This window comes from Amblyomma mixtum, chromosome 4, assembly GCF_055824585.1.
Source record: "Amblyomma mixtum isolate Tamu chromosome 4, ASM5582458v1, whole genome shotgun sequence".
Lineage (NCBI taxonomy): Eukaryota > Metazoa > Arthropoda > Arachnida > Ixodida > Ixodidae > Amblyomma > Amblyomma mixtum.
Window position 1 is genome coordinate 1,541,596 of NC_143015.1, and position 71,246 is coordinate 1,612,841.

The following is a 71,246-nucleotide window of genomic DNA, read 5'->3' on the forward strand; positions in this document are numbered from 1 at the left end:
CTGCTTTAAGGTATTAGAACATGCTATTGCGAAACATATTATCATTTTTTTGGAAACAAACGGACTACTTTCTGAATGTCAGCATGGCTTCCGTCGAGGGTTTTCAACGGTGACACAGTTAATTGAGACAATACATGACCTTTCTAAAGCTATAGATGACCGGGGGCAGATTGATGTTATTTGTGTAGATTTTGAAAAAGCCTTTGATAAGGTTCCCCATGACAAATTACTTCTGAAAGTGCGAAGGGCTGGCATTAATGGAGACATCCTTAGATGGATAGAGGCGTACTTGGCGAAACGCAAACAGGCGGTACGTGTTGAAAATTGCGAGCCTGGCTTTTTGGATGTGTATTCTGGTGTACCACAGGGTTCTGTGCTGGGGCCATTGCTATTTCTAGTTTATATCAATGACGTAGTATGTGCTGCTGGAAATTCTGTTAAACTGAAACTATTTGCGGATGATTGCCTCATTTATGCACCTGTCACATGTGAAGGAGATCAGATTAACATTAACCAAAACCTGCAGGCTTTTGCACTTTGGTGTGAGAAATGGGAAATGAAAATCAACTTCAATAAGACCACATTTACCCATATAACTAACAAACGAAATATAATTTATTTTCAGTACAGTATTGCAGGTCACGATTTGGTTAATGTTAGTACATTCAAGCATCTGGGGGTGTCAATTTCTCACAGCCTAAGTTGGCACAATCATGTCGAAAATGTTTGTGCGGTGGCACATAGAAAACTGTGGTTTCTAAGAGGAAAGTTGGGGAGAGCAACGAAAGATGTCAAACTTTTAGCATACAAATCTCTCATACGACCTTCCCTAGAATATGCATCTGTAGTATGGTCTCCTCGGCAGAAGATTCTTTCAACGGAAATAGAAAAGATTCAAAGACGTGCAGCGAGATTTATTTGTTCAAAATACAGGAAAACAGATTCGGTAACGGAGATGCTAAACTCATGTAGTCTAGAAACATTAGAAAAAAGACGGAAAAAGCAGAGATTAAAAATACTTTCCCAAATCATTCACGGAGGAATTAACATCAATAAAGAAAAATATCTGCAGCCTCCAGGTAGACTAAGCTCCCGCCTTAACCACAAAATCAAAATCAAAACGAGTAAGCGTTCCTCTAAGTTTAAAGCACAGAGAAGAAGATTTGCGAATTACCGACACGATCAAAACCCTGAAAGTGACTTTAGCTTGAGACTTATGGGATTTTCACTTTTTTTTTACATCGTTGTCTCGTTTAGTACCAACCATATTATGGCTTACACCATGTTTATTTTTTCAAGCGAAAATTTTTCTTTATGAATTTTTTTACTCCTACCTCAACTACTGCTTTCTCTTTCGCGGGACAATTACGCATAGAAACTTGAAAAGCTATTTATTCTCCACAATAAGTTTCTCAGGATCATTTTTGACTTCCCATATAACAGCCACACACAAAACCATTTCGTCTCTGTTCCACACCAGCGACGTTTCAGCGAGTAGTGAATAGAGTGCTGGCAGGCCTAAAGTGTAGGATTTGTCTCCTATATTTGTACCATGTCATGGTCTTCGTTTCGAACTTTGAAGAGCAGCTAAAAAGGCTCCGAACAGTACTAGACGCAATCAAGTCTTCCGGAGTAACCCTGAAACCTGAGTAGTGCCAGTTTGCCTATGAAGAGGTGCTGTTTTTGGGATACATCTTCAGCAGGTATGGAGTCACCCAGAACCGCACAAAGAGCTGCTATCACAATATTTGCGCCGCCTCGTAATAGGAAAACTGCACGCAGAATGCTCGGACAGTCCGCGTATTACCGACCATTTGTCAAGAATTTTTCGCACGTCGCCGAGCCTGTGACGCATCTAAGAAAGGCAGACGTGGCATTTAAATGGGAAGCACCGAGCCTTTAAAGAACTTCAAGGAACTGATCTCCACTAACTTTGTTGGAAACGCCAAGAGTAAAATTCATACCGACGCAAGCAGCCTGGGCCTAGGCGCTGTCCTCGTTCAGATAGCTGACGGGCTGCAGGAAGTAATCACCTACGACAGCCCTTCCCTGTCGAAGGCCGAAGCTGACAATTCGACAACTCAGGAGTCTATTGCCATCATCTGGGCTACGTCGAAATTCCACCCCTACACCTACGAAATTCCACCCCAAGCGCTGTGCTGGCTTGCCAGCTTGAAGGACCCCTCCAGCCGCCTCGCTCGATGGAGCCTGCGGCTCCAGGAGCTTGGTGTAACCGTCGTTTACAAGTCCGGAGGCAAGCACTCTGACGCCGACTGCCTGTCACGAGCCCCTGTTGAAGCACTGCCGCCGGAAGACAATGAGGGCGCCTTCCTGTGGCTCATCAGATCCAACTCTTTTGCACAGCTGCAACGCTAGGACTCCGACCTAAATCGCCTCATCGAATACTTGGAAAACAAGTTCTCTTCACTTCCTCCCTCTTTCATGCGAGGATTGTATTCGTTTTGGGTACAAAATGATGTCCTCATGAAGGACATCCCATGTTGTACCTGCAGGTCTGCGCAAAGTTCCTCAGGCTTCGCACGACGAGCCGACAGGTTGCTTTCTCAGGTTTTCTCGCACCCTCGGCCGCATTCAACACAAGAATTGCTGATTCCGACTGTCGGCGGATGTGGCACATTGTGTGAAAACCTCCCGGAATTGTCAGCGAGGATAGACCCCTCCCACCCGCCAAGTTTGATTTCTGAGTTCCGTTCAACCCCCCTCAAGGCCGTTTAAGCAGATCGGCATACATTTACTTTTCGTGGAGTGCATTCTTCTGCGACACGGCGCCACCGACGAGCTGTTCATGGACCGAGGAACAGCATTCTCGGTGGAACTGACGTAAGCCATCCTACGTTAAAGTCAAACCTGCCACCGGAGCACAACTGCATACCATCCCCAGACCAACGGACTGATCCAGCGCCTGAACAAAAACCGCTGTCAATGTGCTCGCAATCTATATCGATGCCGATCATAGGACCTGGGACGTGATCCTGCCTTACATCGCCTTTACCTACAACACTGCAGTGCAGGAGACCACTCAGATGACGCCTTCTAGGCTAGTTAATGGCACGGAGGCCCCGACCACGCTTGACGCTGTGCTACCCAACGTTACCGAAGAAAACTTCGCCGCCTACCTTCAACGCGCAAAAGAAGCTCGAAGACTGCCCGATTGCAGATCGAAGACCAGCAACGGACCGCCGCCAAACGCTACAACCTACGAAGACGCAACGCGGAATGCAAGCCAGGATACAGAGTCTAGGTTTCGACGCCCATTGGCCGCTGCTCATTGAGTGAAAAGCTTTTGCGGCGCTATTTCGACCCGTACAAGGTTCTTCGTCGGCTGGGTAAACTAGACTATGAGGTCCTCCCTGACAAAATGACTGCATCCCAGCAACACCGCATATGACCAGAAGTGGTCCATGTCGCCCGACTGAAGCCATATTATGCGCGCTAAAGGACGCTGCGTTTCCACACTCGGTGTTTATTGTTGCACAATCCGTTATATTTGTCTGTAGTCCCCTTTTGTTTTAAAACATGGGGTGGATGCTTCTTTCAGAGTGAGGAATGCAGCGAATTGTTGTAGTGTTTGTTCGTTCTGCAATGCCGCCGGCACGCCGCATTAGCAGTTTGTTTGTTATGCAAGAACTGATGAAATTTATCTCGGTTGCTTGTGATGTAAGAAGAGACCAGATTTATCTCAATCCATCGAACCCAGGTGAAGCCAATTCCGCGTTGTTCCAGAATGTTCTACTAACTTTGCACATTTTATCTCGAAAGTTCGCAATCAGCCTCAAATTCAGCACGGCCGAGAGGGGGGACATTCGGTTCGACGCCCTCGAGCCCGCTAGTTGCTTCGCCGCCGCCGACTCATTGAGTTCTTTGCGGGCGCAAGTCAGCCGAAATGAAAAGTTTTGTTTAGAAGCCATTTTCGCCGTCTTCCCGCTCTCCGGACTCCAGTCACCACTTCGTGAGAATACACTACGCGTCACAAAAAAAAGTTGAATGTTTTAACACCTCGCAAAAAGTACCTGTTGCAAAAGTTGTCGTTCAGCCAGCTAACACTCCTTATTAGCCAATACAGGCCGCCGTGGTGGCTCAGTGTTTATCGAGCTCGGCTGCTGACCCGAAAGACGCGGGTTCAATCCCGGCCGCGGCGGCAGTATTTCCATGGAGGCGAAATTCTAGAGACCAGTGTGCTCTGCGATGTCAGTGTACGTTAAAAAACCCTAGGTGGTCGAAATTTCCCAACGCTTTCACTGCGGTGTCGCTCATAGCCTGAGACAGTTTGCGACCTTAAAGCCGCATAAACCTAACCTTAATTAAAACAATAAAACTCGTACTGACCTCTTAAGAAAAACTAAAGAGATGTGGCAGTACTATGCACTGGTGCCAAAACTATCCAATTGACTTTTGTTTTCATTGCATGTGTGCATTTGTATGAAGCTTTGCTTAATATTGCCACGGACTTGGCTCCAGCTACCTGCGCACTAAGCCGTGACGAGGACGAAGTGGTCGCGTTCGCGTGAGGCGTGCTCGAGCTGGCTCGGCTCTGGTCGATTAAAAAACCTCGGCCGTTCTGCGGTCCCCCTCTACGTCTACGACTGTGATCCGTCTTGCCTGTGACATCTGGTGGAGGTGCTCTGTATCCTCGGCTGATGCTCCATCCTTCATCGGAGAGCCGAAGCACAAGCCCGGTGCCCCTTGTGCGAACCCCCGTTCATCGTTTCAGCCTCGGGATCCGCGGCTTGTCTCCGGAATTCGGACTCCGGCCTCAAGAGAGCGCACCCATGGCTACGCCAACCGCAGCAAGGTCGGACTGCGCCCCGTTCATTCTTGCTTCTTTTGTGAGCCTGAAAAATCCCCGGATCCCGAAGCCCTTTCACGGCGGATACTCGGAGGACGCCCAAGACTGGCTTCAATTCAATTCAAATTTAAATTCTTTATTTACATTGAAAAGTACACAAAGATGTGTCCAACACTGTCTGGACCCGTGGCCGTAGGCTAGTCATGGGTCCAAAAAATGAAATACAATCATACAGACACTCCAATACAATGCAGGTAGAACTTGTAACAGCGGGGTAGATACATGTGTAATAATACAAGTGCAGAAATGAAAAAAAAACAAAAAAAACATTACATGGAGCAACTATATAATATGAAAAACATCGTCTACGTCCAAAAAAGAAATAATAATAAAAACGAATATGCGCAGCAGGTTGAGTAAGCGTTCGTTCTTAGTATGTATGTGCCGAAAGAATTTTTTTGCTGTAGGAGTGAAATTTTGAGCGTATTTTACTTCGTGGGGAAGGGTATTCCATACTTTTGCACCAATAAAAGCCAGCTGTCGTTCTCCATATACGTTGTGAGTGGGTGGCAGATTAAAGTTTCCACGCGTTACATTCCTGGTGGGACGTGATGACGTGTGAAATAGGGATATATGGAAAGGATGGTTGTATTTTACGATGCTGTTTACGGTAGTAGCTGTTTTCAGTAGGCGTAGTGAATCGAAAGGTAGTATCTGTAAGTCTTCGAATAATGATTTATTGGGATGATCCGGTTTAGAATGAGTTATGACTCTTAATGATCGTTTCTGTAATCTTCGGATTGGCTCGATATAACTGTTGTAGGTCCATCCCCAAGAATCTAGGCAGTAAGAAAGGTGACTGTGGATAAAGGAGAAATATAAAATGCGTAAAATATTTGTGTCAAAGAAGTCACGTGCCTGTAGCAGTTGATAGCACCCGGATGGCAGTTTCGCCCCCACTGCAGATATGTGATTTTGCCAGTGCAGGTGCCTATCAAATATTACGCCAAGATATTTAAAAGAAGGTGTATGTTGCAGTACAGAGTTGTTAATGGAAATGCTCATATAATTAATATCTACTTGTTTACTACGGCAGTGAAATACAGTATATTTTGTTTTGTCGGCATTAACAGACAGCTTGTTAGCTGAAAACCAGTAAGAGATGCTTGCTAAATCTAAGTTCGTTTTGGACTCAATTTCCTCGATGCTGTTTCCTGTAATAATTATAGCGGTGTCATCGGCGTACATCAGCATATCTCCGAAATGTAGTGCACATGGAAGATCGGAAATATATAAGGAAAAAAGCAGCGGTCCCAAAACAGACCCTTGGGGTACGCTCGTGTGTATACGTTGTGGTGACGATGATACATTATTCATTACGACTACCTGATGACGTTGATCGAAGTAACTAGAAAACAGCTCGAAAATCCGTTCTCTAAAGCCGTAGTGTTTTAGCTTGTGCAAAAGGATGGAATGGTCAACGGTATCGAAAGCCTTTCTTAAGTCAAGAAAGACCACAGCCACAAGTTCGTTGTTATTTAAAGCACAGTTTATTTTTTCGGCTAATAACTGGACTGCAGTTGATGTTGAATGTTGCTACCGAAAGCCGTGTTGCTGAGGGCAAATTATATGGTATTTTTCTAGGAATCTATTGATTCGATTTGCAAGAATTTTTTCGAAAAGGATACTAACAGCACTGAGCACTGATATAGGTCGACAACTAGAAGGGTTTGAGCTGTCTCCATCCTTGTGTATTGGAACTACTCTGGTGGTTTTTAGCGGCGTTGGGTACTTGGCGGTTTGCAGTGAGTGATTTAGAACGTGGCATAATATAGGACCGAGAATATCAATGTTGTATTTCAACATACGTACAGTTATTCCATCCAATCCAGCGGCTTTATTGCTAGCCATAGTTGCCAATGTAGAATCTATTTCGCTAAGTTCAATGTCGTCTAGAAAAAAGGTATTTGGTAGTGGACTGGGTAACGAAGAGTTTACATCTGTGTTATTCGCAGAGGTGGCTGAAGAAATCGCTAGTGTAGTAAAATATGAATTAAAGTGGTCGACAACGTTCTCATCAATAACTGCTGGAAGCGTCTGTTGGCGCGGTTTACCAACAACACTGTTCACAATTCCCCACAGTTTTTTGGAGTTACCAGCGCTATGTTCAATGAGGCGTGTGTAATATTCCTTTTTCCGTGTGCGTATAGCTGCAACAGATGTATTGAGCTTTTTTTTGTACTGGCCCAAGTAATAGTTGTTATCCTTATGCTGTTTCCATTTGTGATACCAGAAATCCTTCTGTTGTAGCACTGCTAAAATTTGTTTTGTCATCCAGGGCGAAATGGGCTGCTTATACGAGCGAGCAGATAGCTTCGTACTGCTGTTCGTTGTAGCGCACGTAAGAGTGTGAATAAGATTGGAGAATTCAGTTTCAACGTCTTCATGGTATATGGTACTAGTGTCAATAGACTGAATTTTGGATCCTAGCGCGTTGCGCGTTCGAGCGCGTTCAGTTCGAGTGCGTTGCGCGTTTCGACGGCTGGGACGACAGTTCTATGATCCGGAACGTATACTTCAGCTTAGAAGACGCCGCTCGGATCCGGTACGAAAACCGCGAGACGAGTCTTCCGACGTGGCAGGACTTTCGTCGCCAGCTGTTGGAGACTTACAGCAGCAGCGATCGCCGTGAACGGGCCGAGCGTGAATTGACCGCTCGCATTCAGCTACCAAACGAGAACGTAGCGATGTACGTGGAGGAAGTGACGCGCCTCTGCAACCGAGCGGACCCGACCATGACGGAGGGGAAAAAGCTGAGACACCTGATGAGAGGCGTGAAAGAGCAATTGTTCTGCGGTCTTGTGCGAAGCCCGCCCAGAACAGTCGCCGAGTTCCTCTCCGAGGCTGTGCTCATGGAGAGGGCGCTCCAGCAGCGGTACAATTTCTACGACCGGCAGGTAAAGCCTATCTCGGCTCTACACCCCCCGGATGCTGCTTCGGGGGCCAATACAAGCTCCCTTCGGGACATCGTGCGTTCTGTGGTCCGTGAGGAGCTGCAGAAACTTCAGGGGATTTTTCCTGTGGACTCTCTAACTAGCGTCATTCGGGAGGAAGTTCAGCAGGCACTCAGACCACCCGTCGCTACAGTAGAGCCACCGCCACAGCCAGCTGCTTGGCCGCCAGCGACGTATGCGGACGTGCTGCACCGTCCTGCGCCGAGTCCCTGCCCGCCACCGTATACCCCTTCGGTAGTTGCAGTACACGCCGAGCAGCCGGTTCCCTATTGGAACCGGCTGCTGGAACCGCCCACGTCGACCCTGTCCAAGAGGTGGCTGAGTGTTTCGCATGCCTAGAAAACACGCCTGGTGAAGTTGACGAAGAGGCACTACGCGCCGTTGACATGAACCTCAAAATGAACCAAATTTTGTTTCTCCGTAAGATTCTTTCACGTGAGGTAAACATTCCAATACCTAACTATGTTCAACCTTCTACCACCAGACGTACACGACACACTAAGCAACACACACGGCAGCCTATCTTTGAACGAACAAATTCAATTAAGTATAGCTTCTTCCCCCGAACCATCTCCGATTGGAACATGCCCCAGAATCCCTTTTTCAAAATAGCAATTTTAGCAACGCATTGGAAGAACATTTCCTTGGTTAAGTTGTCTCATTTTGTATTTTTAATGCTGTTGTTTTTATCTTCCCTTTGATATCGCCGAATGATGCTGTGTGTTGTTTTTTTCGTTTCTTTTGTGTGTTGTTAGGATGTTTGCCCCTCCTGCTTGGGCCACATAGGCCTGCAGTATTTTGAAATAAAATAAAGAAAAAAGAAATAAACGAGGGCCTCCCGCCTGCAGAAAGGTAGCAATTGCAAGAATTGTTGCTGCAGTTTAAGGGCTGCTTTACCTCGTCGTCTAAGGTACGTCAGACGCCCATCTCTAAGCATCGGATAGTCACGCACGATGGCGCGCGCCCAATACATCAACAGCCTTATCCCGTATCTCCCCGAGAGCGGGAGGCCATCCAAACGCAAGTGAAGGAGATGCTCAATGACGGCATAATCAAGCCATCGAATAGTCCCTGGTCGTCTCCTGTCGTTCTCGTAAAAAAGAAGGATGGCACGCTGCGCTTCTGTGTGGATTACAGAAAACTTAAGAGCGTAACAAAAAAAGATGTCTATCCGCTACCTAGATGATTCCCTCGACAGACTGCGCCAAGCAAAATACTTTTCTTCGGTAGATCTGCGCAGCGGATATTGGCAAATAGAAGTTGATGAGAGAGACCGGGAGAAAACCGCTTTTGTCAGCCCGGACGGCCTCTATGAATTTCGTGTGGTCCCCTTCGGACTCTGCTGTGCTCCAGCAACGTTCCAACGAATGATTGATACCGTGCTCGCCTGCCTCAAATGGCAAACATGTCTAGTATGCCTGCACGATGTAATCATTTTTTCAACAATGTTTTCGGAAGATTTGCAGCGGCTCAGAGTGGTGTTAGAAGCCGTCCGGTCAGCTCATCTTTCTCTAAAGCCGCAAAAATGCCTTTTGGCTTTACTGAATTGATGTTTCTCGGGCATGTCGTCAGCGCCGAGGGCATCCGGCCAGACCCTGACAAAATATCGCCGTCGCGGACTTTCCATTCCCACTGATAAAAAAGCCGTCCGACGACTTCTAGGCCTTTGTTCGTATTACCGACGCTTCATAAAAAACTTTGTTAAGCTGGCCAGTCCTCTGACGCGCTTAACACGAGATGAGGAGCCATTTTTGTGGGGTGATGAGCAGCAAACTGCATTTGACGATCTACGACGTCGGCTACAATCACCACCAGTACCAGCCCATTTTGACGATGATGGCGCCACTGAAATTCACACGGACGCCACCAACGTCGGTCGCCAACAAAGCAGGCAATCTCCCGCCTACGTACGCAATATGCCTGGGGCGATTACTGCAGCGCACTTAAGCGATGTGCTTTGGGCTTTCCGCCCAGTGATCAAGGCTTCCGTATGGAAGCCGAAAAGTCTTGGTTTGGTTTGGTTTAAGGGGTTTAACGTCCCAAAGCGACTGAGGCTATGAGAGACGCCGTAGTGAAGGGCTCCGGAAATTTCGACCACCTGAGGTTATTTAACGTGCACTGACATCGCACAGTACCCGGGCCTCTAGAATTTCTCCTCCAAAGAAATTCCAGCCGCCGCGGCCGGGATCGAACCCGCGTCTTTCGGGTCAGCAGCCGAGCACCATAAACGCTGAGCCACCGCGGCGGCTCCGAAAAGTGTTCGTCTTCATATTAAACAACAACCTTTTGGTCGGCGTTCCTTCTATTGACTTCATGAATGTTCTTCCCGACCAGACGAGTTTTCGTCGAACGTTAGATTTCTTAACCAAATCATGTGTGCACAAGCGCAAGAAACTCAACTCTGCAAAAATTTCCTTTCATATCACGCAATCACCGAATCCGCAGCAAGGGGATGCGATTGTGATTTTGCGTCACTCCTCCCCATTCTCCGATGCTGACTTCCTGGCGGCCCTCAGGAACCGCTACCTCTGCACCGACCCCCTACTCATCTTCCCACCTACTCAGGCTCCGCCAGCCCCAATCTCGAAGCGGACATCTCCCCGGGGGAGGTTCGTGCGCCGCTACTGAAGGTCCGCACCACATCGGTCCCGGAGGCTGACCGCATCACGAATAAAGCACTCCAGAACCTAGATACCCCCTTCCTCGAAGCACTTACAAACCTTTTTTATTTTATTTATTTATAGATACAGCGATCTTGTACAGATCATAGTAGGGTTCGACAAAACAAAATACAAGCACATAAACACACTCATATTCATAACATTAGCAGGCACTTTTCAAACAGCAGTAGAGAATTATGATTAACAGTCTCGCTATTAAGTTTGTTCAAATCAGTAATTGTCCTCGGAAAAAAAGAATATTTAAAGCAGTTATCTCGCGCGTTCAAAGGAGTTAATGTTAGTGCATGCCATTGTCTCGTGTTATAACCTGAGGAGTAAGAAAAATCATTAGAAGTATCAACTTTATAATGACCGTTCATAAGATGGAAGCAAACCTTTAATCGACAAACACGATTGCGCTCAACGACTGGGGCTAACCCACTTCGCTTCACGAGGTCACTTAAAGATGCACTAATATATGAGTTAAAAACAAACCTAGCGACTTTATGCTGTATTCGATCTAATTTGTTAATGTTTCTTAACGTGAGAGGGTTCCAAATGATTACGGCATATCCAAGTAACTGACGGATGACGGCATTGTACGCTAGTATACGAACAGGGATGACATTAGTGAGCGCCTCAAAAAAATAAAGGGTTTGCGCATTGAATTTGCTACTAGAGCGTCTATGTGTATTGACCATGAAAGGCTGTTATTAAGCCATAGGCCCTTACATCCCTGCCTTTCCCTCTCTCTCTCTCTCATAGGCCCAAATATTTATACTCTGTCACCTCTAATAATATGTTGTTAGTACTGTACACAAAATGAAGAGGCTTTTTCTTGTGTGTAATTTTCATAAAGACGGTTTTTTTTTTTTCAAAAGTAATGCACATCTGCCAGTTGTTGCACCACGCAACCACCTTCGCTAGGTCATTATTGAGACACACCTGATCGTGAATTGAAGACACTACTTGATACAGAATACAGTCATCCGCGTACAGCTTCACGCGGAGTGAAAGATCTGCCACAACGTCATTAATAAACAAAATAAATAAGAGTGGTCCCAATCCCAATCCCTGGGGGACGCCAGATATAACCCGGACACTGTTAAAAGAAATATCGTTCAGAGTGACGACTGACACCTTTTCGAGAGGTAAGCTGTAATCCATGTAACTATCCTGTCGTTTTTAATATAATAATTTATGAATTAGTTTCGTATGTGACACCTTATCAAATACTTTGCAGAAATCCATGAATATTGCGTCTGTTTGCTTTCCCTGGTTAATCGACTGAGCAAAGTCATGCACAGATTCAACTAAATGTGTACTTGTAGAAAACCCACGCCTGAAACAATGCTGAAAATCGGTAAGTACTTTGTGCTCTTCCAAGAAACCTAATATATGTTTATGATTTATATGTTCAAAAATTTCGCATGTTGTCTACGTTAGAGACATGAGTCGGTAATTCTCGATGTGTGCTTTTTTTCGGTTTTGTGCAGAGGTTTAATCGCGGCTGTCCTCCAGTCATCCAGTAGAGAACCGTCATATATAGGCACGTTATATAAGGTGAAGTTTCAATGGGAAAGAAGGGTAACATGGATGAGAAGATGAACAAAGGCAACTATCTGAACGAAGAAACAGGCAGGCAGCCGAAAATCAGAGAAATAAAAAGAACAGTTACCAGATAGCAGAATCTAGAAAATTGAACTCGGTGGCAAAAAGAGATAAAGCTGGAGTGCTGACATACCTACAGCCAAATTTTTTTATGTAAAATGCCTCTAGACTAACACGTGCAGTTTTGTCTGTGCTCTTGTCAAGAATCTTTGTCGCATTTAACCACGCCTCGCACCGGTCGGAGCTCATTACGTGCGGAACCAAATGTGCGTACTTATCTGTCATACCTGATAAATTTCGGGCATTGTCCCCCAAACGCTCATTGATGCAGCGGCCGGTCTGGCCGACATAAAGTTTACCACACGTTAAGGGGATAGCGTGAACCACTCCTACGGAACACTTGGTAAACGGAGTACCGTGCTTCATCTGGCAACCCCGCTTTCTTGAGTTGCAGATTCGGATCTAGTCTAGTCTAGAGGCATTTTACATAAATAAATTTGGCTGTAGGTGTGTTAGCACTCCATATTTATCTCTTTTTGCCACCGAGTTCGATTTTCTAGATTCTGCTACCAGGTAACTGTTCTTTTTAATTTTGTGATTTTTGGCTGCCCGCCTGTTTCTGCGTTTCCAGATTGTTGCCTTTGTTCATCTTCTCATTCATGTCACCCTTCTGTCCCTTGAAACTTCACCTTATATAAGGTGCTTCCTGGCTTCAATAAAATTTCAATTGTGAGTTAGCGCTTGTGTCTTGTCCTCGTTCCTTTCTTCTGGTATGCATGGTTTGGCGCTATTTTTGCTCTGATTCAAATATAGCAGGGAGCGCTGCAGAAAAGTTGGGCAGGCAACTATTGTTCTCTGTGAATACTCTCTGAAAGAATTGTTGAACGCAGAACAAGCTACAGCCTCATCACGCACACATTTGCCATCTACTATGAATTCGTTCGTGGAAGGAGATTTGGGCGTGATTTGGCGCCAGAATCCCTCAGGAGACGGTCTAATGAACGAAGGCCGGAGCGTTCCGTAATATTTTTCTTTCTCGGAAATTATTTTCTGTTTAAGTAACTCTGAAATCACTCAATACACATTGCCAGGCTAGCACTCTTGCTTCCTCGTTGACCTATCCACGTGTCTCTTTCATTCCTAAATCCAGAAAACCTATTGCCCTAGAACACCTCCACCCCATCTCTCTCACCTGCTGTCTCGGTGGGCTGTTCGAGCACGTCATTCTGGCCCGCCTGCAGACTTACCAAGATGACTAAGACATGTATCCGTACTCCATGTTCGGCTTTCGTCCCCAGTTGTCTACCCAGGGTGTCATGCTCCAGCTTTCCGAGGATGTCCTACACCATTTCCACCGCAAACGCACTCGAGCTATACTGGGGCTGGTCTTTACCAAAGAATTCGACAATGTACGTCACACTGCCATTTTGGACGCTCTCCCCCCGCCATGTCGGACCCCGTGTCCATGCTTACATCACCGATATTCTCGCCCACCGCACAGCCGAAATCTGATATGGCCCACTTTCTCCTCCTCCTTTCTCCCTTGGCAAGAAGGGCACCCCCCAATATTTCGGTCTTTTCGCCGCTTCATTTCAACATAACCCTCTTGCCACTGGCACGTGCTCTGCCCACTATCCCAGCTCTATCTCATGCTTTCTACGCAGATGACATCAACCTATGGGTGACCACCGGCAATCATGGCGATATGGAGGCAACTCTCCTGGCTGGCGTGCACGCAGTGGCGACTCACGCTCGGGCTAGCTAGCGGGTTTGGCTGCTCCTCGTCCAAATCGCAGTTTTTGCTCCTTCTGCCTCGGGGGGGGGGGGGGGGTGGCCGCCATGTCGACGCGGGTTCCATCCCGGCCGCGGCGGCTGAATTTCAATGAAGGAAAAATTCTAGAGACCCGTGTACTGTCTGATGTCAGTGCACGTTAAAGAACCCCAGGTGGTCGAAATTTCCGGAGTCCTTCACTACGGTGTCCCTCATATCCTGAGTTGCTTTGGGACGTTAAACTCAATAAAGCAAACCAATCCAGCCCTCTCCTCTCACCGTGTACATGGACGGCACATCCATTCCTCTTGTTTCCACCCTCCGCATCCTACGGCTGTTTGTTCTGGCTAATGGCAAGCACATCACCCTCAACACTCCACTCATAAACGCTATACACCAGACCATCCTCCTCATACGCCGCATTGCCAACCGCCACCACGGCACGGAACTAACGTATTCAATACGTTAGTAAACGTTGGAACTAACGTATTCAATAGTTTGGCACGTAATAGTGCACAAATCAGGGCACCATTACAACAATGCCGACTGCTTGTCCAGATCTCCAGTCTAGGTGGCGCGCTAAGACGATGAAGCCGAATTTGCTGTCATCGGACCCGTAGATGCAGTATCGCTCTCCAATAAACAGCGTGAGATTCTGCACCTGAAAGCTTTCCTGGACTTTCTGGAAGCGCGCACCATGGAGCTTCCCCAGCCCTTCTCAAGAACGCAGTCCTGCTTTTGTGAGCTCAATACCGTGCTATACACTGACAGTATTGCTCCAACAGGGAGAGATTACCTCCTCGTCGTCCCAAACCTTCTCCAAGAAGAAATCTTACAGGCGAATCAGCGCCGCCGGTAACCTACGATATGCGCACATTTGGCTCGGATTCAACAGAGCTATTACTGGCTTTAGCATGCTGTGACAATGGAACACTTAAGTGCGTATTTGCCACGATAGTGAGCTACGAACAGCACCACTGTCAATTCAACTCGACTTTTAGACATGACTTCACCAGCGAAAGAACGAGACATCAGGAGAAGAAGAACACAGGTCAACACTGGACTAACAACTGAAGTTTAATCAAGAAACGGCCAACCTAGGTCACCAGAAGACGCATGCGTATCAGACACACTGAACAGAACAAACAAATGCATAAGTGACAGATCACCGAGGAGTGGATACACGCTCCAACACTGGCAAACAACAAAAGACAGCTAATAGGCCTATCAATCTTGCACGCGCACACTTCTCCTTAGGAAATTAACTTGCTTCCTAGTGAGATGCAAGGACGGTGCACTGACGCCCGTGTCACTGCCTTGCAGCCTAATATGAAAGGCCTCAATGATTTTCCTCTCTTCCCTGTCTTTCCCTTTTCCGATAAGTGAAATGTTGCTAAAACCAGGAACACATTTTTTACAACTCCTGCAGGGACGTGGGAGAGCATTTTGATCTGACGAATTTTTCAGGGAATTATTATGTTCGCGTGCCCGGTCATTAACACATCTGCCAGTTTGGCCCGTGTACACCCTACCACATGACAGGGGTATCTTGTATCTTGTACTTGAGTCGAACAAGCAACGAACTTGTTAGCATGCTTACATACTGCACTGGACTTTTACATACTCTACCAGTGCCCAGAGTCCCGTTTGAGCAAGCAGGCACGGATCTTCTGTGTCCTTTCCCAACTTAACCTTCGGGAAACAGGCGGATCATCCTCTTCGCACGTTATCTTACGCACTACGCTGAAACAAGGACACTACAGAGCAGAACACCAACCGGGGCTGCTATATTTTTCGTCAAAAATATCGTCTTCGGGCACGATGCTCCGGCAGTTATTATCACGGCCAAACGCACCGCTCTTACTGATAAACTCTAGAAATTCATCGTGCGATGAAGGGCCACTACTCATAGGAAAACAAGTGTCTAACTTCCCCAGACGAACCGCTTTACCAAGCGTCTTAACAAAATTTTTCGAATTGGTTTATCGGGGTTCAACGTCCCAAAGAGACTCGGGCTATGAGAGAGGCCGAAGTGAAGGGATCTGGAAATTTTGACCACCTGGGGTTCTTTAACGTGCACTGGCATCGCAGAGTACACGGGCCTCTAGAATTTCTCCTTCATCGAAATTCGGCCGCCGCGGCCGGGATCGAACCCGCGTCTTTCGGGACAACTGCCGAGCCATAACCACTTGAGCCACCGCGGCGGGGTAACAGAACTTTCGTCGCCATGCTGTCCACGAACGCTGATATTGATCATCAATCTTGGGATGATATCGTGCTATATATTACTTTTGCGCAAACATGACACAACAAGCAATTACGCGGAGCACGCTATTCTTCGCCCTGTATGGCCATGATGCATCGACAGTGTTCGAAGCAATGCAGCCCCATGATGGCCACAACCACGATGCTGGAGCCGAAAATTTACTCTTAGTGCAGAAGCAGCCCTAAAGCTCCTCATCTGCGTGTTAACCACCGAGAAGGACGTGAAGCCCGGAGTTGCAGACACGGGAATGAGTGGTGACGTTCGCACGGGACGACAGAGTGTGGGTATGCAAATCCGTTCGATGCCGAGGTCTTTCACAAAACAACTAAAGCAGTACTTCAGCCCCTGAAGAATGCTACGCCAAATAAGCGACGTCAAGTACGAAGTTCTTTATCCGGACAAGACTACTGGCCGCCAGCGTAGCCTGAGATTGTCCAGGTCCTTCAGACGTATCCTTCCTTTTCGCAAGACATTCAGTGGCTAAGCGACGAACATTGTTTAGTTCTTATTTCACTCCCCTAATTCCTTCTTAAAACATCGGAACGAACCTTTTTACAATGGGGGGGGGGGATAACAATGTGCTTCGAACAATAGCTGCTCGACATGAAGCTCGCGGGTCACGATCGTGTCTCTGGTGAGGAAACAAGTTCTGCTCCGCTGGCTCTCGGTAGTGCTGTCGCTTCTCGGTGCTTCTCAGCGTTGGCTGTTCTCTACCGTCTAAACCTCGAGTTCCAACGCAAAGTGCTACAAGACACTATTATAAAACTGAAGTAGACTTCACTTAACTTCACTTTATTACCTTAAAGACCCCACTTTGGGGGTATTACATAAGGAGTGGGAGTACAAATATAGGTTGAATATGATTGCTTACATGATATTTATGAAATGCATATTTAAATTGTTCACAAAACTTGATTGGCAGGTGATGGCATCAACGTCGTGGGGAAGGCCATTCCAGTCTTTAGCAGTGCGAAGAAAAAAGGATGCGGAAAAAGTGACGGTGCGGGCGCGTTGGCATGACACTTGCAGTGGGTGGCCGGTGCGATGAGATATGCGAGCGGGCGGTGTGATGTAGGGTGGTTGTCCGAGGGAACTGTAAAAAAACTTATGAAACAGACTAAGAGAAGCAATGCGACGACGATGGGCAAGAGTTGATAAACCTGATTGTCGTTTAAGTGACGATACACTGATGTCGTATGAATAGGCAGAATGAATGAACCTCGTGGAGCGATTTTGGACAGATTCTAGTGAACTGATGAGATATGCTTGTTGCGGGCTCCAGATACTAGATGCGTATTCTATTTTTGGTCGAATGAGTGATTGGTAGGCGAGAAGTTTGATACTTTGAGGGGCGTGCCGTAGATGACGTTTCAAAAAACCCAATGACCGGTTAGCTGATGCGACGATGTTCGTTACATGAGAGCGCCAGGAGAGATCCTGGCACAAGGTGACACCTAGGTACTTGTATGAGTATACAGATTCTAGTGGAACGTTAGCAACGGAGTAAGGGAAAATATGGGAGTTACGCCGGCGGTGAAAAGATACAAGTTTACATTTATTAGGATTAAGCGACATTAGCCAGTCATCGCACCAGGCATGCACTGTGTCAATGTCGTTTTGCAGCTGTGATTGGTCAAAGGTGTTAGAAATCGTGTGGTAAATAACGCAGTCGTCTGCAAACAGACGAACATTGCAAACCAGGTTTGAGGGTAAGTAGTTTATATATATTAAGAATAGGAGGGGAGCAAGTAGAGAACCTTGGGGTACGCCTGATGTTACTGGAAGAGGGTTGGAACTCTGGCGGTTAACGAGAACAAACTGGGAGCGGTTAGAAAGGAATTCTTCGATCCACAATAAGACGTTAGGATGCAGTTTTAGCATGGTTAGTTTTAGCAGTAAACGCCTGTGGGGAACTTTATCAAATACTTTAGCAAAGTGTAGAAAAATAGCGTCAGTTTGTAAATTTAGGTCGAGGTTAGAGTGAACGTCATGAAGAAAGACGGCCAGTTCAGTTTAACATGACAAACCCTTGCGAAACCCGTGTTGTGAGGGATGAAAGAAGTTGTTAGCGTCAAGAAAGTCCATGATTTGAGAATAGATGACGTGTTCCATGATTTTGCAAGGTATGCTGGTTAATGATATCGGACGGTAATTTAAAGGATAATCTTTGTTACCGGACTTAAAGACGGGAATGACCTTTCCCACTTTCCAGTCATCCGGAATGGAACCTGTAGAAAGCGACTGTGAAAACAATAACAATAAGTACATTGCAGAAATATTCTTAGTGTTGCGCAGTATTTTGGAGTTAATTTCGTCGACGCCGGCCGATGATGAAGTTTTAAGGTGTTCAATGAGCGAGGAAATGCCGGCTTCAGAAAACGCGATAGCAGGCATGCTGGACTCTATATTGACGGTGAAAGTTGCAGTTGGTGAGTGAATTTCATTAGTGAACACAGATGAAAAGGCGTTATTAAAAATGTCAGCGCACTCAATGTTCAGCTTCTTCTCCAGACTCTTTAGTTAGAGTGATGGTATGTGCCGGGTGTTCACTTATGACCTGCCAAAACTTTCTGGGATTGGAAGTCAACACTTTGGGGAGGTCATTGTGAAGGAAAGAGTATTTTGCGCTGCGAATTGCTGATAGGTAAGTGCGTTCGGCTGTATAGTATTTTTCCCATGCGCACTCGTCGTATTGCTTTAGTTTTGCCGCACGGAAAAGGCGCTTCTTTTTATTGTCGAGTCTTTTTATCGTTTTGGTATACCATGGCTTCTGGCGGTCCGAGTGGAAGCTCATTTTGGGGATGTATCTATCGGTTAGTTCGCTAACCTTTTTCTTAAAACGGGACCAATTATCATTTACTGAATGATCGTGAAAAGATGCTTGAAATGTTGTGAGATAATGGTTTAATTCAAGACTAAAGGCTTCAGTTTCCTTTGTCGTAGAGGCGAATAGTTTTGTTTTGATTCTGGCGTCGTGATGGGTGGAACTCAAATGTGGCGTGGATTACTTTATGGTCGCTGATTTCGCGTAGATAAGTGATAGATGAGAGGGCTTCCGGGTGGGTAGTCAGGATTAGATCTAGGATGTTTGCAACGCGGGTCGGTTCAGATCCCACTTGAGTTAAGTTGAAGTTTAGGCAGACCTCGATAAAATCATTCGCTTCCCTGTTGCCGACTGCTGTCTGTGTCTGCCAGTTGATTTCTGGAAAATTGAAGTCTCCAAAAAGAATGATATGCGCTTTTGGGTATTTCCTCGTTAATTGGCTGATGACGTCGTTAAGAATTCGAGAGAAATCGGAGTTGGTATTTGGCGCTCTATAACAAACGCCCAGCAGTACGGTTTGGGGCGCAGCGCGACAAAGTAGCCATACTGTCTCAAGGTCTGATGGAATATTATTAACTGTACACGAGAACTGATTGTTAACTGCGATGAAAAAGCCTCCACCTCGAGCGGATGTGCGATCTTTGCGAAAAAGGTTAAAATTGGGTAAGTCAGCAAGAACTTCAGTATCGGTGATGCCATTAGTGAGCCATGTTTCGGTAAGTATCAGCAAGTTACTAGCAGATGAACACACAAGATTAGAGATGATTTCGCGTTTCGGAAGAAAACTACGTATGTTCGTGAAAATCGCCGAAAAGGAAAGATTAGGCTGGGGGGTGGCAGGTACATGAGCGGCTGGGGGCTGGCGGCGCAGCAACCGCTATGGTATCTCTTTAACAGATTGCGATGGTTCGTCGAAGATATATCGTCGGGAACCGATGAACAGGGTTTTGTATTGCAAAGAAAAACGGTTAGTCTTGCTTTTGGCAAACGTAACTAGGTGTTTGCGCACATTGCGAACGCGGCGTGAAAAATCTTCACCGACGGAGTAGTCAGTGTCCTTGAATTTGCGGCCATTAGGTAGAATTTCGTCCTTCGTTTTGAAAAGTGCGAATTTGGCAATTAACGGACGGCAGCGATCAGGTTCGTGGCGCCCAAGACGGTGAGTGCGGTCTATTGTTTTGGGGTCGAGGGTGATGTCCAAAAATTCGGAGCAATGGCGAATTAGTAGCTTTTCAGAGTCGGCCCACGTTTCAGATGGGTCAGGGTCCGGAATGTTGTAGAATATGAGGTTGTTTCTTCGTGATTGGTTTTCTGCTTCGTCTATGCGATCCTCGAGATCACAGAGCTGGCGAGTTGCCTGGGTGGTGTGAGTGCTTAGGCCTTCTATCTCTATGCGTAGTGATTGTATGGTTTGGTAATGACCTTCAAGAGCGCTGATGCGCCTGCTTAGATCAGAAATAAGGTTGTATGTTGTTAGTAATTGGGTTTTGAGGTCTGTAACTTCCGCAATTAATGTCGACTGACCGGCGGACAATTTTTTAAGTTCCGTAAGTACAGTTTCGAGTGAGGCAGGGCCGGGGTTAGTATCTATGTCGCCGGATAACAAAAGCAAGGAAATAATGACATCAGAACACTCAGTGACAATGGCAAGGCAGCACTGCGGGATCGGCAGCTGTATCAAAAAGTAATCACTAGATTTCTTAGCGTAAAGACAACATGGCTTACTAACCTGCATGGCGAGGCAGAACGGGTTAAGCGACTGCATCGTGGCACAGCCACCGAGCCCAGAAAGCGACGCCGGTGGCCGAAGCTGCTTAAAAGCTGGAGCGGAAGAGGATGTTGATGGCGATGGTGTTTCCAACTGTCTGTCGAGGGTGCAGTGCACTTGCGAGGTCAGCGCACGATCGGGCGAAGCGGTGATTGCGCAAGGCTGGCACATATCGGTTCGGTTGAGAGCGGGCGTCCATTCCGGCGAGATGTCCGGTGGACAGGCAGCCAGAGGGGCGGGGAAAAGCATGGTAATCCAGAGGGGAGCGATCACCTGCATGGCGAGGCAGAACGGGTTAAGCGACTGCATCGTGGCACAGCCACCGAGCCCACAAAGCGATGCCGGTGGCCGAAGCTGCTTAAAAGCTGGAGCGGAAGAGGATGTTGATGGCGATGGTGTTTCCAACTGTATGTCGAGGGTGCAGTGCACTGGTGAGGTCAGCGCACGATCGGGCGAAGCGGTGATGGCGCAAGGCTGGCACATATCGGTTCGGTTGAGAGCGGGCGTCCATTCCAGCGAGATGTCCGGTGGACAGGCAGCCAGAGGGGCGGGGAAAAGCATGGTAATCCAGAGGGGAGCGATCACCTGCATGGCGAGGCAGAACGGGTTAAGCGACTGCATCGTGGCACAGCCACCGAGCCCACGCCCACGAAGCAATCTAAATACAAATTATGCGATAGAAAAATGCATCTAAAGGAGTAAGAGGCTCAATATTTTCAGTCAGCGCAAATATTAACAGGTTGAGGAAAATCAAGCGAGGAATTTTGAGCGGCCCGCCAGATAAAGAAAAATCCCAGCGGGTAAGAACTTCTACTGAGTTTGAAAATATGAATGCATAATAATGTCACGTTGTAGTGACGGCAGTCCAGCGGTCAGGAAGACACCAACTAGTCTTGGAAACAAAGCTCTTTGTTTGGGCTGACTTGCGCCCGCAAAAGAACTGAATCACTCGGCGGTGGCGTAAGCAACAAACGTGCTCGTCGATCGTCGAACTACGAATGGCCGCTGCTCGCGGCATCGTTCAATTTAAAGCCGGCAAGGAAACTTCGAGATAACAGGTCGAGATCATCTAGAGTAATCTGGAAACACGTAGATGCAGCTCGGCATGGCTGTGATCAATCGAGATTTGTCCGGTCGCTTCTCGCGTCACGAACACAAATGATAACACCCCTTTCCTGCGGGCTTGCGCGAACGAACGGACACTACAGTGATACGTGGTATTACCCCCCTCCCAAAGAAGCATCATCTCGATGCTTAAAAATGAAAATAAACACGAAAAATGCAAACTTTGAGTCCTTTAGCGTTCATAATATGGCTTTAGGCGTACCACATGCACGACTTCCGGGCGTGTGCGGCGTCGCTGAGATGCTCTCGTGCCGTCGGGTTTGACTTCATAGTCGAGGTCGCCGATACGACGGAAAACCCTGTACGGGCCAAAGTATCGTCGCAGCAACTTTTCACTCAATCCACGGCGGCGAACTGGCGTCCATATCCAAACACGATCACCTGGCTTGTAATGCGTGTCTCGTCGGCGCAGATTGTAGCGTCGGGCGTCGGTGTGCTGTTGGTCTTGAATGCGAAGCCGCGCAAGTCTCCGGGCTTCCTCGGCGCGATGAAGGTAGGCGGCGACGTCGAAGTTGTCTCCGTCGGAAACGTGCGGGAGCATGGTGTCGAGTGTTGTCGTGGGCTTCCTGCCGTATACCAGCTGGAATGGGGTAAACCTGGTTGTCTCCTGGAAGGCAGTATTATAGGCGAAGATCACGTAGGGCAGAATGGAGTCCCACGTCTTGTGTTCGGCGTCGATGTACATGGAGAGCATTTGTGCGATAGTTTTGTTCAGCTTACAGCTGACATTCTCGCAGCCATTAGATGCAAAGAAGCGCTGTGGTCAAAATGCCGCGCTTCACCAAAAAATGCTAACTTATGAAATGAATTTCGGGCTGATAGGAACAAAGTAACCGCTCTTCTTCGGTCCTCTAAAAGGCGTTACTATGCTAGCCAGTTTCGCAATTGCCACCATGACGTGGCCAAAACTTAGGCTATCGTGAACGAACTACGTGGGCGTCAGCGTAGACCGGTCAAGGACGCAATAGAGCATAGTTTTGGTCACTTGACATCCGCTTTGGCAAATTATTTTAATAACTTTTTTTCTAAAGATCAGCGCATTGCCCGTGACACATCACGTTCGCCGGTACTTCCTTCTTCTGTGATTGACTCAGCATTTCTTCCACACATAACAGAGCCAGATCTTTTCAGCATAATCGCCAGTCTACGGCATAACAAATCAGCTGGAATTGATGGAATATTTATCAGCGACCTTTCCAGAAACTTCCAAAGCTTGAAGTGTGTCCTACTTTTGATGCTAAATGATATGATTGAAAGTGGCTTCTTACCATGCTCTCTTAAACAAGCGCGTGTTACACCACTTTACAAGGGTGGCAAAAGAAGTAATATCTCGAATTATCGCCCAATATCTATAGTGTCGTGTATATCACAAATTTTAGAAAAACACGTCTTATGTGCAATGTCAGCATCTTTGCTGAGGCATATTGTGCTTAGCACACATCAATACGAATTTGTTGCTGGTTCTGCTACCCAAACGTTATTAAAAAAGTTGTCGGATTCCATTCATTCTAGTTTTTATAAAAATGAAGTGGCATTTGGTCTCTTTCTTGATGTCAGGAAGGCATTTAATACTGTTCACCATGATATTCTCTGTGAAAAGTTGTTTTGCTATGGTTTTCGTGGTCCTTTTCAAATGTTACTAAGAAATTGTGTCTCAGCGATCTCAAATGGTGGAACTTGGATCTGTGCAAAGCAGAATTATAGACTTATATAGTGGTGTTCCCCAGGGATCCATCTTATCACCCCTGTTATTTAATCTCTATGTTAATGACCTCCCCAGCATTATAACTTCATCACAGATTTATCAATATGCAGATGACACCCTCCTCATCTCATCCAATACAGATTTTTCTTGCGCACTCCGTCAACTTCAACAGGACGCTACTAATCTATATGATTAGTTTCAATGTAACCTGATTGATATAAACCCCCAAAAAACTCATCTAGTGTGCTTTAGAAATGCACACAAGCCAATCCCGAAAAACGCTGTGGTTTTTGTGCACAGCTCCAGTTGCACTGCATGTTCCTGCTACCCCATTACATGTGTTCCGTCCGTGAAATACCTTGGCATTTACTTTGACAGTGATTTATCCTGGAACGCGCACATGGCACACCTCAGTAAGAAGCTTAGAGGCGTCGCATGCTTGCTCTATGCTCTAAGGGCCTACCTGCCATTTGCCATAAGACGTTTAATTGCACAGTCTGTGGGATATTCTCTGCTGAGATATGGCATGTGCTGTTTCTTCAACTGTTCCGCAAAATTGAAAAATAGGATAAACCGTTTTCTCAAGAATATGGCTAAGAGTGTCATCTATTCAATACCCCATAAACAGCAAAGTGTATTCCTTTCTTCAGGTCTGCCTTCCTTTGACATTGTGTTCAAACAAATCACTGTACTCAGATATTTCTGGAACTCTGAATTTCTGTTCCAAAACGTTAAACCAATCCTATTAAGAAAAGTTTCTCGATATATTGTCCCTGCAGTGCGAACTGATTTTGGCATGTCTATGAGGTCATATTATATCCCATGTATATTCATTGAGATGCCTGATAATGTTTTCAACTTGAACACTCGCAGACAGTTACGGGATGCTATTGCCGAGCTTGAACAGCTCTAGTGCATATGTTTTAATCTACACAAAGCAAAGAATTGATTTGCTAACAGAGGTTGTTGCTGCTGCGGGACGGCGCCCTACAAGCCGAATTGAGGCTTTGGCGCGTCCGCGTCTTGTATTGTTTCTTTGGAGTAAATAAAGTATTTATTATTTGTTATTTATTAGTCGCTCTGAGAATCCGTTGGTTTGCGCATGATAGACAGTTGTCCTTCGATGGCTTGTATGTCTGTAGTTGAAAGTAGCTTGCGTTAGCTCCGCTGCAAACGCCGTTCCTCTGTCTGTGATGAGCACTTCGGGTTCGCCGTGTCGCTGGACAATTTGTTCGACAAAAAATTTTGCGACTTCTGTTGCGGTACCACTAGGCAACGCTTTTGCTTCGGCGTAGCGGGTCATGTAGTCGGTGGCCACGATGATCCACTTGTTACCTGATGATGAAGATGGAAAGGGGCCGAGGAGGTCCATCTCCATTTGCTTAAAGGGCTTATTTGGCGGTGGTATGGGGTTGAGGAGTCCGGCTGGCCTAGTCGGAGGCGTTTTGCGTCGCTGACACTCACGGCACGTTTTCACGTAATGGGAAATCGGTAGCTAGCCGCGGCCAATAGTACTTCTCCTAGATGCGGTGCAACGTGCGAGCAATCCCGAAATGCCCTGCAGTCGGCTCATCATGACATGCCTGCATAATTTCTTGCCTGAGATTTTTGGCCACGACAAGAAGATGCACTGTGCAGTTGGGCGCGAAGTTATTCTTCAGGAGGACATTATTGTGAAATACGAAGGAGGACAGTTGGCGCTTGAACCCTCGTGGAGACGATGCGGTCTTCCCTTTCAGATAATCAACTAGGCTTTGCAACTCAGGATCCGAACGCTGCTGCTGCGCGGAACAGCTGGCGCTTACCGGCCCTAAGAAAGCGTCGTCGTCTTCCTCTTCGGGTGCTGCTTCGACGGGGGCTCGCGACAAGCAATCTGCGTCGGAATGCTTGCGGCCAGATTTGTAGACTACAGTTATGTCGAATTCTTGAAGGCGCAGGCTCCGACGAGCAAGGCGGCCGGAGGGATCTTTCAAATTGGCTAGCCAGCACAGAGCATGGTGATCGTTCACAACCTTGAACGGTCGTCCGTACAGGTAGGGGCGAAATTTCGACGTGGCCCAAATAATGGGGAGACAATCTTTCTCGGTGGTCGAATAGTTGGCCTCGGCTTTCGACAGTGAACGGCTAGCGTACGCGATAACTTTCTCCTGTCTTCCATTTTTCTGAACGAGGACCGCTCCGAAGCCCACACTGCTTGGATCGGTATGGATTTCGGTTTCGGCGTTTTCATGAAAGTGCCCGAGCACAGGAGGGGATTGTAAGCGGCGCTTCCGCTCTTTGAAAGCTCCCGCTTGCGGCATTTCCCATTTAAAAGGCACGTCAGCCTTGGTAAGTTGGGTCAATGGTTCAGCGATGCGCGAAAAGTTCTTCACGAATCGTCGGTAATAAGCGCACAATCCAAGGAATCTGCGTATAGCTTTCTTGTCACTAGGCTGTGGAAACTCTGTGATCGCTGCCGTCTTCTGTGGGTCTGGGCAAACTCCATCCTTGCTTACGACGTGACCAAGGAACAGCAGCTCCTCGTACGCGAAATGGCACTTCTCTGGCTTCAGTGTTACTCCTGAAGACTTGATTGTTTCCAGCACTATCTGAAGCCTTCTGAGATGGTCTTCAAAGCTTGAGGCGAAGACAACAACGTTATCTAAGTAGACTAGACAAATTTGCCACTTCAAGCCTGCGAGCACCGTATCCATTACTCGCTGGAACGTAGCTGGGGCAGAGCAGAGGCCGAATGGCATCACCTTGAACTCGAAGAGTCCGTCTGGTGTGATGAACGCAGTGTTCTCGCGATCTCTTTCGTCGACCACAATTTGCCTGTAGCCGCTCGTCAGGTCCATCGATGAGAAGTACTTAGCGTTGCATAGCCGATCCAATGTGTCGTCGATGCAGGGAGGGGGTAGACATCCCTCTTCGTAATGCTGTTCAGGCGGCGGTAATCGACGCAGAAGAGAACGGTGCCGTCTTTCTTTTTCACTAGGACAACAGGTGCTGCCCATGGGCTCCTTGATGGCTGTATGACGTCGTCACGTAGCATTTCCTCTACTTGCCTGCGGATAGCTTGGAGTTCTATCTGCGATACGCGGTAGGGGCTCTGCCGCAGTGGTCGAGCGTGTTCGTCTGTTACAATGCGGTGATTGGCAAGCCGGGTTCGTCGCACATTCGATGCTGATGAGAGGCAGTCGCTGTACTTTTGAAGAAGACTGCGTATTTGGTCTTCTCTGCTCCGGGGTAAAGCCGGGTTGATGTCGAACATGGTTTGATGGCCTTGGTCTGATGGTTATGCGGGTTGGTCGCAGAGGGAAAATATTGTGACGCCCATGAAAAGGCCAATTCTACCTATTATTATTCTACATGGTCGGCGCTGCTGACTAAGCCGAAGATGAGGAGAACGAGGTTGGTGGTGTCTCGTGCTCGGCAAGCGGACCCAGCTGCTTTCAGTCCTCCGTCCCGGTCTCAATAAACCCTGGGCGTAACATCTTGGTGGAAGGTGCCGGGTATACTGGTTCCCCGAAGACGGATCCTCTGCTGCAACCTCGCCGGAGTCGTCGCATTGTTGGTCTGCCACCTTCTGTGCTCATGATGTCCCTGGACGGCGACGCTCCGAGGTCTGTGCCCAGCAGTTCATGGCAGCATTTCCGGGAGCCACGGCCGTTCGCAGGCTCAACCAGCGAGGACGTGGATGAATGGCTTACCCACTACCAACGGGTGAGCCGCTACAATAAGTGGAACTCTTCTGCCCGACTTGCCAACGTCGTCTCTTCCCTGACCGACACGGCCCTAACGTGGTACGACAACCACGAGGATTCATTTACGACATGGGACCGCTTTGTAGAGGAGCTAAAGAAGTGTTTCGGCGACTCTGTCACGAAGAAGAAGCGGGCTGAACAAGCGCTTGCGCAAAGGACTCAGCTTCCCGGAGAGACCTATACAAAGTACATTGAAGAAATTATAAAGTTATGCAAGGTCGTCTCTCCTGGCATGACAGAAGAAGATAAAGTTGGTCACCTACTTAAAGGGTTTGCAGAAGACATTTACAATTTTCTTATCGGCAAAGCAAGTCTAGATTCTGTGTCTGACGTCATCCAGCACTGCCGCACATTTGAGACATTGAAGATGCGTCGCATCATACCGAAATTCGGACGTTTAGCCGGAGTGACAACGGTGGCAGCCGTAGACACAACATCATCGTGTGATCTGGCTTCCACGATCCGCCAGATCGTGCGCGAAGAGTTGGCCAGGTCGCTGGAACTCACTCGGAATTCTTCAGAGCTTCGCCCTGAGTATCCCACGCGCCCTCCTTCGCCAGCCGCAGTTAACGCAGCGGACTTTGAGGACCACCGGGTGCCCCGACAGCTGCGACCGCGATCGCCTCCAGAACACCGGCCCCGCTTTTACCAACATCCGCCGGCCACATACGACGAGAACATTTGGCCCAATACTAGGCACGAAGACTACTTGCCGCCTCAACGTGCTCCTGGTCCCTCTCTTGTGTGTTACCGCTGCGGTCAGCCCGGTCACATCTCACGATTTTGTCCCCGCCGCCAACCATCGCGTTACGGCTCCTCAGGCTATCCTCCGCGGCAAGATTACCAACCTGTACCTTCTCGGCGCCCGTCTTACCCGCCTGATGTCGAGAACCGATGGCCTGCACAAATGCGGAATAGTTCCCCGGCATCGGATAGAAGCGTGACTCCACCTCCAGCTTCCCGCATTCGTCGATCTCCATCACCCCGACGCCGCTCCTCTGCGCCTCCGCCGGAAAACTAGTCGGCGCGACCGATGGGGGTGAGGTCGCTGGAAGTCTGCCGCCGGAAGTGATACCCCTGCCTGTAGTTATGTTGCGGAACAAAGTGAATGTGCTAGTGGATGGTGTACCTGTAATGGCTTTAGTGGATACCGGTGCTACTGTTTCCGTTATGAGCGCTACATTTAAGTCTCTCCTTGGACGCAAAGTTTTGTTTCGGTGGGACAAAAATGTCCAGTTTTGTGGTGTGAGTGGCGAACCGTTGCCTGCAATCGGAGTGTGTACTGTTAAGGTTTCTTTGAGTGGTGAAGTGTTCAGCACGGAAGTGGCGGTGCTCGCCCGATCGACGCACGACGTCATTCTTGGGCTCGACTTTTTGCAGATGTGTGGCGCCAACGTCGATTGTCGCACCGGTGAGCTCAGCGTCGGCAAATGTTTTACCACTGGCCTTGTGGAAGGCTCTTGCAGTGGAGAGGGTGTGCTCGTTGTTACCCGAGATACTGTCGTGCCTCCTTCTTCGGCCGTATGCGTACCGGTTTCCTGCCCCGATACCACTGTCGACGTGTTTGATGCGACTGTGGAACCGAACCATGTTACCTGCATGAAGAAGAATATTTTGGTTCCTCATGCCATGGTTTCCGTCACCAACGGTCGCACTGAATTATGGGCAGTGAATTGTTCTACAGAAGCGGTAGTTTTGCCTGAAGGCCAGAAGCTTGCGTCGTGCAGCCACGCCTCACAAGTGTCTGTTGCCTTGGTTACCGACGCCTTGCACGCGGAAGCGCCAGAGTTTTGTGACGAGCCCAAGCTACTCAGCATGATTGACAACTCGCTCTCGACGCATGAGCGCCGTGATCTCTTGGCCATTCTTCTGCAACACTCCACCATGTTTGACTTTTCACAGCCCGGTGGCCCACCTTCCATCCCCTCGTCTCGGACCCTTCACAGGATTGACACTGGCGCCTCACATCCGATCCGGCAAAAGCCCTACCGAGTGGCCCCGTCTGAACGTAAGCTGATCAATGAGCAAGTGAAGGAGATTTTAACTAAAGGTGTTATACAAGAGTCGTCGAGTCCCTGGGCTGCTCCAGTAATTCTTGTTCGGAAGAAGGATGGGTCGTGGCGTTTTTGCGTGGATTACCGTCGTCTGAATGCCGTCACGAGAAAAGACGTATACCCCCTACCTCGAATCGACGATGCCATCGACTGCCTATTTTCAGCCTCCTACTTCTCTTCTATTGATCTTGGGTCGGGGTATTGGCAAATCCCTATGCATCCCGCGGACAAAGAAAAAACAGCGTTTATAACGCCTGATGGCCTTTATGAATTTAATGTGATGCCATTTGGCCTTTGTAATGCGCCCGCCACCTTCGAGAGATTTAAGGACACTATACTCCGCGGTTTGAAATGGGAAATATGCATGTGCTACCTCGACGACGTTGTAATTTTCGGAAAGACGTTCAGTGAGCACAACGACCGTTTAGCTCTCGTCCTGGAGTGTTTGCGCCAAGCTGGCCTTGTGCTTAACTCTAAAAAGTGCCACTTTGGTGCGGGTCAAGCGTTAGTGCTTGGACACCTCGTTGACAAAGACGGCGTCAGACCTGATCCAGCCAAGACTGCAGCTGTCGAGTCGTTCAAGCCACCGCGGTCTGTCAAAGAGCTGCGGAGCTTCTTGGGCTTATGCTCTTACTTCCGCCGCTTTATTCGTCGTTTTGTGGACGTAGCTTACCCCTTGACTGGTCTACTTCACAAAGATGTGGCTTTCGAGTGGACACTTGAGTGCGACTCCGCCTTTCGCCAACTAAAATTCCTCCTGACATGCCACCCTGTACTTCGCCACTTCGATCCCTCCGCTCCCACAGAGATTCATACTGACGCCAGCGGTGTTGGCCTCGGCGCTGTTCTCGTCCAGCGATGCGACAACAAAGAGCACGTTGTTGCGTATGCGAGTCGCTCGCTCAGCAAGCCGGAGCGCAATTATACAGTCACCGAGCAAGAATGCTTGGCTGTCGACTTCGCCACGCAGCGTTTCCGTTCCTATCTGTACGGACGACCGTTCACCGTCGTCACCGACCATCATGCCTTCTGCTGGCTCGTTAACCTTCGTGACCCGTGCGGGCGCCTTGCACGGTGGGCTCTCCGGCTACAAGAGTTCGATTACACGGTCGTCTACAAGAGTGGTCGCCGTCACGCTGACGCGGACTGTCTTTCGAGGCTGCCCCTTCCTGAGTCTGAGCCTACCATCGCTACTTTGGACCACTGCGTCGTGTCAGTGTCATCTGCTTTTCCTGATGTCGCCACGTTCAAAGCGGAACAGCAGAAAGATTTAACCCTACGGTCTCTCCTTGCGGCAGCTGAAGATCCTTCCAATGTCAGCCACTTTTGTGTGCGGGATGGTCTTCTGTGGAAGAAAAACTATTCTTCTACGGGCCACCGCTTCCTGCTGGTAGTCCCGAAGAGCCTGTGCAACTCTGTTTTGCAAGCCATGCACGATGACCCTACATCTGGACATCTTGGTTCAGCACGGACGCTGCACCGTACTCAGGCACGCTTCTATTGGCCGAAAATGCGGGCCACGACTGAGCGGTACGTCGCCAGCTGCACTCAGTGTCAACGATACAAGCGACCTACTAGCCTTGCATCTGGTCAGCTTCAGCCTGTGACACCGTCTGCAGCACCGTTTGAGCAAGTGGGCATAGATCTCCTTGGCCCGTTTCCGAAATCCTATCATGGGAACCGCTGGATAGTGGTTTGTGTCGATTACCTTACTCGTTATTGTGAAACGGCAGCCCTGCCCGCAGCTACAGCGCATCATGTGTCCTCTTTTCTGCTACGATTCATAGTTCTACGTCATGGACCTCCAAAAGTTATCATCAGTGACCGTGGTCGGCAGTTCACCGCTGACGTCGTGGAGCAACTTCTCCGTTCCTGCGCATCGCATTTTCGCCATTCCTCGCCTTACCATCCCCAGACGAATGGACTCACTGAGCGCACGAACCGCACGATCACCAACATGCTGTCAATGTATGTTGATTCAAGGCACAAGAATTGGGACAGCGTCCTGCCGTTCATCACGTACGCGTTCAATACCGGGCGTCATGAGACTACTGGCTACAGCCCCTTCTTTTTACTCTATGCTCGACCCCCACGCTACACCCTGGACACCATCCTACCATTTTCTGAGCAGCTTCCTGAAGATCCCTCCATCACTGAGACACTGTCTCGCCGAAGAAGCCCGACGCCTTGCTCGTCTTCGTGTTCTTGCTTCCCAAGCGCGCTACGATGCCCGTCGCCGTCATGTCACTTACAGGCCTGGTGATTTGGTCTTGTTGTGGCGGCCTATCAGAAAGCGAGGATTGTCTCAGAAGCTGCTGTGCCATTACGATGGACCCTATGTCATTATTGAGCAATTTGGCGAGCTCAATTACCGCGTAGCTCGTCTCACGGCAAGCGGACGTCGTTCAGCGCGAACTGAAGTCACTCACGTTGCCCGGCTGAAGCCCTACCATTCGCGCGGCGCTTCTTAACTCGCCCAGCGGGCTTCGGCTGCGTAGGGGTAAGTGTGACGCCCATGAAAAGGCCAATTCTACCTATTATTATTCTACATGGTCGGCGCTGCTGACTAAGCCGAAGATGAGGAGAACGAGGTTGGTGGTGTCTCGTGCTCGGCAAGCGGACCCAGCTGCTTTCAGTCCTCCGTCCCGGTCTCAATAAACCCTGGGCGTAACAATATGTCTCTGATGTCTGGCAGCTTGTCGAGAAAGGCAATCCTCGTACCTTTGTTTAGATTCCGGTATTCATCGGTGAAGTTGGTTAGCAGCACCTGGACTTGACCATTTCGGATTTCGGCGACTCCCCTTGCGACGCCCAATCCTCGATTCAGGAGAAACTGGGTGTTCCCCTCGATGACGCCTTCGGTATTTTCGATGTCTCCAGTACCTATGCAGGCGCGAACACTTGATCGGGACTGCACGCTCAATGCTTCGTCGAGGATGTTTAAGGCAACGTGATGAGTCACGCTCGCCACAATAGGTATGGCTTTATCCGGAGAAAGCTTGATCGACTTAGATCGAAGGTCGATGATCGCCCGATGTTCGTTCAGGAAGTCCATTCCGAAAATCATGTCTCGCGAGCATTGCTGTAGGATCAGGAAGGTTGTCGCATAGGTTCTCCCATTTACAGTAACTCTCGCGGCGCAGCGTCCTGACGGCGTAATCAGGTTGCCACCTGCGGTGCGGATCAGCGGGCCATCCCAGGTTGTTGTTACCTTCCTGAGTCGGACAGCGATTGGGCCACTCAAGACTGAGTATTTAGCTCCCGTTTCACCAAGGCAGTAACCGCGTGACCGTCAACCGTAACTTCAAGGTGACTAGTTCGCCTTCTCGTATTGCACGTTGTCTTCGGTGTCCGATCTCGGCTTCGTCGAGTATTGAGGCTGCGGTGGGCGTACTTCGACGTCACTTCACTGGGCAGCGGTAAAAGTTTCAAGTCTGGCCGCGTCGTCGTCGTCGTTGTCGGTGTTGTCGTCGGTGTTGTCGTCGTAGTCGTAGTTGAGGCATGGACTTGGGTTTTCGTCGATGCAGGATCTTTGTGCTTGCGCTCGGAAGCCACCTCACCTCCAGAGGATGCTTTATTCTTGAAAGAATGTCGTACGCAAAAAAAGGACGAAACAGGAAGGAAACACAGAACAGGAAAGAGGCGCAACTTCCAACTTTAACAACAGAAAAGGAAACCAGGCGGTCTTTTATAGCCGCTGAGTTGCATGAGGGTGCGTGAACTAATAACAAAATGCGGTGGTGGACGAGTGATAACACTACAACAAGTCATGGGGAGGTCGCTCTTACAAAAAGCAGGGTCCATAACACATGCGAGTGTGAATGACTGCACAGGTTGACAGATTATGAATAAGGATAAGAACCAATGCTAAGATTAGCAATCATAAAACCGACTGAAGGAAGCGAGCGGACTTTGCAATGTGCATCTAAACGAAACCGTCCAAAAAAGCTAGTTCGTTTCTGGTGAGGAGAACAGAAGGCGTGCTAACGCAGTTGTCTTTTCGCTGATGTATGTAAAAAGCCTCAATTACTTCTCTTTCGATTTTTTTTTTTGCCCTGGCTCGTGAAATTCTCGTGAAATTTGCTACAAGCGTGACACTGGAAGCAAACCTGTGCAGGTCATACCTTACCTGCATGGGTTTTCGCACAATTTGAAAAAAAAATGGCTTCCAGGCACGGAGTGCAGCTGGTTTTTTCAGCCCCCTGCAAACTGGCAAGCATATGTCCGATGGTGTCAGGAAAGCGGGTCAAAAAGGCCTCTACTGTCAAACATCAAACAGTGTTCACAAAATGCACCACTAATGTGGTATACGAGATACCTTTGACGTGTGGCAAAGTATATGTGGGACAAACGGGACAGTGTTTCAATGAACGGGCTCGACAGCACAATGTGACCCTAAAGAGCAAGACGGGAAACAACCTAGCTTTACATTGTAGCAGATGTAAAGTTTGTTCTCCCAGGAAGCGCAGCTGAGGTCAGTTGGCGCCAGCGTGCCAGTCTCGTTTTCTGGAGTTGTTCGCGGGTCAGCTTAGCGACCGTTAGTGCTTCACACATCCTGGAGGGCGGGGTTTCATCAACATCCAGATCGGGCACGCTTGCAGTCAACGACGCCAGTGTGCGACGCACGTTAACGAAAAATGCCGGCGGCTGCTCGGCTCTAGGGCCAACCATGTGTTGTGTAAAAAACACGATACGCGCTGTACCCAGAAAGTATGTGAGGAGTGTTCTCCCGGGATAGACTGGGTTGCGTACAAGATCTCGTACTCCTTGCAAGGCGAGCACATTGCACATGGTGCATATGCAAGGTATACTAAACCCACCCATGTACGGTGGAAGGCGCATGAACATTCGTGACACAAGTTCGGTTTTGCCCGCCCAAATGAAAGTGCCACAGGCCGAGGTTTGCCTGCGAGCAAACGTGCGCGGTGGGTTTGCGACGCGGGCGCCAAAAAAACATGCGGCTAGGATTGTAGACTTAACTATATAGCAGCGCTCTGCCATTGAAAGGCGGAAAGTTGACGCTACCGAGAGGCCTTTCTCAGCGTTTGTGCGGAGGTTAGTCAAGGTTTCGCGGGCTACTTCTCCGCTGGCGAGTAATACTACTCCCAGGACTTTCACTCCCTGCACCCACTCCACCTCGCCCGCAAGGTTCGGTGTGAAGGTGCCAAACCTTAGTGCCTTGCTTTTTCCTCTGTGCAATAGGGCCCCCGATATCTCGTTGTACTCGAGAAACAGCCGCGAAAAAGCGGCGTAGCTATCCTCGTCCTTGAGGAAAAGCGACACGTCGTCGGCGTAGGCCGAAACCTTGATTTGGCCCTGGCCAGGCAGAGGGAAGCCGCGTATGTATGGACTGTTGTTAATGCGCCGGATGAGTGGATCCAGGCATAACACGAAGTGAAGTAACGGAACGTAGCCGGTGGGTGGAACAAAGAAAATGAATGTTTATTGCTTCGCGTCACTGACTTTATAACGATACAGCAAATGTCACAATACTGGCGCTGATAAGCAAGAGTGCGACACGTGTGAACCATCCTGCTCATGCTATACATCAGCACGCGTGCTTGATAACACTGCATCACGCGTGCTGGATGATGCTACATCCCTTCCGCCTAAGCTGGAGTAAGCGAGACGATCTGGAGGTTTCCGTATGCGAGTCGAACGACGTGGTGGTTGTTGGTCTTCGGCTTCAGAGCTGATTTCCCGTGCCTCCGGGCCTTGATCAGCTTCTACCTGCTCGGAGCTACGCTGAGCTTCTTCGTGGGTCCGGACTTGGCTCGGCTTGCAAGGCGACGCCCCTGTGTCGAGTCGTGGCCGGAGTTGGTCTACGTGGCGCCGCTGCTGTCCCTCATGTGTTTGCAGTGTTACCATACGTGTTCCCGTCGTGGACACTACCGTCACCGGCACCCACTTCCGACCAGACTGAAACTGGCGCGACCATACATGCCTTCCTGGTTGAAACTGTGTCGGTGCTTTTGCTCCTCCTGGCACAGGTTCGCCAGAGCCATCATTTCTTGTCACCTTGGTGTCTGTGAGGGAAGCTGTCAGCCGGGTTCGGGGACGGAAGCCCAACAGTAGTTCCGCTGGCGACTTTCCTCCTTCCAACGGTGTCGTGCTATAACGGAATAAAAACTTGATTAGTCGTTCTTGCAACGTGCCTGCCGGATTCTTTCGAAGCCCTTCTTTTACTGTCCGCACGGCCCGTTCCGCCAAACCATTTGACTGAGGATGGTATGGGGCTGTACTTATGTGCTTCACGTGGCTTTCTTTCAAGAAACTGGACATGGTGGCACTTGAAAACTGTGGTCCGTTATCCGATACTAAGCAGTGTGGTAGGCCAAAACGTGCGAAAATCCCTTGAAGTACCTGAATGGTGGTCTCCGCTGTGATGGTCTTCAAAGGTATGGCCTCAATCCACTTCGCCTCGGCATCAACCAAAACGAAAACTTGCCAGCCATTGATGGGGCCCGCAAAATCCATATGCAACCTGTACCATGGTTTGTTGCTAGCCGGCCATGGAGACGGCACTGCAGCAGCCGGCATAGGCCAGCATTGTATACATTGAGGGCAACCATGAACCAGCATTTGGAAGTCCCTATCTACTCCGGGATACCAAAACAACGCTCGCGCTGTGCGCTTCATGGCACTGATACCGGGGTGACTGTCGTGCATTTCCTTTAGCATGCATCGTCGCGCCGCATCCGGCAACACTACGCGATGGCCCCAGTAAATCAGATCATGACTGGCCGTGAGCTCGTTACGGCGAGAAAAGTACGGCATCAGGTGTTGCTGTGCTGCTAATAAGTGACGCGGCCAGCCGCGTGAGATCCACTCCCTGATCTGACGAAGCGCCTCGTCCGAGCGGCTTAGCTCTGCTATTTCCTTAGCGTAAAGGGCCCTGGAATCTAGACTCCGCGTATACAGCACGTATTCCATGGGCTCTTGGCTTCCTCGGTCACCCAAGCACGGCAATGGTAGGCGACTGAGAGCGTCGTCGTTAGCATTTAGCTGTCCTGGGCGGTACTCGAGATCATAATGGTAAGCCGACAGTAGTAATGCCCACCGCTGAATTCTTCCTGCGGCCATGTGCGGAATCGGCCTCTTCGGGTGGAACAGTCCTGTCAGTGGCTTGTGATCCGTCACCAGAGTAAAATGCTTCGCCAGCAAATAATCCCTAAACTTGGTGACGCCGAACACCAAGGCCAACGCTTCTTTCTCCAACTGCGAATAATTCCGCTCAGCCGGTGTCAGTTCTCTCGAACGAAACGATATGGGGTAGTCCCTGTTTCCAATACGGTGTGACAGCACCGCCGACTCCCAATGGCGAAGCGTCGCATTCAAGCCGCAACGGCTTTCCGGGGTCGTAGTGCACGAGAAGTTCCGCTTCTACCATAGCGCGCTTGGCTGCCTGGAAGGCTTCCTCGTGTTCGGCCTTCCATTGCCATTGCGCTCCTTTAGCCAACAGCCTGTAGAGTGGAACCAGCGTGGTTGAAAGGTTGGGTAAAAACTTGGCGTAATATGTGATCAATCCCAAAAAGGATTTTAGCTGGCTCACAGTCTCCGGTCTTGGTGCGGCGGTGATGGCTTCCATATTCTCAGGGGGGTGTAGGCCAGTTGCATCGATCTTGTGGCCCAAGAACCAAAGTTCCTTCTCGCGGAACCTGCATTTGTCACGGTTCAGCTTCAGTCCGTTTTCGCGCAGCCGCTCGAAGACTTGCCGGAGCTGTGTCAGCGCTGTGTCGTCCATTTTCTTGTCTTTTGTGCTCGTCTTCGTTCGCGCTGTTTATTCAAGTTGCCGGAGAGTGGAGTCGTCATTCTGTTTTTCGGCAATAATGATGTCGTCCAAGTACACCTTGACGCGAAGGAGGCCTTGCAGAACGGATTCGAGGCGGCGCTGGAACAATGCTGGAGCCGATGCGATGCCGAAAGCGAGGCGGTTGTATGCAAACAACCCTTTGTGTGTGTTCAACACGGCCATTGTTCGTGCTTCATCGTCCAGCGGAAGTTGATTATACGCGTGACGTAAATCCAAACTGGTGAACACCTCGCCCCCGTACAGAGATGCGAAGATGTCCTCAATTTTCGGCAACGGGTACTGCTCCAGATGTGTCGCTGGATTCACGGTTAGCTTGAAGTCGCCGCAGAGCCTAATATCACCGTTTCGTTTCAGTACGGGCACGACGGGCGTAGCCCACTCGGAAACTCTCACTGGTGCCAACACTCCTTCCTGTACTTGGCGGTCGATTTCTGCAGACACTTTTTCCCGAGGCGCATAGGGCACTGGTCGAGCTTTGAAAAAGCGTGGTATAGCGGCCTCTTTTTTGTGAAGTTTCACGGGTGGTCCCTTACAACAACCCAACTTCTCCTCGAAGATGTCCGAAAATTCTGTCCATCTCTGTGTCACTGTGAACCACATGTATGTTCTGCGACTTGCATTCTTCCAATAGTGCCATGCCAGAATTCCGGAAGGCTTGGATGGTGTTCCGGCCGCACAATAGAGGCCCGTCGCAATCCACTACTACGAGCGAGCTGTCCACTTGAGTGCTGCCGCATTCGACTTTCATGGCCACTTGGCCAAGGACCGGCAGCGGCCCCAGGAAGCACGTCAGGCGTACTGAAGTCTTCTGCAGGGCCGGCCACCCTTCGCGATGGCTCTCGTATACCCTTCTTGGAATGACGCTGACAGTGGACCCTGTATCCACCAGCATGCGCAGGTTCCGACCTTCCCAGATGAAATCCCTTTCGAATGGGCGTGCGGACTGGTTACTACTGCAGCTGTGAGCCACCAAAGCGTAGAGCATTTCTTCTCTGCTTGCGTCACTGGCGTCCAGCTCCTTCACCGGGAAAGTTCCTGAGAGGTTAGCGCGGCCACTGGAGCACATCCTTGACAGGTGTCCCTTCCTGCCGCACTTGTCACAGGTCGCTTTCTTGTGTCTGCATACTTCCGAAGCATTGTTCGAGCCACATCTCCAGCATTGAGTTGACTCGGTCATGGATCCATGCCCGCGTCCGGACTTCTGCGGATTCAACCTACGCTTGTGTACAAAGTTTGCCGCGCCGTTGTCATTGAAGCTCCTTTCTTGCATTGCCCGGACATTCGCATCCGCGGTTTACGCTGCTAGAGCAAAAGCTTCTGCCTCCGCCAGGTTCAACTTCTTTTGCGACAACATGTGTCGTCGAGCTTGTTCATCACGTATTCCGCAGACAATCCGATCCCGCAACATGCGGTCCAAAAACTTCTCAAAACTGCAATCCTTTGCGAGACGTCTCAGGTCGGTGATGTAGTCCCGTACCTTTTCGCCTTCCGCTTGGCTCCGCATGAAAAAAGCGTAGCTCACTGCTATCTCATTGGCTTGGGGATTGAAGTGGTTATCCAGGTGCTGTACGACGGCCTCGTAGCTCAGGCTGTTCACCGATTCCGACTGGCACTGGCCTTGAAGCACGCGAACCACGTTGTCACTCAGTGCCGACCCCAGAAGCGCACGCTGCTTCCCTGAATCTGTGATGCCGTGACCCTCAAAGAAGGCCTCCAAACGAACACGGTAAGTGCTCCAGGTACTGGTCGTGTCGTCGAACTCGGGTGGCCTGGCTGTCATCGTGCAGCTAAACCATCCTCGTCGCCACTGAAGTAACGGACGTAGCCGGTGGGTGGAACAAAGAAAATGAACGTTTATTGCTTCGTGTCACTGACTTTATAACGATACAGCAAAGGTCACATGACTGGCGCTGATAAGCAAGAGTGCGACACGTGTGAACCATCCTGCTCATGCTATACATCAGCACGCGTGCTTGATGATTCTACACGAAGAACGTTGGGGAGAGAAGGCATCCTTGCATTATGCCCCGGGTGACTGAGAAGGGAGCGCTCTGGTGGCCGTTTACAGAGAGACGAGCATTCAGGTCTGCGTAAAGTAAGCGCAGCCTGCTAACAATTTGCGAAGGGAATCCGAAGGCTTCGAGGACTCCGAACAAATACGAGTGTTCCATCCGATCGAATGCTTTCGCCTGATCAAGCGAAACAAAGCACCCGCTGAAGCCCGTCCTGCTGGCAAATGTGAACAGGTCTCTTGTGAGTGTCAGCGCATCAAACACAGAGCGGTCAGGCACGCTGCTGGTTTGAGCCCTGTGAATTAGGTGAGGCAGAATCGTCCACATTCTTTTGTTTAGTAAAGATGCGACGATTTTGTAGTCTGCGTTTAAGAGGCTTATGGGCCGCCATGCTTGCGGGTCGGAGGGGTCACCGCCCGCTTTCGGAATGAGTATGATGCGACATTCGCGGAAAGAGTTTGGACGCAACCCATCCGCGAGAAAGCCGTTGACCATCTTCAGTAGTGCTCCTTGGATCTGGTAAAAAACGTTGAATAAAAACTTGTTGGAATGCCGTCTGGACCGGGGGCAGAGGCTGCATTCATACTCTGCAGGATGGCGTGCAGCTCTTGGCTTGTGGCTGGTGCGCAATGGTTTTCCTGCAGCTCTTCAGCTACTCGTGGCAAGTTTCCAAAAAACCTTTGTAGAAGCCCGTCATACCCATCTTGAAGATGTAGCCAATTGCCCGTCGAGAACAGGTCCGAGAAGTCGCTTGCGAAAATCGCGCAGATGTCGGACGTGATTCTGCTTTGTGTGCCGTCTGGGAGGGTCACGAAAGGCACAGTAGCGGGAGCGAATTCCTCTGTCGTGCCTGCGCGTACGTGTCGCAGCACAGCCGGGTCTGATATAGGCCGCCCGAGCTGGTGTGCGCGACTTGCTGCCCGTGATAACTGGCAGAGCAACAAGTGGTAACGTGCTTTAAGTAGGCTCAGGTAATCGCTCATGGCAAAGGTTAAGGGTGCTCCCCTTTGCACTATACGGATGCGCGTATCATTCAGTGCATGAGTTACCCGGCGTCTGCGGTCTTGACCGGCCGCCACCAGAGTTGCCTGCCAACGAGTCTTGAGTGTCTCCCAAGAATCAGTCGCAACGAAGCTCTTGCACGATGCGGCCAACGCCGTACGCAGCGACGCCAGGCTTTCCGGGTCTGCCAGTAGGCTCGTGTCCATGCGCCACGTAACAGTACGTGGGGTGCCCTCACCAAAGTAGAGCCTGACTGACAAGGGGTGGTGATCGGAAATCACCGGTGTGCCTGCAGGGAACGCGAGAACCTCGTAGCTGACGACAAAACAAGCGAGCTCAGGTGGAAAATAGAATTTGTCTATCCGACTCGCTGACTGTGCTCTCTCCCACGTCGCTCCAAAGGCATCCCCGTGAAGCTGCACCCACGCGTCAGACAAGCGGAACTGAGTCACGAGATCGCGGAGCGCGGGGCACCGGAATAACGGCGACCGTGACCCTGTCCGCGGACGTCACGGTCGATGTTAAGTACACAATTGAAGTCGCCGACGATGAAAGTGGGGTAGGGATCAAAGAGGAATGAGTCGAGGCGCTCAAAAAAATCGGAACTACTAGTCTGCCGTGCTGGCGCGTATACAACCAACGCACGTACCCGCCGCTGGTTTAGTGTGAAGTCGACCGCAAGAGTGCGGCCGTCCAGCCCGAAAGTGCAATGAGCACCCGCGCGCAGGCAGGGGTTTACAAAAACGACACCAACACCGCACATATGAGAATCAGTCAACGAAAAGTAAGCAAAAACAGAAAACCGGGTGGTGAAATGCAGCACATCAAGTGAATTGCGGAAGTTGCATTCCTGTAAAAACAGGATGTCGACGCCCCTAGCCCTGGCAAAGTGCATCACCTCCCTCTGTCTATCTACGGATTGAAATCCCCGAACATTCAGGGAGAGGAGATGCACAACCGCCATGGCTGCCAAGAGCACCGGCGGCATAGCATACAACCTAAAGAGCGCTGTCATGGGCGCCGCTTGACGCGCGCGGCACTTTTTAGCTAGAACGTTCGTTAACAGTCCCTTCGGATTCCGATAATTGAGGGTGGGCACGTTTGTAGTCGGGTCTTGAGAAGTCCATATTTTCGGGGTCGTCGTTGCTTGTGTCCTCGCTCAACGGTTGCTGCGTGGTCTTGGCGACGCTCGCAGCTGAAGCTGATGCCGACGACAGTGTCGCCGATGGGAGGGTGTGGCTGGCTGGTGACGGGAATCGCGCGTCGTCCGCACCTCGAGGAGTCGTCGGCCCTGACACCTGCCCGCACGTCAAGTCGCCTGTCAGGCGAAGCGGCGTGACTTTGTCCGGTACGTCCACCAGGTCGCCCGACGCCACGCTCGACTCGTCGCTGCTGCTCACGGTGTCGTAGGTGTCTGTGCCGGGAAGCGGCGGCAAGGGTTCCGCGAAAACAGCACCGAACGGCTCCACCTCGATTGAAGGCGTAGCCTCGAGCTGCTGCTTCACGGGCACCTCTGTCGCGTGGGTGGGCTCGGGCTCCCTCGGGCTGCTGGCCGTAGGGTCCGTGTCGGCAACAGGCGTCCGGACGGTTGGTGTGCTCCGCCTTTCTTGCGCCACGTTGTCCTTGCTGGGTGCCTTTCTCGAGGCGGCGGCCGCCGCATAGGACCGTGGCCACAGGCAGTCCGCTGTGGCGTGGCTTCCGCCGCAGCGACGGCAAGCCGCTCCGCATCCGGCCGTGTCGTGGCCGGACACCTCGCAGCGAGCGCACCGCGGCGTTCGACACGCCGCGCCGATGGGGCCGTCCTGCCCGCAGCGGGAACACACCTTCCGGACGCCTCGGTAGTCAAACATGACGCGGTGGCCCTGGAAGGTCAAGAAGTTCGGCACCGCCTGCTTCATCTCGATCCGGACCACGCGCGTCCCGTTGCCGACGTGACGACGGCCCTTGAGGACGGGGTGGGTGATGTCCAGCACCTTTCCGTAAGAGGACAGTGCTGCCGCCAGCGCCGCATCTCCCACGTACAGCGGCACACGAAAAGCCGTCACGTGGACCACGGCGGGACCAACGCAGGCTACTGGGACGGAAGTGCCGTTCACGTTGAAGGCGCCTTCCACTAGCATCTTCTCCGCCGCCGCAGCCGAGGCCAAGGCGACGCAGAACTTCATGCCTCCATGGTGTTGGAGGCTCTCTAGCCCTTTCGGGCCGACAACCGACTCGATGCCGTCGACGATGTCGTCAGCAGTCGCGTCGGAAGTAACTGAAAACTGGAAACAGTGCGCCTTTGGGGGCGGCGCACGGAACACCGGAGGGGCAGCAGGTCCCGGGCCTCCCATGACGTCACGGGCGGCCGACTGGGCTGCTGCTTGAAGGTCTCGAAGTTGCCCGAGCACCGGCAAAGGCACGGCGCCTGGGCTGGGAGGCTGGTTGCGGAACCTCGGGGTCGCAGTGGATCCGAGGCCCGCCTGCACTTCTCAAAACTTCTCAGCAAGCCAGCGCCGAAAAATCTTCGCTGGGTCTGGACGAGCTCGGGCATAGAAAGACAAGTTTATTTTTTCTAATGTCAACAAAAGTACAAAACAAAACGGCTGAACTCAAAGGTCTGATGTCACATGCACATGCGCAGTGCCGCTGCACTCAGCTCGTCAGTAGGGCAATAAGAAAGCCGATACTCGACCGCCGCGCAGGACGATGAAGTATGTTGACCACTTGCGCAAAAACTCCGCCTCGCTCATTGACAGTGCGTCCACGCATGCTTGCTCAAAGAGGCGCGTGCGGAGGCGCTGCAACATCGGAAACATTGCTCTTTGCGGACGCCCATTTAAGGAAGCCGCTCCACGCTGGCGCCACATAACGAACATGCCGACACACAAGAGCATATTTGTGAACAGTTCGCGTGAACTAGTGCGCGCTTCGAGGCGGGTTAAAAACATGCGTGACACCAGTATCCAAAAGGTGCGCGCAACTACACACTCAAACATAGCGAGCCGCAATGTTTCTAAGAGACCGCATTGCGGGCATCGGGCGGAGGGCGCCACGCCCCAAGCCGCAAGGCGGTCTCTGGTGGGCAGGACCCGCCAGCCTCACAGCCAGCCGAAGTCCCTGATATCTGCAGGAAGTGCAGGTGAGGTCAGTTGGCGCCAGCGCGCCCGTCTCGTTTTCTGGAGTTGTTCGCGGGTGAGCTCTGCTACCGTTAGTGCTTGACACACCCTGGAGGGCGGGTTTTCATCAACAAGCGTGCAAAAAGCGCAGCAACAAGCGTGCTCGGCGGTCGTCGAACTACGAATTCCCGCTGCTCGGGCATCGCTCAATATAAAGCCGGCAAGGAAACTTCGAGATAACAGGTCGAGATCAGCTAGAGTAATCTGGAAACACGTAGATGCAACTCGGCATGGCTGCGATAAATCGAGATTAGTCCGGTCGCTTCTGGCGTCATGAACAAAAATGATAACAGCCCTTCCTGCGGCCTTGCGCGAACGAACGGACACTACAATGATACGTGGCAATATTGAGGGCACATCCAAATAATACACAAATAGCAAAGCATATTTGTGCAATGAAAGTGCTGTTTTTCTGGAAATGTATGTGAGAAGCGCATCCTTGCTTAAAAATTGCATACTATGCTGAGAGAAAGGCGTATTCTACCACATCTACTGGCATACTTGTTGATGCGTTGTATAAAGCTTCGGGAAAGGTAAAGAGGACGAATCAGGGCGCCACGGGCAGCTATAACGTGCTCTTCCCACGCCAGCGAGTACAGTCGGGCACTATATTGAAAGTATTGCGCCAGCGTCGATCGGCCGGTTAGTCAGCACATTATCACGGCACGGAGCGGCGCATTCGACGTGAATATTGCCGTGCGCCCTAATTCCTCTCCCCACGAATGTCGTCTGCTGGGTTCTTACAAAATGTGGGACACAATTCGGGCCCGTGTGTGACCCTTCGTTAGTGGGCGATGATAACTTTAGCATGTGAGCGTTAACTAGAGGCTATCACCAGCTGTGATACCTGATGGCACGAATGTAGCAAGCTTTGATCTTCGCATAAAACGCACTGCGCACGCCAAACATCCTAGCACCCTTTTTATTGTGCATATACGGCTCGTCCCTGGCTCGCTGTTTTTAATAGCTGCCAGCAGTAAGCGCAATGCCTCCTAGCATATCGGAAGTGACGAGACACTGTGTAGTTTTATTGTTGTTGGCTGGAAAATCGCATCAAGAAATAACTAAAAAAATTGCATCAGTCAGGCGACAATTAAAAGGATTTTTCAGGAGTACCGCGATAAAGGCCACATTGCTAACGCAGCTAGAAGCTTAAGCCAGGCAACAACAGAGCAACAGGGCATGGCCACAGTTGCTGCAACAGCAGCAGCAGATCCTTTCATCACGGCGAGCCGGATAAAACGCGTAATTGGCTTGAGCACCAGTGACGAGCTTGTGCGACGGCGAGTGCGTGAGGCAGGCCTGAACAACAGAATTGTGGCCCAAAAGCCTTTGCTCACGGCAGCCAAGAAGGCGAGGAGACTGGAATTTGCGCAAGGACATCTTCAATGGACCGCATCCGACAGGGTCACTGTGCTATTCACAGACGAGTCAACCTTCTGGACTGACTGGTCTCAGCAGCAAAGAGCTTACCGTGCAGCTCTCACAGGGTTTGTGATCTTTTATTTCGTCCTTTCGCTTATTTTCTACGCAAGAACGTATCGTTCTTCATAGGCAAAAATCCCTTTGTTGTGACGTAATCTGGTCGTCACTTTCGCTTTCGCATTTGCATTACTTTTGATCTTTTGGAAATGCTCCTAACTTTTATCAGCAGCAGCTCTCTTAGTTTATCCTTAAGTGTTGCCGACAATGAGTCGTTGGATTTAATACTTTCCTGTTTCTGCGTTTACGGGTATGATCTTTACTATGGTAAGGACGTGAAGAAAAGCAGCCGCTTCATCGTCAACTTCTGGGGCGTGATCACAAGGGATGAGCTCGGACAGTTCGGATTCCTAGCTGCCACTGACTATGTTGATCACACACTTCTTCCCGATATGCTCGATGGTCCCTTAAAGGGGTTTGTTTTTATCTGCAGCAGGACCTTTCCCCCGTCGACATCTCACGCTCTATGAGGGCTCACCTTGTGCGAATCGGAATAATGACGCTGCCATGGCCGTCGCAAGGAGCCGATCTTAATATCATAGGGAATGTTTGGGGGATCATGAAGAAAACTCTTTCCATGGACATGTCCTAGCTTTGGAGAGCCTTACAGAACTGCTGAGTCCTGGGAGGCACTGCTTCTGAAAGAGGACGAAAAAGAACAACGCACTGTCATCCGTCTCGCCCTGGCCGCTGCCGAGATCCAGGAGATTCCGGTGAGACGGTTAAGGGGGAGGACATGGCTGGGACCGAGCTGCGACTCGGATCCGGGTCAACCTTTTGACGGGTGTCAATAAATGTTATTTCTCTCTCTCTCTCCATGCTCGGCCTGTACAATGTGACGTGCGACAAGCTGTGGCAAGCCGTGAAGGCTGAATGTGAGATGCTTAAATCTGAAGATGACCTCATCCCCGCTCTGTTCGGCTCTTGTCCGCGGCGCATGGCCGCTGCTATGCAGTTTGCTGGCAACTTCCCCCTTACTGAATCAGTAGACCTCTTAATAAACTGTTATTCTTCATAGAGCCGCCGCAGAGGCTGAGTAGTGATGACACTCGGCTGCTGTCTCGAAACACGCGTGTTCGGTCCCGGCCATGGCAGTCGCATTTCGATGGAGGAGAAATGCTAGAGTCGAGTCCCGCGTACAAAGCCAGGGAGTCGAAATTCCCGGAGCCCTTCACTACGGCGTCCCTCACCACCTGAGTCGCTTTGGAGGTTAAACCCCCATTGGAGATCGGGACATCTCTTTTAACGCGATTTAGTTGTGGTCCCTTTTAGCGCAGAGACCGCCGTTTTTCGCGCCGTTGCTGGTGTGTCGAGAAATCCGGGATTGGCCGAAAAGGGCTGACGTCACACGTGGAGCGCCTGATTTGAAAAGTGGTTAATGTTGTTGCGTCGCAGGTCCTCACTGCAAACACTGTGGCCAACGTGCTACCTACGATCACATCCTGTGGGACTGCAAAATAGAGCCACCTCCGGGTGATCTAGTTACAGCTCCTTCTCTCGAGCGGTGGGAGACCGTGCTGGCTAGCTCTGACCCCAGAACGCAAGTTTTGGCGGTGGAGTGGGCTGACAAAGTCGTCGAGGGCTATGTACTCTCGACCACTTAACGCGACCTCTTGCCAAGCTCTTCCCGGCGAATAAAATGTTTTACAATCAATCGCAGGTCCTCAGTGGTCGTCGGGACGCGGGTTCGCAGTCGCCGACCGGCAAAAGGAATGACTAGGCGACGGGGAATTTTAAACTAAAATAGCTTTAAAAACAAAATATACATATTTACAACGTGCAGCAGCGAAGTGCACGCTGCATGCCAAGATATATCATAAAAGGGAATGCCACGAAGAAGTGAGGCGGCAGTTCTTCATTACAGTCGGTAGAGACTCAGGCCCACTTCGTCCACTCAGGAGCGTCCCGGTAGCTGACCAGCCCAAACTTGCATCACGCTCCACGAAGACGGCGCGCAGGCTCGGAGGGACGCAGACCAAAGATGGGGACGCCGAGGCGCGTGTTCCAAGTAAGTTCACAACAGCTTCCCCCCCGCCCCCCCCCCCCCGCCCGGAAAATCGCGCACGATGGGAAGGGGCCCGCAGCTGCTTCTCGAACTGCCGAAGTCAGGGCTTGAAAGTGTTTGTCCGCCGGCCGTCAGTGGTTCGCGAAGTGGTTTCTTCAGGTCTAGGATGGAGGTGGTCTGGACAGGGCACATCAGCCAGCAAATGCCCTTCCCTCTCCATAGAGATTTGAATCTTATCAACAATTTGGTGACAGGCGACAGGTTCAATCGCGAGTGCCCCGTCGCACCACAGACCATTTTCTTCGCGATTAGAAAAAAAGAAAGAGAAGATTACAGATTAACAAAACAGTAACATGGCGTCCAAATCGCTTCTTTTTCCCTCCTTTTTTTTCAAGCATCGGCTTAACCATCTGCGCCGGCATTTGCCTTTCTTTTTTGTAATGAACTTCGGAGCTGAATTGTTGCAGAGCGAGGCTCCAGTGTAGTAGGCCACCATTTTTTCCCTACATGCGCTCTAGCCACGTTAGAGGGCAGCGGTCCGTTTGTACGGTTAACTTCGTACAAGAAACGTAGCAAACAAGTTTTTGTAGCGCCCACACCAGCCACGCGCATTCCTTTTCGTAAGCGCTGTATGCTTCTTCCCTGGCTGTGAGCTTCGAGCTTACACAAAGGATTGGGTGTTCATTCCCTCGTTCAAATGCCTGGCAGAACACAGCACCCTTTCCCCTGTTGCTAGCGTCACAATGGATTATGAACTGTTTTGTATAATTTGAGGCCTTTGACATGGAATCCTTCATTAGGACTTACTTTAGAGTGAGAAAGGAGTTTTCTTTCTCGGGGCTCCCGGCGATACGCTCTCCTTCCGTTTTGTGCAGAGCGTCGGTGAGGGTGCCAGCCATGGCCGAGTACTCGGTACGTATTGCCGGTGGTCCCCTATAGTTCCGAGAAAGGCTCTCACATCTTTATTTGTCTTCGGCGGGGGGTACGTTGAATTAGAGAGATGCTTTAAGTCAGAGTTACGCTTGTCTGTCTCCCTGAGTTTGTCCCTTCAGTGTCTAAGTGAGGAGCAAGACGAGAACGATTTGCTTTATCTTGCTGACGACTTGTCCCTATCCATACGCTTTGACGCCAGTCGCGACTTGTCATTGCGAGTACGTAACAAGTCCGGTAGGACCTTTTTTTTTCTTTTTATTTATTCGTAGTGTCAAGTGAGACCTTTCAGAAGTGTTTAATTCCTTAAGCAGCCTTCATTTTCGCTCGGTGTGTGGTTCGCATCTATCGGGCTTTTTGATGTTACGCCTACTAAACAGAGTTATCTCGACTAACGGCTTTGAATCGCAATACCTATGCTTGTCCTGATAGCGACGAAAGAACAGCCCTTTTCATTTGACCAGCGTGGCGTTCATTCTCGAAGCTCCTTCTTTTGCTTGGCTGAACTATGGAGTTTTCGTATTGTTTTGTCTTTCTCCTGATTCTCAGTAGACTGCTCCTTGCTTACTGATATCAAGTGCTCGAAATGATTGGACGGCGGTGGCAACAACGAACTAGGTTCCGCCGCCGCTCTCCCTGTTTCGAACACTTTCTCTGACTCAACCGTGGCGCCATCGCCACCGTCTAGACCGTCAGTGACCCTCTCCATTCGCTTTTCCACAACATTCTGCGTTGTTTAATCTGCGTCTTTCCCAAGGGGCACATCGTAGTTTTGCTGGCTTGCAAACTCTCTTTCTCTAGAGCACGTTAGCGCAAATACGTCTCCTTGCTCAAAGGTAGTTCCCCTCTCCCTGAGCAACATCTCAGACTTGTTAGAGAACAAATAAGGATACTCCTTGGGCAGATTCCCGGAAATAGCCGCTTCCGTTACAGCGATACCGAATGGGCCCCCAATACATACTCGGGCTAAAGGAAGACGGACCGTATCTTCTTGTACTACTTGCCTAATCCAGGCACATTCACATGTGAAATCTGTTGCAAACATATACCATTGGTGAACTACATCTATGGTAACCGCTGAATATCTTAGTACTCTGCATTTTTTTCCATTCACAGTGAATTTTCTCATGACTACTTAAACAAATCCAAGTTCCCACCAGCGTCACTTACATAGAAAAACACTACACGCTGATTTGGGCAACTTCAAGAAAAGTGTCCCGGTTGATGACACCTGAAGCATACACTCTGCCTTCGTGCTTCATATCGTTTTAAGCATGAAATGCTTTTAGCTCCCGTTGTCGGCAGTGTGGTGACGTCACGCCGAGACCGAGAGCCATCATTCGGGCACTGAAATCCACTCATCCGGGCACTGAATTCCAGTCATCCGGGCACTGAAATCCACTCATCCGGGCACTGAATTCCAGTCATCCGGGCACTGAATTCCAGTCATCCGGGCACTGAAATCCACTCATCCGGGCACTGAAATCCACTCATCCGGGCACTGAAATCCACTCATCCGGGCTCTGAAACGAGAACATCCGGGCACCGTACGAGACTTAGCGAGATTTAACGAGACTCTCTAATCCCTCCTACGCGACCGGCATGCAAGCGCCGGTTGGTCTCCAAATGAGACAAATAATAACTGCTGCCAGTGCCTTCTCAATGTTTATCAAGATATCAGTGGAGCTGTGGGTTTGATAATGCACGGAATTATAATTTCCGATTTCTAATAACGCGTGCAAAAAGCACATAAATGCCACGTTACACTTCGTTGTCATACGTGATCCGGGGGACAAGCGCTGCATTCAAAGGGCAAGGCATCGCGCCGAACGGGTGGTGGCCTTCCTCCCTTCCTTTACGGTGCGGTTCGAGTGTCCACCGAGATGGCAGAGAATTACTGCTCCATTTCCTTTCCTCAAAAAACCTTGCGTTCAAATGGCAAGGCATTGCGCTGAACGGGTGGTGGCGTTCCTCCCTTCCTGTACGGTGCGGTTCGGGTGTCCACCGAGATGACATTAGGCCCGTAAACATTTCATGCTTACTCTACTCTCGTTTACGGGAGAGGCAGAGATTTTTTTCTCTCAGTTTCCTTTGCATCGTTTCAAGAATTTTCCTGCGGCCTCGCTTCCCCTTTTGGATGCTCGTCCCCTTTCACTGCTCCGGCATACTTGAAAACCGGCTTCGCGCCTGTTTTCTCTGCCCTGTGCCTAGCTGGGTACCGTTTCATGTACCACTTTTACCTTTGCTTGTACTATGACTTCCATGCAACTCGCGGCGTGACGCATACTCTTCCGAGAGTGTCATAAAATCGTGTCATAAAATTGCTCTAGAAACATGCACTCCACGATTTTTCCTGCGTCCCTGTGAACGCCTGCGCTCTTTAACGACACCGCTAGGTTTGTTTTCAAGTTATAACCTAACTCGAGGTAAGACTGTTCTTTAGACTTAGTGGCTTTTGCGAAACGCTGGCGAGAAACCTCGGCAGACAGGCGGTACTTATTTAGGAGGCTTCCCTTCACGGTGTCATAGTTCATCCGATTCTTCCGCACTAACTTTCCCGATCGCGTACGCTACCTTACAGGGCAACAGGGTCAGTAGTTGATGCGGCCACCCATCTTTCCAAAGATTTTTTTTTTGGCATGTCCTTTCGAAGTTCACCAAAAAAGTGCCAATGTGCTCGCCTAGCTGAAAGTGTTGCATGAATTATTTGATTATGATCGTTTCCCTCCCTCCTGTGCTGGAGCATGGTGGCTTAGCGGCGCCAGCTTCGGCTCTCTTCGACTCCGCGCCCAGTTTCTTTAGATCAATTTCTTGCTGACGGCGTGCTGACTCGAGCTCCTTTTCCCGAAGTTGAAGTTCGCGATCGAGTTGCCTCTCTTCATCTTCGCTGTTCCTTCTCAGCCGCTTTCCTTTCCACTTAAGGTGCTTTCCTTTCCTTAATTAATCCGAGCATTCGCTAAGCTCCTCCACGTCCGGTCCGCTAGATGTGATTGTCTCTATGATATGTGGTTTTCACACGGCCTGCCCAAGTTCAACCCATAATTCTTTGTTGATAAAAATTAGATCAAGCTTTTGCAAAGATTTCAGGTGCATGAACCGCTCGGGCCCTCGACCGATCCCCTATCAGTTCTCAGTAATGCGTACAACAATCAGTACTCAGAACACTACCAGACAAAGCCTGCCAGCATAAAGGCTAATTTCCAAAGCCTGGCAGAGCCCCTAAGGGAAGGAAGGCCAGACACTCGCAGAGTTGCGATCATGGGGTCCTCCGACGTGGGAGCTCTTGCAACTGCCATCTGCTGCTATGCGATGCGAAGAGCTGGCTTCTATCCCAGCGCTGCCATCCAGTGCTGAGACGAGGGTACTTAGTGGTTGTCGGTACGCGGTCCACAGTCGCCGACTGGCAGGGGCAATGACGAGCAGACGGGAAATTTAAAGGAAAACAGTTTGAAAAACAAATTATATATATTCACGTATTCACAACACGCAGCAACGAAAAGCACGCTGCAAGCCAAGATATATCACAACAGGGAATGCGACGAACAAAGGAGGAGGGAGCTCTTAAATACAGTCGGCACATATTCCCGCCCTTTTCGTCCAATGAGGAGCGGCCCAATTGCTCATTGGTCCAAACTTGCACCACGCTCCACGAACACGACGCGCAGGCTCGGAGAGACGCAGGCCTGGACACCATCCTTAGGAGCGTCCCGGTAGCTGACCGGCCCAAACCTGCAATACGCTCCACGCAGGCCATAGATGGGGGCACCGCACGTGTTGGAAGCAAGTTCACAGCAATACTTTACATAAATTAATACTAAAAGACTTCAACATCAATACATGGCTTCAAATACAATTCTAAGAAAGGATGCAAGATTGGTAACGGCGTCTACGACTGCAGTGTTTGGGGCTTGCAAATCAGGGAAAATGGGGGTTGTAAGTGGCTGTAAGCACGTAGAAAATTCACGGGGGCGCTTTGTTGACCTAAAGTGCGGTGAGTCGGAAGCATGGTGGTGCTGCTTGTGTGACTGACTGACTGACTGACACTGACTGACTGAAAAAAACTATATTTAGAATATGTGCAGGGAGGGAGTGGAGCGGTCCTTAAGGGGCCGTCCCTTACAAACTAGGTGGGCTGCTCATTACAGGAGCCCATTGGCTGTAACTGCTGCTTGGGCGCGCCCGACCAGGGCTTTTTTGCTCGCCAGGTCAGAGCAGCTGAGCAGGGCCGTCTTCCAATCTTCCCGGGTAGGGTTGGGGATAAGGGGAAAGCGCGGGGCTTATTGGCATGCCCACAGCATGTGGTAAAGGTCCTAAGACTTTTCCCTACAGTGCGGGCACCCCCCTGTGCACGGACGTTCGAAATTTTTGAAGACTGCCGGGCACATCAGTGTTTTAGTAAAAAGGCGAAGGAGTAAGCGTTCCTCCGCTTTCGTGAGGCCCTTGCAGGGCTTAGGAAAGATTGCATGGCCGAATTGGTAATATTGGATGATTTCCTTGAAGGTAAAAGCCGGATTGGGGTTGGAGTCCGCATCGGGGGGAGGCGAGGGCGAGGGCGCGCGGGCAGCGGCGTCGGCCGCTTCGTTGCCCTCGAGACCCGTGTGCGCGGGAGTCCATACTACTGTGCGGGACGTGGGAGCCCCGAGGTAATTGCTGATCTCATGTATTTGGTATGCCAAATAGGGAATAAAGCGCCTTTCAATGTTTTTGCAGGCCCCTCGCGAGTCGGTAATGTGACCCGTGAGTCCTGATCAGCGGCAGCGAGCGCGATTGCCACCTGTTCCGAACGAGTAATGTCTTGTGCTTTGAACGTAAGGCTGTTCACTGCGGTGTTTTGGTGGACGACTGCGGACGTGTACTATCCCCTATGGTGTGGGCCGGTGGCGCCCGCGTAAGATACTCCGCGTTTGTTTCCAGAGTAGAATCTAAAGCTGTTTCTTCAGGCCTAAAAACGTCAAAATTAACTTAAACGATGATCTTCAACTTGGGAATCATAAAATAGAAATCGTGGACACCTTCAAATCACTCGGTGTAATTTTTGACGCCTGTATGAGCTGGACCGCACACGCAACACATCTTCGCAAGAAATTAGCTCCTTCCGTTGGTTTTATTGCTCGGTACCGCACTGAATTTCCTCCCTGTATAAAACGAATGATTTATCATGCCCTATTCCAATCACACATTAACTATTGCCACATAGTTTGGGCTACCACATCCAAAACAAATCTACAGAAAATTCTAATTCTCCAAAAGAAAGCTATCAGGATTATCGCAGGTGCCAGTTTTACTGCCCATACGGCTGAATTGTTTACTAAGTATGAAGTAATTCGTGTCAATGTTTTTCTTGAGTACCGCCTATTATACTATCTCAAATTTTCTTCACCATCAATATGTAATTTTTTGCTTAATATCGCATTGTTAAAGCCCATAGAAAAGTATGTTCAAACCCGATCAACTGCAAAATGGACACTTCCACGAGCTAGAACTAACTATGGTAAACAAGCACTTAACTTCCTTATACCTAATGTTCTAAACAGCTACGAATCTAACCAGCTGAGCATGTATAACCTCCGACCACATGATTTAAAAGTGTACTTTGTAAAAAATATTCCATAACTTCTTTTTCATACATTGTAGTTTGTGTATGTATCGGTGTCCTTTTCAACCCAGCAGTGTATAACTTTCAAATGCATTTGTTCAGTTTTAATTGTTTTTTTTTCTAGTTTCAAACTACATCTCTGTGTACCCATCAGTTCAATCGTAAATATTATAAATTCTTTCTACAGTGTGCTCGTTTCCGATCTTCCACCGTTGTATGCATGTGTTTATTTTATTATTTTGTAATGGCTCTTAGATGAGCCACAGGCATTTTCAAGCTATTTTCTTTAGCTTTTGGCCTGTGGCTCATCCTAAAGACTGTATGCACATTTGTAAAATAAAAATAAAGAATGCCGAGGCTCCCGCCTGCGCGAGGCGCCGACCATTATGGTCGTCTCGTGTCATGTTGGCCGGATGAGGGCGAACGTGCAGGGCGTATCTCCAGATTTCAGGAATGCGCACGCGCTCTTCCGTCAGTGTTGGATGTTGGATGTGAAGTCGGGCAAGCAGGCGGCAACCCAACGGCGTCTTTTAGAGTCTTGTGTAGTGGTTTGTCAAGTGTGCTTCTCGGAGCTCCACTAAGGTGTTGACCATCCCCAGACCCAGGAAGCGCTGGTTGGACGTGGTGACCGGGAGGTCGAGAGCACTCTTGTAAATCTTACGGAGAGCCACCTCAAGGGCTTCCTCGTCACATTTGCGAAGGTCACTGACGTGTGGTTAGGATGCTAAGCTTCGCCTCTAAGAATGGACCACGACAGCGTCTTGCAACGCTGCCACAGAGTCCACAGAACGCCATCACCCGTTAAGCTCTACGCCTTGCTCGTCCGTAAATTCGTTTTTGAGGAAAGGAAATGTCTCACATAACTCGCTGGACACCTGAGCCTCGCCGTAACGGGAAGGCAGGAAGATGGGCGTGAACGAAGACACCGTATTTACTAGACGTGCCTTTGTTCATTCCAAACCATCGAGCTGGCATGGGGGGCTCGATGGTTTGGGCTGGCATGGCGAGCAATAAAGACAAAAAAGCTGGCATGGCGGAGTAGTAGCGTGCTCGTCTCGCACCCCGGAGGCCCTGGTTCGATTCCTCAACTCGACCAATTTCCTACTCGGTTTTATTTATTTATCTGCCCTGAGTAGAAAGCTTGGTTTAGGCTACTTGGTCAATTAAGCAATTAACTAACCTCAGTCACACTTACTTGGAGCATCACTATACCATCCCTTTAATTGGTTGCATGGTTACTAGCCAAAGTACAATTGGCCCGTTTGAAATTCGCGTACGGTGACGTCACAACCATTCCGACCAATTGGAAAACATGATATTTCTGTCGACAACTCCTGCTTACAACGATGAGGCATTAAAGTCTTCCGCCTTAAAAGATATGCAGGCTAACGGTATTCCAGGATTTTCGCACAGGTAACACATGCATGAACAAAATATTACATTTAAAACAACCTTATCCATTGCACTAGTTTAGGAGTGCTGTTGGAGAAATTAGCGGGTATTAAATGGCATGTCACAGAGCTTAGTGAGGTTAGTAGGACAGGTGGGGCGTATACAGTACTAAAGCGGGGGGGGGGGGGCAAGTACTGTGCTATCGTGGATTAGCAGACAGACGAGAACTAGGTGTGTGATTTCTCACCAATCAGGATATAGCTGGAAACATAGAGGAGTCTTATAGAATTAACGAGGTGGTGGCAGCTATCGTAATTAGGCTTAATAAGAGGTATAAGCTGAAAAGTGCAGGCCTACACAGTTACATCAAGCCATGATGACCAGATCGTGGAAACCTTCTCTGAAGACATCATCATCATCAACCTGACTACACCCACTGCAGGGCAAAGGCCTCTCCCATGTCTCTCCAATTAACCCTGTCCTTTGCTAGTTGCCGCCACTGTGTCCCCGCAAACTTCTCAATCTCATCCGCCCACCTAACTTTCTGCCGTCCACTGCTACGTTTGCTTTCTCTTGGAATCCACACCGTTACCCTTAAGGACCAGCGGTTATCTTGCCTTCGCATTACATGCCCTGCCCAAGACCACTTCTTCCTCTTGATTTCAACTAGGATGTCATTAACTCGCGTTTGTTCCCTCACCCACTCCGCCCTCTTCCGATCTCTTAACGTTACACCTATCATTTTCCTTTCCATAGCTCGCTGCGTTGTTCTTAACTTAAGCTGAACACTCTTTGTTAGCCTCCACGTTTCTGCCCCATAGGTGAGTACCGGTAGGATACAGCTGTTATATACTTTTCTCTTGAGTGATATTGGTAAGCTACCATTCATGACCTGAGAGAACCTGCCATACGCGCTCCACCCCATTCTTATTCTTCTAGTTATTTCCCTCTCATGATCCGGATCTGCGGTCACTACCTGCCCTAAGTAGACATATTCTCTTACTACTTCCAGCACCTCGCTACCAATTGCGAACTGCTGTTCCCTTGCAAGGCTATTGATCATTACTTTGGTTTTCTGCATGTTAATTCTTAGCCCCACCGTTCTACTCTGCCTGTTTAGCTGATTGATCATGCTTTGCAGTTCTTGTCCTGAGTGGCTTAGCAAGGCAATGTCATCAGCAAATCGGAAATTACTCAGGTATTCTCCATTAACTCTTATCCCCAACTCTTCCCATTCCAGTCCCCGGAATACCTCCTGTAAGCAGGCAGTGAAGAGCATTGGCGAGATCGTGTCTCCCTGCCTGACACCTTTCTGTATTGGAATTTTATTGATGACTTTATGGAGAACTATAGAAGCTGTGCAATCGTTATAGATATCTTCCAATATTTTCACATAGCATTCTTCCACACCCTGATTCCGCAATGCCTGCATGACAGCTGAGATTTCCACTGAGTCGAATGCTTTCTCGTAATCAATGAAGGCTATATATAGGGGTTGGTTATATTCTGCGCATTTCTCTATCACCTGATTGATAGTTTGAATGTGGTCTATTGTCGAGTATCCTTTACGAAACCCTGCCTGATCATTTGTTTGACTGAAGTCCAAGGTTGTCCTGAGTCTATTAGCGATTACCTTAGTAAATACCTTGTAGGCAACGGACAATACGCTGATCGGTCTGTAATTCTTCAAGTCCTTGAAGTCTCCTTTCTTATGAATTAATGTTAGCGTTCTTCCAAGCTTCTGGTACTCTCGAGGTCACAAGGCATTGCGTATACAGGGTGGCTAGTTTTTGTAGCACAATCTCTCCTTCGTCCTTCAGCAAATCTGCTGTTACCTGATCCCCACCAGCTGCTTTCCATCTTTGCATTGCTCCTAAGGCTTTCTTTACTTCCTCCTTCGTTACTGGCGGGATGTCCCATTGCTGTGCTCGACTGCCTCCCTCAGTAACTTGATGATTACATTCGCTACTATATAGATTTGTGTAGAACTCTTCGGCTAATTAAACTATCTTATCCATATTGCTGATGACATTGCCCTGTTTGTCTTTTAACGCATACATCTGGTTTTTACCTAAGCCCAGTTTTCTCCTTACTGAGTTTAGGCTACCTCCATTCTTTAGAGCATGCTCGATTTTCTCCATGTTAAACTTTCTTATGTCGGTTACCTTGCGCTTATTTATTAACTTAGATAGCTCTGCTAGCTCTATCCTGTCTGTGGAGTTAGACGTCCTCATGCTTTGACGTTTCTTGATCAGATCTTTAGTCTCCTGAGATAGCTTGTTGGTATCCTGTCGAACCATCCTACCACCTACTTCTGCGGTGCACTCTGTAACGATAGCTGTAAGATTATCATTCATTCTTTCAACACTACGGTCGTCTTCTTCAGTTAAAGCGGAAAATCTGTTTTGCACCGACATTCTGAATTCCTCTACCTTCCCTCTTAATGCTAACTCGTTAATAGCCTTTCGATTCACCAGTTTCCTCCGTTCCCTCTTCAAATCTAAGCTAATACGAGACCTTACCATTCTGTGGTCGCTGCAACGGACCTTACCGAGGACATCCACATCCTCTACGATGCCAGAGTGTGCACACAGTATGAGGTTGTTGAGGATTTGCGGGGTCGCAGCGGAGCACCAGAGAGAGACGACCAGCGTGGCAGGCTTCTAGTTCCGAACTGCGCGTGCCGGGTGTGCGCCCCGAGCACGCGCTGTCCATCTTTATTTTTTTCTAGCGCGCGCTGTAACGCCGATCTCAGCGCCGGCGCTTTATAGCGTCGCCGGGCGCTATAGGGCCCCCCGCCTAGACGGAACGGCGAAATTTGCGCGCCGACGGGGCAGAGATGGAGCAGCCAGAGATGGAGAGTCCGGTAAGTTCATGTCAGGTGCCGGGAAGAGCCGTCGGGTGGAGTGCGCGGGCTCAGGTGGACGAGCCTGGCTGCTCCGCAACGGGCGAATGGTGCTGGGTGCCGAGTTGACAAAGGACATGGGGGCAGGGAAGGCCAAGGTCGGGCCGTCACCGACTGTGGTGCTGCCCGCGGACACAAATGTCGTCGGTGTTGGGACGTTGGAGCGGAAGTCGGTGGTAATGTGGCGCGCCGAGTACGTCATCACAAGCGCTGGAATGGGCGAAACGGCTCCGTGGACTGACAGCAGCTGTGCTGCGACAGCAGCAGCTGTAACAGTATTTGGCACAGGTGTGACCGTCGACACAACGGTGAGAGCCGTGACGATGGCGGAGGAAGTTGCAGGGCTCGATGGCAGGTGCTTGGGTGAAGCGGGATCGACAGTCCGGAGCGGTTGGCCAGGCATGATGCGCGTGGGAGCATGGTCGGCGGTAGGTGGGTGCAAAAAGGTGGTTGCAGTGACAGGCCGTGCAGCTGAGACTGCTGCATCAGATGGCTGGCTGGCAGCAAAAGACACAGCTTTTGGATGGACAACTGCCGCACTACTCGGTGTGGGTAGCTCGACCATTCGTTGCCGAAGGTGGCTGAAGTCCGGCACCAAAGCAGACGCTTGCTGCGGCGGTGTCGAGCTGCCAGGGTCAGAATCCGAGAAGCGGTTGACCGTACTGAGGGCTTGGGGTGGGGCCTCTTGGGCAGGCGATGTGGCCGGCAGGGTAGTGGGGCTGGGATGCGGCATATGCTGCGGTGGCGGCTTCAACCTCACAGCAGAGGCCTGCAGAGCTGTTGGCGGTAGTGACGAGGTAGAATGAGATGCCGGAAGCCTCGGCACGGCTGATGCTGCAGAGTCGTCCTTGGCGGCAGGAGGCTCTGGCGACAACGCCACTGAAGCGCAAAGAGGCAGAGCCACAGACGCGGGTCGGATAGTAGTGGGAGCAGGACGCGAGGCGGAGCTCGTGCGGATCCCACCTGGTGTGGCGTCGAGAGAGACAGCCGGGCTGGAGACGCTGGACGGGAGTGGCGGCGATGCGGCGAGGGGCTGCTGAGGCGGGCCGGGTTCTGATGAAGGCTGCGTGGGCGCGAGCGATGCCGGTGCAGGGCCAGAGGCTGGCGGCGGCGAAAACGGGTCCGCTGCGTCGTAGAGCGGCGGCGGAACGTAGTAGGCGCCGAAGTCCGCCAAGACGGCCGCACGCAGCTCATCGTATGGCCGGCAGCCGAAGGCAGAGTAGGTGAGCCGACGCAGGAGGTCGGGCGGGAGGATGTCACAAAGAACTGCGTGTTTAAACGGCTGGATGGTGATGCCGTTCAGGTACATCGCATCCTCCAGTTGGGCGAACCACCCGCCGACGCCTGCAGGCCGGAACGCCGGGAGCGGCGGGTCGAAACTTGGGTGCTGCCAGTACGCCATGCTAGGACGCCGCTGGGTAGGAGGCACAGTTCGCCGGGTCACCACTGTTGAGGATTTGCGGGGTCGCAGCGGAGCACCAGAGAGAGACGACCAGCGTGGCAGGCTTCTAGTTCCGAACTGCGCGTGCCGGGTGTGCGCCCCGAGCACGCGCTGTCCACCTTTATTTTTTTCTAGCGCGCGCTGTAACGCCGATCTCAGCGCCGGCGCTTTATAGCGTCGCCGTGCGCTATAAGGTCTTTTTCATTTTTAGTCACACCATTGGGGCTCTTCCACGCCCACTTCCTGTTTGCTCGTTTGCGGAAGAAGATATTCATAATCTGTAAATTATTTCTATCTGCGAACTCTACTAATAACTCTCCCCTACTGTTCGTAGAACCTATGCCATAGTCACCTACCGCCTTGTCTACAGCCTGCTTTTTACCTACCTTTGCATTAAAGTCGCCCATTAGTACAGTGTACTGTGGTGTGTACAGTGTAAGACATGGAATCGGGAATGACTAAAGTAAAATCACAGTACACTGTGCTGATGGGTGGCTGCAATACGAAGGTAGGCAAGAAGCAAGCTGGAGACCAGGCGGTAGATGACTATGGCATAGGTTTTAGGAATAGCAGAAGAGAGTTATTAGTAGAGTTCGCAGATATAGATAATTTACGGATCATGAATACCTTCTTCCCCAAACGCGCCAACATGAAATGGAACATGAATATGTATATATACATGTATTTTCCATGAATAAATTTAGTTGTAAGTCAGCGCTGTGTGTGTCTTTTCTATCTGTGTCCCTCTCTTTTGCGCTGTTTTAAATAATCATGAAATGGACGTGGGAGAGCTCCAATGGTGAGACTGAAAATGAAATAGATTTCATACTGTGCGCTTACCCTGTGACCGTAAATGATGTGGAGGTCCTCGGAAAGGTCCGTTGAAGCGACCACAGAATGGTAAGGTCTTGTATTGGCTTAGATTTGAAAAGGGAACGGATGAAATTAGAGAAGCGGAAGTCTGTTAACGAGTTAGCAATAAGAGGGAAAGTAGAGAGAATTCACGGTTTTGCTGCAAAACAGATTTTCCGCTTTAACTGAAGATGACAACCGTAATGTTGAAAAAATGAACGATCATCTCACAGATATCATTACGTAGTGCGCCGTAGATGTAGACGGCAGGATGGTTCGACATGATACCGGGAAGCTATCTGAGGGGACTAAAGATCTGATTAAGAAACTGCAAAGCATGAGGACGTCTAACTCTATAGACAGAATATAACTTGTAGAGCTGTCGGAGTTAATAAGCGCTAGGTAGCCGACATCAGGAAGTTTAACACGATGAAAATCGATCATACTCCAAAGAGCGGAGGTAGCCTAAAAACAGTGAAGAGAAAACTAGGCATATGTGAAAACCAGATGTATGGGATAGAAGACAGAGGGCAATGGCATTAGTAATATGTCCAAGATAGTTAAAGTAGCCGAGGAGTTTTACACAGATATATGCAGATTTTCCGCTTTAACTGAAGGTGACGATCGTGATGTTCAAACAATGAACGATCATCTCACAGGTATCATTACAGAGTGCGCCGTAGAAGCAGACGGTAGGATGGTTCGACAAGACACCGGGAAGCTATCTGAGGACACTAAAGATCTGATTAAGAAACGGCAAAGTATGAGGACGTCCAACTCCTTAGACAGAATATTACTAGTTGAGCTTTCGAAGGTAATAAATAAGCCCAATGTAGCTCCACAAGAAAGGTTTCATCGTTTCACTGCTAAAGTGCATGCTAGTGGCATTCACACGCAAATGTATGATTCGATATCCGGTACGCATCGAAGGTAACATCATTTCTTACTGCAAATCTCATCGTTTCCTAGGGATCCTGTTAGACCGCAACTTATCATGGAGCCCGCATTGCACTGTACTGAAAATAAAGCTAACATCTATTGCTAATTTACTCCGATTTCTGGGCGGAACATCATGGGGATCGTCGGTCCAGTCAATGCTGGTGTTGTACAGAGCTCTTTTTCTGGGATTCTTAAGGTACAGTGCACCTGTAGTCTCAAACACGTGCCAGGCTACTATGAGTGTCCTCTATACAGTGCAGGGTCAGGCCCTTCGCGCATGTCTAGGTCTCCCTCAGAGCGCATGAACACTCGGAAGCATTGCACTCACCAAAGACCACCCAGTTTTGACGTATATTGTGCTAGACTCCTTGCAAATACACATGCGTCTTACGTCAAGGACTCCACAGCATCACCTTGCGCCTGTACCATGGCAGAGACCACAGCCTGCATTTACAAAGGTAAAAACAACGCAACAGCCGTCTATCCCACAACAGTTTACCCCGGCAGCTCTACCTTACTCTCCTCTGTATTGTATGCGGCTCCCATGTGTGCGCCTTGCTATTCCGGGGATAGCGAAGAAATCAAATTTATCAACGAAAGGCTTAAGCAACGGACCTTGTCTATGCTACACTTTGAATACTGGGACCGTACTCACGTCTACACGGATGCCTCGGTAACGTCTACTAGTTCTCTTTGCGGCTTGGTCGTTCATGCGCGACAGACTCAAATTCCCCAGCAAATTTTGCATAGGACTACTTCTACTAGAGAATAAATGGCCGCCGTTCTTGCGGCGTTAAAGTATATCTCACAACAATCACCGCAAAAATTGGCTCATTTCTGTGATTCAAAAGCTGCCCTTCATAGTATTCAATCTGCCTTGAGGCATAGCGACCATGAGCAACTTGTAGCGTAGACACGATATCTGCACCACCATGCAATCGAACAGGAACAAGTTTCTGGGGCCTTGGACACAACCTTCCTCACAAAGGAAAGCGGTGAAAGCACTCCTGAGATTCTTAAACGACTCGGGGTTGTATTCCCCTCTAAAATCTTTAAGATTTTAGTGCCCGCCCTCTACCCCTTCACATAGCGGTCGACCGATGCTTGAAAACATCATATGATTTCCGCTTTTTTTCCCTTTTTTCTCACTTCTTCCCTTCCAGAAGTGCAGGGTAGCCAACTGGGCATCGCATAGTTAACCTCCCTGCCTTTCGTTTCATTTCTCTCTCTTTCTCTATACAGTAGCGATTGCAATCAGAATGTTCCAGCGGCATCCCGCACAGCAATGGGACATCCCGCCAGACAAGAAGGAGGAAGCAAAGAAAGCCTTAGGAACAATGCACAGGGAGAAAGCAGCCGGTGAGGATCAGATAACAAAAGATTTGTTGAAGGATGGAGGAGAGACTGTGCTCGAAAAACTAGCCATCCTGCATATGCAATGCCTTGTGACCTCTAACGTCCCTAGAGCTTGCAAAAAACGGTAACATTATCTTATTGCATAAGTAAGGAGACGTCAAGGAGTTGGAGAATTACAGACCGATAAGCTTATTGTCTATTGAGTACAAGGTATTCACCAATGTAATCGCTAATAGAGCTAGAACAACCATAGTCTTCAATCAACCAAATGATCAGGCAGGCTTTCGTAGAGGATACTCGACAACAGACCATATTCGCGCTATCAGTCAGTTGATAGAGAAATGCGCAGATTAAACCAGCCCCTATATACCGCGTTCATTGATTACGAGAAAGTATGCGACTCAGTACAAACCTCAGTAGTCATGCAGGCATTGCGGAATCAGGGTGTAGAAGAGTGTTAAGTGAAAATATTGGAACATATCTATAACGATTGCACAGCTACCATAGTTCTCCCTAAAGTCAGTAATAAAAATCTAGTAAGGAAATGTGTCAGGCAGGGAGGCACGATCTATGCTACGCTATTCACTGACTGTTTACAGAAGGTATTCCGGGGCCTGAAATGGGAACAGTTTCGGATTATAGTTAATTGAGAATTTCTAAGTAATCAGTGATTCGCTGATGACATTGCCTTGCTAAGTCACTCAGCAAAAAGAACTGCAAAGCATGATCAATGAGTTATACAGGCGGAGTAGAACAGCATGGCTAAAAATTGACATGCAGAAAACGAAAGTAATATTCAACAGTCTAGCAAGAGAACAGCAGTTCGCAAGTAGTGGCGAGGCGCTGGAAGTACTAAGTGAATATGTCTATTTAGGGCAAGTAGTGAAAGCTGACCCGAATCATGAGAGGGAAATAACTAGAAGAATAAGAATGGGGTGGAGCGCATATGAAAGGTTCTCTCAGTTCATGAATGGCAGTTTACCAACATCCCTCAAGAGAAAAGTATACAACAGCTGTATCTTACCAGCACTCACCTTTGGGCAGAAACGTGGAGGCTAACAACGAGAGACAGCGTTATGTTAAGGAGAACGCAGCGGGCTATGCAAAAAAAAATTATAGGCGTAACGTTAAGAGATCGGAAGCGGGCGGAGTGGGTGAGAGAACAAACGCGGGTTAATGACATCCTAGTCGAAATCAAGAGGAAGAAATGGGCTTGGGCAGAGCATGTAATGAAAAGGCAAGATAATTGCTGGTCCTTAAAAGTAACCGAGTGGATTCTAAGAGAAGGCAACCGTAGCAGGGGGCGGCAGAAAGTGAGGTGGGCGGATGAGATTAAGAAATTTGCGGAAATAAGGTGGCCGCAACTGGCGAAGTACAGGGTGAATTGTATAGACATGGGAGAGGCATTTGCCCTGCAGTGGGTGTTATGGGGCTTATGATGATGATGATGATGGTGAACCTCAATATTTGTCGAAAACATGAAAATATACCAAAAGGATCAGGCCATAACAAATCTTCTGGTGGATTCATGACAGGGCACACGAGATGGCAGTACCCATCGGTGCGCTTGCGTCCTGATTTTTATACCATGGGGATATCGAACTTTGTGTATCTTCTTTGTGTATCTTCCTGTGGTCCTTGTCTTTTCGCGCTGTTCTTGTTGAACATGGCATACCAACTCGCCCAAGCATCAGTCCTAACGATATCGAACTCCTTTAGGAGTTCGATATCACCATGGTATAAAAATCTTGAGAACTAAGCTTCTTGAGAACTAAGTTGAACAAAAGAAAATTTGAATTTCAATGAGGGATGGTCTGACCAGGGATCAAATAAAGGTTTAATTTGAGAGGGGTCATAAAAAGTATTGCCGTACACTACGAATTGACTTAACGTGAAAAGCATGAACTCTGCGCATAACTGGTCTAGATAGATAGGCAGAGGAAGAACAATTGCAAGAACATGAAGAGGAGCGGTTCGTCTAGTATTATTGGCACCAGTAAGAGCCAGAAGGGGAATTTCGTTGAAGCGATAAAACACGATCTGCTAGCCGAGAAAGGGGGCAATTAAACCACCGAGTTGGGGCGGCATAGGTAATTGTTGGGACAATAACCTGATGATAAATTTGGCTCATATGAGAAGGAGAAACACAAAAATGAAAATGGAACCAATTAAGGAGCTTGGTGGGAGATGCAAGAATTTTCATTTGCAAATAATTAACATGGGGAATGAAGCTTAAGTGACAGTCACAACACCTAATAATTTAATACTCGGTTCACACTTGAGACTATAAGTGTCTAGTCGAACAGTCGGCTTCCGCTTGTGTAACGCCAGGGCTCCATTAAAATACGAAACATAAGAACACTTTTCTGAGTTTAACTGAACGCGGGATGTTGTACACCAGATTTGGATTAGAGTTAAACATTTGAGCCCAGCGTTGACAACTCGCGGCTAGTTTTGCCAGGGATGAGTATAATGGTGTCATCTGCATATGCCTGAATGTGGATAGGTGAGGGGACAGGAAGGTGTAGGAGATCATATAGCAAAATGTTCCGAAGCAATGACGAAAGTGGTGAATCCGGCGGACTGCCGAGGGAAGAAGGCACAGAAAGAGTACAAGAAGGAGATTGATAGGTCAAATGGCGGTTATGAAGGAAAGACTCCAGAATGGAATATAGATTTCGAGGGCAACGATGTTTTCGTAAAAAATGGAAAACCAGAGGGTGCCAAACACTATCAAATGCTCCTCTCAAGTCAAGAGAAATTAGAACCACAGGAATGTTTTTGTTTTTTATAACTATGTAAGAACTCCCGCAAATGGTATAGAGCCTGAACAGAACTGCGGCCATGCGTGAAACCGTACTGATTTCTATGAAGTAATTTATTTTGGCGCAGGAAGTAATACAGCCGACCATATATTAAACGCTCGAGCACCTTACCGAAAGACGAAATAATACAGATCGGTCGGTAAGAATACGGAAGGTGCTTTGGTCTATGCGGTTCGGGAATAAAAGTAATTCTGCCAATTCTCCAGGTCTGCGGAAAGTAACTCAAGTGCAAGGCAGAATTAAAGAGGGAGACGAAAAACAAGGGATGAGCGGTTTAACAAGGCGACAACAAAACGGGGAGAGACAAGATTAGGCCCTGGAGAAGACGACAAATCTAATTAATTGATGACAGCTTCGATCTCCGCAGCAGTGAACGCTAAATCTTGGACTGAGTTATTGTAAGGCTGCGCAGTAATGTCCCGAACATGAGTATGAAAAGGGAGATCAAGGGAAGAATCATCTGTAGCGATATGGGTACGAAGGAACAACTGTTGTAGCAATGTCATTCCTGTGTTTTTGGCCTTTTTGCATGTGTTTTCTTCAGACCTTCATGCACCCTAAGCCCTGTTGTTCCATGCTTTTTACATGTCTTTCACCGGTTTTTAGTCTTTTCTTTGTTAGTACTCATGCTCTTTGTATCCTTGATAACCTGGGAAAAGTGATAATATACTCGTTCGCGCTCTAATTGTGTTGTGCTTAGATAGATCCCCCAGGTGGGCGTTTCTGTGGCGTGTGTATTTAAGAGCGGGGTCTTGGTCATTCTTGAAATAAAGTTGATAGTTCAGCGCTCTGTCCTGTCCCCCTTTCTGTCTGTTTTTTCCTAACCGTGTTCGCGCTGCTGAAATCGTATGGATTCCCACCAACTTGCCCGCCAGATTGTGTTATTGTGTTATTGTTTTAACTGTATGGCGTCAGGAAGCGTTTCAGTATATGTGCCATCAGCGTACTGTAGAGGAGGGATAATGAAAGGGCATCTCAGCTTGCCAAAAGCATGTTTATATTGCTTACCAAAAAGATATTTACGCGCAACTGTGGAGTAGATCTCTTTTATATAACTATCATGTGTGGTTTTGATGTTAGAGCGATACTGTGCAAGAGCTTTATAATAAATTGAACGGTGAAAAATTCTAAGGTTTGGGTCTGAAATGCGTTCTAAACGACGACGAAGAGCGCGTACACGGGACCTCTCCGTGCTCAAATCAGCCGTCCACCGAATGGAACCCTCGGGAAACTTTGGTTAAACCAAACGCAAGTTTTTCTTATAAAGTGTCATAAAGGTGGCGTTAAATTTTGAGAGGACGTGATCAAGGGCACGCGCCGAATAAAACTGATAATTGTAAAAAGATTTGAACCCAGGCAGTGAACTTAACTGGGCAATTAAGCGGCTAGAGCTGGCTCTGGTGAGCCGCTTGAACGGCGACAACGGTTGGGAAAGAAAAGAGTATGTGATAAATCTGTGTTCGCAAAGTGATAAATCAGGACTGACTTCCCTGGAGTAGCCCTTTGCAAGCAAATTAGGTAAAGCGCAACTGATGTCAATCCAACTGAAGCGTACGGAGTTTCATAAGTTGGTAAAGAGTCCGGATTATTCAGAAGAACCAGGGCATTAGGAGCCGCAAAAGATTCAACATGAGTTCCTCTGGCATCAGTGATGTTGCCGCCCCATAAAATATTTTTTGCATTAAAATCATCGCAAATGATAATTTTTTCAGTGGGTGTGATGTCTGAATACAAGTGGTGAGCAAAGCCAGAAATACTGTGACATCCGCACGAGGCGATGCATATACTGCTACAAAAAGGAATGGATCAGTCGATGTCGAACATAAGACAGAAACAACTTCAGGAGAAATTAAAATAGGGAAGATATCAAAGGTAGGATTGTGTAGCAATATAACACACCGAGGGTTTTCAGGAGACAGGGTTTTGTAAAAAGTGGAGGGAATTCCTACAGATTCGTTATGGGTATTAATACATGGATCTCCGACAGTGGTGATTGTGATATTATTGTCGAAAATATATTTAACCATCGGGGCAGTCGCACATTGGGTGTGATCCAAATTGACTTGGTGAAAATTGATGTGGTCGGGCGGAGGACACGGGGTTACATGAGGAGCGCTACGAGCCACAGTTAGTGCTGTAACGGATTCTCTCCGTACGTTCACGGAAGAGTGAACAAGAAACATGCCCCGCAAGATGATCGGACGGGCGACCGGCGGCCGCGCAAGGGGCGCACTTCCGTTTGGGGTCCTGGATGGAAGTTGGGCAGACCGCCAAGGCATGTGACTCCGCAAAGGGGGTGCACCAAGCCTTTGAAGGATCAGTTTTCATCGTACAAGCCGTCAAAGCGTGGCCATATTGAGCGCAATAAGTGCAGAGCGGCACATGCAGGTCCTCGCGCACCTCAACCGAAGTCCGCCCGAGGGTCACGCGACGTGCCTCGCATAGACGGACGAAGGCAGGGGGATCCACCTCGAGAACGTGGACGAAATGGCCGGATCTTTGAGGAAATGAAAGTCTTACCTTACAGGAGGATGGGTCCAGATGAAGATTAGGGTTCCGGCGGTTGAGTGCCATAGCTAGGTCCTGTGGACGTACGTCGGGGTCGACCCCTGCCAGGAGAATGTGCGGGTTCCTCTGTCGCGGGACACGGACCTTGATCGCGGTTTTAGTGGCTTCGATACGGGTAATTGCGGTCTTGAGGCGGTCCAGGTCTGCAGGGTCACATGAGGCAACCATGAAGGCACGAGGGGAAGGCCGAAGGGCAACAGTTCCGATTCCCTCGGCCTCGGGATCGATGTTTTCCCTAATCAATGCAGCCACCTCATGGCCGACGTCTGCTGTGGCCACGACGGGAGTTAAAAACATCCGATGCGGCAGGGGGTACGGTCGGGTATTCCCAGCAGGTGGAGGCTGTGGGGTAGAAGGGTCGCGTCCAGGGCTGAAATTCCGACGTCCCTCTGAACCCGAACCGGAGCACCACGCAGGGCATCTGCGAAAGTCCGGGGGACCAATGCCTTCTGCCTCAGGTCGCGAAGTTCCACCTCAGTCGCGGTGACCCTAGCAGACATCTCCGCAATTTAACGGCGTCCAGCTCGCGCTCTCTGGCTTCCAATGAGATCTACAGCGTCCTTGAAAAATTGGTCTCGGCGACCGCTCACGCGAAAAAATGCGCCGTTTGGCGGTGTAGGTCGCAAACCAGAGACAGTAGGACTGCGCGAGCTGCAGGACCTACCTTACTGTCTTTGTCCAAGACCGCTTTCATTATCTGTTCGTGAGCCCGCATGGCATCAGCGTCGGTGCCCAACTCCAAGCGTGCGGGTTGAGGCGACTTCGAAAGCCTTGCTGGCTGCGAGAGACCAGGCGACCACAAGACCTGGGAAACTCCAGGTTCTACGGGGACACAGGAGGCGCCTCCGGAATGGTGGGCAAGGGCAGCATCCTGAGGCACGCCAGCGTGTAAAGGGATGTTCGTGTGGTGGTCCAGGGACTCGTCCGAGGTAGATTCAGGATTTGCCGCACACGAAGAAGAGCCGCTAGGGGTGGCGGACAATCTGAAGTAACCCGATCGGCCATGGGCAAGCTGGCAGTTGGTAGGACTAACCAGACAGCCGCCAGAGACGACAAGCCACTACAACTGCGAAAAGAAAACACGGACCTCAAAGGAGGAGACCACTCGGAAGGTCCCGAAGTCTTACAGGGCCCCTCCGAGTAACAGGATGGGCCAAGAGGCCGTGAAACTGCCAAAAAGGCAGGCGTGCAAGAGCAGCGAACTAAAGCACAGCCCCTTCTTCTTACTTTACCCAGGGTTGGTTCCCTCCTGCCTCCCTAGCCGTGCGTCGCGGTTTATCAAGGGTTGGTTCTCTCCTGGCGCCTGCGCAGTCAAAGGCCACCACCAGGTCCAGCGAGCAGCCACGATGAAGGCAGGCGTGTGGAAGCGGCATAGTAGTAGTTCGGCGGTTGAAGTCTTTTCCTGAAGCAGGAATGGGAATCCGAGTGTTGTGCAGTCGCACGGCTGAGCAGCAACTGCGAATTCGTAGAGGCACAGTTACGATGTGTACAGGGCGCTACTGCTGCTGCCCAATGGCTCCCTAGCCAAGCATTGGGGTTTATACAGGGTTGGTTCTCTCCTGGGTCCCTAGCCACGCGTCGGGGTTTATCGAGGAGTGGTTCTCTGCTGGCGCCTGCGCAGTCTAAGGCCACCACCACGTCCGGTGAACAGCCATGATGACGGCAGCTGTGTGGAAAAGGGATGAAATGCGGGCCAGTGGGTACATTGTAAACGAAAAAAAAACCAGTCACACAAGACGACGGACAAGAAGAGTGTACACACCACTACGACTGGACTAACAACTGAAGTTTGCTGGAAAATACATGGTCCGAGCAAGGCCAGCAGAGCATGCGCAACAGCATCATCACTAATCACTCAGCAAAAGAGACAAAGACAAGAAATCTTATCTATCGTGGACGACCTAAAAAAGCACTCATTTTCAAGTAAGCGCACCGAGGTTGTGCTTATACAATCAGAGCCTAACACGGCTCCAATAAACTTCATTTTCGTTTAATTTTCCAATAAACTTCAGTTGTTAGTCGAGTCGTTGTGGTGTGTACACTCTTGTCCGTCGTCTTGTGTGACTGTTTTTTTTGTTTAGGTGTGTGGAAGCGGCATAGTAGTAATTCGGTGGTTGCAGTCGTTTTCCGAAGCAGTAACGGGAATGCGAGTGTTGTGCCATTGTGCGGCTGAGCAGCGACTGCAAATTCGTAGATGCAAAGTTAGGATGCGTACACGGCGCTAGTGCTGCTGCCCAATGGCTCCCTAGCCAAGCATCGGGGTTTATCAAGGGTTGGTTCTCTCCTAGCTTCCTAGCCACGCGTCGGGGTTTATCGAGGGTTGCTTCTCTCCTGGAGGCTGCGCAGACTAAGGCCACCACCAGGTCCGGCAAACAGCCATGATGACAGCAGGTGTGGGGAAGCGGCATAGTAGTAATTCGATGGGCGCAGTTGTTTTCCGAAGCAGTAACGGGAGTACGAGCGTTGTGCAGTCGTACGGCTGAGCAGCGACTGCAAATTCGTAGATGCACAGTTAGGATGCGTACAGGGCGCTAGAGCTGCTGCCCAATGGCTCCCTAGCCAAGCATCGGGGTTTATCAAGGCTTGGTTCTCTCCTAGCTTCCTAGCCACGCGTCGGTGTTTATCGAGGGTTGGTTCTCTCCTGGAGCCTGCGCAGTCTAAGTCCACCACAAGGTCCGGCGAACAGCAATGATGAGGGAAGGAGTGTGGAAGCGGCATAGTAGTAATTCGGCGGTTGCAGTCGTTTTCCGAAGCAGTAGCGGGACTCCGAGTGCTGTGCAGTCGTACGGCTGAGCAGTGTCTGCAAATTCGTAGATGCACAGTTACGATGCGTACAGGGCGCTAGTGCTGCTACCCAATGGCTCCCTAGCCAAGATTTGGGGATTATCCAGGGTTGGGTCTCTCCTGGGTCCCTAGCCACGAGTCGGGGTTTATCGAGTATTGGTTCTCTCCTGGCGCCTGCGCAGTCTAAGGCCACCACCTGGTCCGGAAACAGCCTTGAAGAGGGAAGGTGTGTGGAAGCGGCATGGTAGTAATTCGGCGGTTGCAGTCGTTTTCCGAAGCAGTAACGGGAATATGAGTGTTGTGCAGTCGTACGGCTGAGCAGCGACTGCAAATTCGTTGATGCACAGTTACAATGCCTACAGTCGCTAGTGCTGCTGCCCAATGGCTCCCTAGCCAAGCATCGGGGTTTATCCAGGGTTGGTTCTCTCCTAGCTTCCTAGCCACGCGTCGGGGTTTATCGAGGGTTGGTTCTCTCCTGGAGCCTGCGCAGTCTAAGTCCACCACCAGGTCCGGAGAACAGCCATGCTGAGGGAAGGAGTGTGGAAGCGGCATAGTAGTAATTCAGCGGTTGCAGTCGTTTTCCGAAGCAGTAGCGGGAATCCGAGTGCTGTGCAGTCGTACGGCTGAGCAGTGACAGCAAATTCGTAGATGCACAGTTACGATGCGTACAGGGCGCTAGTGCTGCTACCCAATGGCTCCCTAGCCAAGATTTGGGGATTATCCAGGGTTGGGTCTCTCCTGGGTCCCTAGCCACGAGTCGGGGTTTATCGAGTATTGGTTCTCTCCTGGCGCCTGCGCAGTCTAAGGCCACCACCTGGTCCGGCGAACAGCCATG

General features: G+C 49.6%; 3 protein-coding genes across 3 annotated transcripts; 1 reads left to right on the forward strand and 2 right to left on the reverse strand.

Moving 5' to 3' along the window:
- Positions 1–19,830: 19,830 nt before the first annotated feature.
- Positions 19,831–21,357, reverse strand: LOC149345483 (uncharacterized). The gene has a single exon (XM_089585236.1). It carries the CDS (start codon positions 21,340–21,342, stop codon positions 19,831–19,833), a length of 1,512 nt encoding a protein of 503 aa, XP_089441362.1. The 5' UTR covers positions 21,343–21,357.
- A 5,507-nt stretch (positions 21,358–26,864) lies between these two features.
- LOC149345484 (uncharacterized) lies at positions 26,865–33,199 on the forward strand. Its single transcript, XM_089586089.1, has 2 exons — positions 26,865–27,892; positions 33,185–33,199. Exons 1-2 carry the CDS (start codon positions 27,128–27,130, stop codon positions 33,197–33,199), a joined length of 780 nt encoding a protein of 259 aa, XP_089442215.1. The 5' UTR covers positions 26,865–27,127.
- Positions 33,200–34,892: 1,693 nt separating this feature from the next.
- On the reverse strand, positions 34,893–37,326 carry LOC149345485 (uncharacterized). The gene is made up of 4 exons (XM_089586090.1): positions 37,151–37,326; positions 36,904–37,072; positions 36,103–36,230; positions 34,893–35,463 (listed from the first exon to the last, which is right to left on the reverse strand). Exons 1-4 carry the CDS (start codon positions 37,324–37,326, stop codon positions 34,893–34,895), a joined length of 1,044 nt encoding a protein of 347 aa, XP_089442216.1.
- Between the last annotated feature and the right edge of the window lie 33,920 nt (positions 37,327–71,246).

What these genes read in the sequence shown, in the direction of transcription:
- LOC149345483 (XM_089585236.1), bottom strand. Translation starts at nt 21,342, where the DNA reads ATGCAGTCGCTTAACCCGTTCTGCCTCGCCATGCAGGTGATCGCTCCC.
- LOC149345484 (XM_089586089.1), top strand. Translation starts at nt 27,128, where the DNA reads ATGATGTCCCTGGACGGCGACGCTCCGAGGTCTGTGCCCAGCAGTTCA.
- LOC149345485 (XM_089586090.1), bottom strand. Translation starts at nt 37,326, where the DNA reads ATGGCCGTGTTGAACACACACAAAGGGTTGTTTGCATACAACCGCCTC. An exon ending in AAACAGAATGACGACTCCAC is followed by an intron (nt 37,073 to 37,150) that starts TCTCCGGCAACT and finishes AGCGCTGACACA; the next exon opens with GCTCCGGCAAGTCTTCGAGC. An exon ending in CCGCACCAAGACCGGAGACT is followed by an intron (nt 36,231 to 36,903) that starts GTGAGCCAGCTA and finishes CTTTACGCTAAG; the next exon opens with GAAATAGCAGAGCTAAGCCG.